Source organism: Papaver somniferum, chromosome 11 (assembly GCF_003573695.1).
Source record: "Papaver somniferum cultivar HN1 chromosome 11, ASM357369v1, whole genome shotgun sequence".
Classification (NCBI taxonomy): Eukaryota; Viridiplantae; Streptophyta; class Magnoliopsida; order Ranunculales; family Papaveraceae; genus Papaver; species Papaver somniferum.
Window position 1 is genome coordinate 77593972 of NC_039368.1, and position 72089 is coordinate 77666060.

General features: G+C 37.0%; 2 protein-coding genes, 2 long non-coding RNA genes and 1 pseudogene across 8 annotated transcripts; 4 read left to right on the forward strand and 1 right to left on the reverse strand.

The window, feature by feature from the left end:
- Positions 1-15024: 15024 nt before the first annotated feature.
- LOC113324610 lies at positions 15025-16630 on the forward strand (annotated as a pseudogene).
- Positions 16631-23166: 6536 nt separating this feature from the next.
- LOC113324732 (1-aminocyclopropane-1-carboxylate oxidase homolog 11-like) lies at positions 23167-24861 on the forward strand. Its single transcript, XM_026573022.1, has 3 exons — positions 23167-23826; positions 23930-24251; positions 24464-24861. Exons 1-3 carry the CDS (start codon positions 23258-23260, stop codon positions 24719-24721), a joined length of 1149 nt encoding a protein of 382 aa, XP_026428807.1. The 5' UTR covers positions 23167-23257; the 3' UTR covers positions 24722-24861.
- On the reverse strand, positions 24673-27179 carry LOC113324733. Of its 2 annotated transcripts, XM_026573025.1 has the most exons (6): positions 26721-27178; positions 26523-26634; positions 26344-26436; positions 26023-26220; positions 25535-25771; positions 24673-24876 (listed from the first exon to the last, which is right to left on the reverse strand). In XM_026573025.1, exons 1-5 carry the CDS (start codon positions 27050-27052, stop codon positions 25553-25555), a joined length of 954 nt encoding a protein of 317 aa, XP_026428810.1. In that variant the 5' UTR covers positions 27053-27178; the 3' UTR covers positions 24673-24876; positions 25535-25552. The 2 variants fall into 2 exon arrangements, with proteins under 2 accessions (XP_026428810.1, XP_026428809.1); XM_026573024.1 differs by lacking the exon at positions 24673-24876 and having other exon boundaries at positions 24985-25771; positions 26721-27179.
- A 786-nt stretch (positions 27180-27965) lies between these two features.
- Positions 27966-36007, forward strand: LOC113321068. 4 transcript variants are annotated; one of them, XR_003346456.1, is made up of 4 exons: positions 27966-29212; positions 29302-29417; positions 35188-35270; positions 35816-36007. It is a non-coding gene; the product is annotated as an uncharacterized LOC113321068 (long non-coding RNA). The 4 variants fall into 4 exon arrangements; XR_003346457.1 differs by lacking the exons at positions 35188-35270; positions 35816-36007 and adding an exon at positions 30770-30792; XR_003346454.1 differs by lacking the exons at positions 35188-35270; positions 35816-36007 and adding an exon at positions 30170-30227.
- A 2079-nt stretch (positions 36008-38086) lies between these two features.
- LOC113321070 lies at positions 38087-39588 on the forward strand. Its single transcript, XR_003346458.1, has 2 exons — positions 38087-38779; positions 38951-39588. It is a non-coding gene; the product is annotated as an uncharacterized LOC113321070 (long non-coding RNA).
- The last annotated feature ends 32501 nt before the right edge of the window (positions 39589-72089 follow it).

Sequence of the window (72089 nt, forward strand, 5' to 3'; positions counted from 1 at the left end):
ACATGGATTATTCACCAAGCACTGTTGTGACGATTTATTATGCGATGGAAGGGGCACTGTCATCGGGGTTACTAATTTGTGTTCATGTATATCTTGTGTATTTTATGCTGGTTTGTAGTATCATAGAATAAGATCATTGTGGTCAAGTGAAATTAGTCACTTAAGTACTTGTGATCATTAATTTATCCAATTCCTATGTATTTTTCGTTGTAATAAGATAACGATCAGCAACAAGTTCTGTTCTAGATGTAAATGAAAGAACTATATAAAATGATGCATATTACTCGAATAGGTGAGTTCAAAAAAGTATATAAAAAAAGAACTATATAGAAAAACTATACTTTGAGTTCAAAAATTATTTCTCTTGCAAGATTAAGATGTTAAGGTCTGATGGCACAGGTGAGTTTGTTTTTGTCAACAATAGACTTGGTTCTTTTCTTCTACGGCATGGTGGTTGGCGGTTGCAAATAGTTCACAGTACTTATGACTTACGACAGTGAGATGGAAATGTGATGCAGGGCATACTACAATTCCAGAAGATTCCGCTTAGAGGTTTGGCTTCCATGGTTTCCTAGTTTCAGTCTTTCTTATTTTTAGGATTCTTTTAGATTTCCTTTTAGTTTCCTGTTTCCTAGTTTAGTTATTCTTCAAGCCTATATAAAGGCTAGATTAAGTCTTGTAAGAGCTATCTATTACTCAATCAAATTATTAAACACAAAACTTATCTTTTTTTTCTTACTTGAATTCTCTTCTCTTCTTGCTTATAACAATCTAGTATTGCTTTCTTTTACCTTGTTCCACATTAGTTGGTATCACCCGCTTAGTTTTAGGTTTTTCATCCTATCACTTGATCCTTTACTTCGCTTCCGCAACACCTTTTCTTTCCTTTTAAGTACACAAAAAAAAATGACTGCTCAACCAGTTACTCTAGCAGCAATCGAAGCTCTCATCAAATCTCATACCGAGATTTTGGCAAAAAACATTACTGAAACTCTTGAGAAGTCCATGCAGGAAAAATTAGGGTTAAGAGATAACAAGCTTGAAGCAATGCAGAATCAACTTTTCAAGGTTGCAAAACACATAAATATAGATTTGGATATGCCTGAGCTTGTAGACTTAGAAGACAAAACTAAAAACGATACACTTCAGTTGTTACAGAATGATGAAGTACCTAAAGATGTATTGCGTACTTTAAACATTAAGAAACCGTATGAAGGGTTCATAGGTCATTCAAAGAAGAAGCTAGTTTCTCCTACACTCGACAGTGATGATGAAGATGAACGTTAGAACGATCTAGAGAAGAATTGGATTGAAGAACGACGTTTAAAAACTGGTCACAACCCTTACAGTTCTTTACCCGAATATAAGCTAAAAGCTGATATTCCCAACTTCTCTGGAAATTTTCGTATTGAAGAACTAACTGATTGGTTCTTTGACGTAGAACCTTTTTTTGAATTTATGGAAGTCCATGAAGATTCTAAGGTCAAACTTGTGACTTACAAGCTCAAAGGAGGAGCTGCAGCCTGGTGGGATAAGATCTGTGATGATCGTAGAAATGCTAACAAACCGAAAATACGTACTTGGACACGTATGAAAACTTTGATCAGGGATAAGTTCTTACCTAGAGACTTTATGCAGCAACTTTTCATCAAATTGCAGAACATTCAGCAGGCGGCACGCACTGTTGAAGAATATGTGTCCGATTTTTATAATTTGGTGGCACGAAATCAACTCAAAGAATCTGAAGAACAGTTAGTTGCAAGATTCATTGAGGGGCTGAATAGATTAATACAAAATGGTATGACTCTTTCATTTTTTACTATGGTCGAAGCGGTGCAGCAATCTATTAAGATAGAAAATCGCCTTTTTCGTTCTTCTAGGACTTATCCATCCAGACAAGGGCGTTATCAAAATAATTCCAGGGGTACCAATTCATCTCAAAACTTTTCCCCAGATATTGTTTTCACTATTCCCAGGCCTCCTTATGATGATGTTAGCCATTCACATCGACAACCTAGCCATATTGTGCCTTATACTCCACCTCTGGCTACACCTATCTTAGCCAATCCAGTTGATCTTCAGCCGGGTCAGCAGTCTCACTCTCTGCAACCAACTCCTCCTACTACAGGGAATCGGTTTCATAACAGGCAACAACAATTTCCACCGCAACAGAGAACTACTAATACTTATGCAAAATTTCGTGGAGATAAGTGCAATAAATGCCAGCAATTGGGGCACACGTCTAGTGATTGTCGGAAATTCAATGCTTTGATTGGTGAACCTCAGTTCATTAATGAAGTCACTGGTGCGCTTAATGAGTTCAAAGATGAAGACTCACCTGGTGATGACGATGAGTTTGTTGGGATTATTCGTCCATTATTTCTTACTCAACAATGCAAGTCTCAGAGACACAGTATGTTTAAATCCAGATGTTATATTGGGGGTAAAATCTGCAAGATGATAATTGATAGTGGCAGCGTGGATAATTATATTGTTGATCACGTAGTTAAGAAGCTTGAACTACCAGTAACTTCTCATCCAGAACCTTACACTGTAGGATGGGTTAATGCCTCTAGCACACAGAAGATTACTCTTCAGTGTTATGTGTCATTCTCTTTTGAGGGTTATGAAGACACAGTTCTATGTGATGTCATTAATATGACGGCAACCCATCTTCTTCTTGGCAGACCTTGGAAATACGATCTTCACGCGGTTCACAATGGATTCGAGAATACTTACACTTTTGTTCATAATGGGAAAACCAAGGTTCTTCGTCCATCAGATTCCACTTCAAACTCTTGTGCGCAGACTGATGCTGTCGTAGCCACTGTTATTCGTTCTTTGCACCCACAACATTCTTTACATTCTGATAGACACATTTTTGTGTCTAATTTGTCCTCAATGTCAGTATTGTTGGAACTCTATTTTTGTACTAATATTGTGTTTTTATGTATTTTTAGGAAATAAACATTTTTGGAAAATTTGGCTCGAAAAGTTGATTTTGGTACCCGAAGGACAAGTGTTATTCGGACTCTCGCTTTTGGATAAGGGGAAACCTAATTACTAAGGGGCACCCCCAGGTCACCCCCAAGGCATCTGCTATTCGCACCCCAGTCCAGGATAAGGGGCACCTTCTTCAACAATTCAAATTCTCAAAATTGGCGGGAAAAATTGGTTCATCAACTGGCAGAACTTCAATCGACAAAATGAAGGTGTTGTGGTGCGATTCAATGGCTCAAACTTGGTAGGAAGATGTGATATAGCTTAATAAACACATTTTGGGCATCGAATTCGATCGTATTTGGCTGGATAATCACCAGGTGATGAAAACATCAAGAACAGTTTTGGCGGAAAAAAACTGTCTTGAACTGCCGTGACTAGGGTTGAGGATTCGAAGGTGTTCCAGTGAGATTAAATGGCCCAAATTAAATGGGTTTGTTCCTAGGGCCTAGACATAGCTGGTATGGGTGTTGGATTCGGTCCAATTTGGTTAGATAATCGGTGGGAATCAAAACAGGGAAGATATTCTCAAATAGGGAAGATATCCTATTTTTGGAATTGTTGGATGGAAGAGACGTGCATGGGTTAACTCTATTGGCTGGAAACTTCTCCTACAACTCATAGATGATGCGTGAAAGAGATAAACCAGGAAACAGTACGTAACGAATCAGAGAAATAAAGTAAAAAAATATCGGAAAATATTCTTTTATGGCCGGATATTCTTGGAGTTATTACAAGGATTTGAGTGACCTGTTGTGTATAAATAGGTCCCTAGTGTCGAGCAGAGAGGGATAGTCAAGCTTAGGAAGAATTGGGAGAGGTTTAGAGCACTACAGAGCAAGAAAATCCAAGTTACAGAGAGTCTGGTTCTGCTGCTGCTGCTGCTGCGAGGAGGAAGAACGTGAAGAACAGACTCTAAAGCACAGTCGTTTATCAACAGTAACATCGACTGTCACCTGTGGGTCGTATTTCTTCAGCGACAACAGCACTTTAGCTCTGTCGTTGATTCTGGACGCTTTCTGTGGGTCGCAGAATCCTGTTTTACATCATTTTCTTGTCTTTCTCTCATTGTAAAACACTTTTGAGCATCAATGAAATATTTTGAGAGTTTTTCCAACATGATGAGCGGCTAAATTCTTGGTGATTGAGGCAATGGAGGATCTATTCACTCATGTTTGATTGGTAATATTTTTATTTATAATTTCTTTAATTATTTACTTTATTTAATTCACTTGGATAAATATAAAAAAGAGGATAAAATGGTTTTCTTAATTAGTTGTGAATCAGTTTGATGTTTTATGCTTAGAATAATTCTTTGATAAATCATGCTTAAGGATTACAACTTAATATTTGGACACCTTTTAAATTAAAAAGTGATTTAATAAGAAAAAGAGCTTAATAATAATTTCTAAAATATTATTTATAACCAATCAACTTGAAGTGGTAGTGAATCCTGAGCCTTAATCCTTCTAAAATCTTGACATTACTATTAATTTCCTTCATTTATTTATTTGTTTAAATCTTAAAAAAAAGAGTTACCTTCACAAGTTCGAAAAGAACCCCTTTTACCACTATCCACAACAATATTTGAAAATACATCAAATTTTTGGCGCCGCCGACGCGGACCTGTGCTTAGGTAGAATTTTTTTAGGTTTATTATTTTTTTTTTCCTTTTTACGTTTCTTTTTGTCTTTGATTTGCAGGTTCGAAGTGGAGTACTAAGGACCTTGGAAGGAAAAGCTTAAAGCGAAAGGAGCGAAAGAGGAATTTTTTTTGTTTTTTTTTTTTTTTTTGTTTTTGTTTTATATATAGAAAAGAGAGAAAAAAAAAGAGAGAGATTTTTTTATTTTTTTTTAGGTTATTTTTCTTTTTCTTTTGCACTTTACTTTATTTGGACTTTGGACTGGACTCTTGGACTTTTTATTATTATTTTTTAAACCCTACGGAAGGGTAGTTAAATACAAACTGTGTGCAGGGAAGGACGGTGATTACAATATCACCTCGGCCCCTCGGGTTCGCACACGGCATAGGAGTCGTGGCCCGAGTCGACGACAACGGTTCATCCCCCGTCTGGTACGGGAGGTAAGTCCAATCGAAACACTCGCGAATCCCCTGCAAGCGAGTTACTGTTTCCTTAAGGTGATCATTGATTGAGGACGAATTTGGACTGTCTTTATTTTCCTAGTAAAGGGCAAGGCCTGGCCTAAACAAGATAAGGGTTCGGATTTCATCACCGCTCCCTTCTTGCCCGCTTTAGGAGAACAAAACCTAACGCGAACCCAAGCTTTAAAATCTGATTAGAAAGAGACCTATAGGGTATCGAGCTTGTTAGGAAAATTTTCGAAGGATATTGGTTATTCTTTTAGCATACTTCGAAGTTCATGACGGTTTCTGTGAGTTGAATGCGTGACTGCGCCGCCTTGTACTGCGGTGAGGCCTTGGGTATCAAAGCTCCACTAAGCTTCCCTCGCCTCGATTCAACTTACTTTGACTCGGATTGATTCCAGAGGGGTTTGCTTAAATTGTAACGAATTCCCTTTCGAGATATAGAAGCTGGTCTAGAAACAATCTAAGTGAGCCATCATGCTTGTTGTTTGCTAGAAATCTCTAGGTTTGCTGTGGTAAAGTCGAGTCACCTGCTGTGTGATTGCTAGAACCTTCCTGTTAGGATTTTTATTTCTTTTGATTTTTTTTGTATGCCCGATTTTGTTAATAGGGCTTGGAAAAGAGATACTCTAGGTCGATTGATTAGCGAAAAACCTAGTAGTTCTTCTGATTAAGCAGGGAGCTCGAAGATTGTTCTTTTGAGAGCCCTGTTTTTGGAACTTCAGTTTTAAGAATTATCTCTGAGTGAGAGGAGTACCCCTAGTACTCCAATTGTGCCAGATGGCAACTTTGAAAGATTACATGTTCCCAACTAGGACCAACCGAGCTTCATGCATTAAATTGCCAGCCACTACGGCTAATTTCGAGATAAAACCTAGTATTCTCCAGATGATCCCTATATTCTTAGGAAAAGATGATGAGAACCCTTATTTCCATATTAGGGACTTTGAGGAAATTGTGGGACAATTAGAATAAAAGACCTTACTGATGAAGTCTTGAAACTTAAGATGTTTCCCTTTTCCTTGAGAGATAAAGCCAAGACCTGGCTGAACAACCTACCATCTGAATCCATTGAAACATGGCAGGAACTTATTGCTGCTTTCTATATGAAATTTACCCTAAGCAAAACTGCACTGTTAGGCAAAATTAGTGCTAGTGTGCAACAAGAGGGAGAGTCTCTTTATAGATTTTTAGAGAGATTCAATGATCTCCTATCTCAGTGTCCTCACCATGGATTTGATAAGATGAAACTCGTACAAATTATTTATGATGGTTTAGACTATTCGACCAAAGCCATGGTTGAGTCTATGTGCGCTGGTGAGTTCACTAGTAAAAGTGATGATGATGCTTTACCTTCTTAGAAGTTATCGCTGAAAAATCCCAACAGTGGGAATCTTGTGTTGAACCCCCTAAAAGACTCTTGGTCAATAGAAGTAGCACCAATGGTAGATACGAGTTCTGCTTCTGATGCTAAGTTTGCTGCTTTGTCTAGAAGGTTAGAAGCTTTGGAAATGGGTCAGTCTAAAAATAGGTCCCTTGTTGAACCTAATAGAGCCTCTCAATCTCTAGTTGTGGAATAGAGCCCGATAATTCATTTTGGGAAGGTCAGGTTAGTGAAGAGCAAGCCCATGCTGTCTATAACAATGCTAGGTTTGAGAACCGTCAGAAGTTTGACCCATACTCAGAAACTACAACCCTGGTTGGAGAAACCATCCTAATTTCTCTTGGTCTAAGGGCCAGAGTCAAGGCCAGTCTAGCAATTCTCAGCCTCCCCCAGGTTTTGGTTTTAAGAACTCTTCAGGTCAAACCAGTTTCAGAACACTTCCGAGAAAAAGATCTCTACCTTAGAGGATACTCTCACTATGTTAGCAAATAACCATGAAATGCTAACAAAGAACCACATGAGTTTTCAACAAGAAACTAGGCAAGAATTGAAGAATAATTCCCAGAGTCTTGCCAAATTAGAACTTCAAGTAGGACAAATAGCTAAGTTCATAAGTGAGAGAGAAGATGGAAGGTTTCCTAGTCGTACTGATCCCAACCCAAAAGGAGAGAAATCGTACAATTATGTGAACGCTGTCACAACCCTTAGGAGTGGAAAGAAAGTTGACAACAAGGTTGACTGCCTAATAATGAACATGTTGTAGTTCACCCGTCTGAGCCAGAGAATGAAGAGACTGATAGAGTCTCTAAAGAGACAATGAGGGTCCTGTTGAGCCTCACTTCGTTCCCAGAGCCCCATTTCCCCGGCTATTAGCACCAACGAAAAATGAATCAAACTTTAATGACATAATGGAGGTTTTTAAGAAAGTTACCATAAACCTTCCATTACTAGAAGCAATTAGGCAACTACCGGCTTATTCCAAGTTCCTTAAAGATCTTTGTACACGGAAACGTAAGCTTAATGTTCATAAGAAAGCCTTTTTAGCTGGTCAAGTAAGTTCAATTCTTCTGAACCAAACACTCCCTAAGTATAAAGATCCTGGATGCCCTACCATATCTTGTGCAATTGGTAACCACATGGTCGATAAGGCATTACTGGACTTAGGAGCTAGTGTTAACTTACTCCCGTATCATGTATACAACCAGCTAGGTCTTGGTAAGCTGAAACCGACCAATATGACACTACAATTAGCTGATAGGTCTGTCAAAGTACCTCGTGGTGTCATAGAGGATGTTCTGATTGAGGTTGATAAGTTTATCTATCCAGTGGATTTTGTTGTTCTAGACACCCACCAGTTCAGGACCCAAGTGCTCACATCCCGGTGATTTTAGGTCGCCCATTCTTAGCCACATCTAATGCTGTCATCAATTGTAGAACCGGACTTATGAACATATCTTTTGGTAATATGACTACTGAGCTAAATATTTTCAATGTCATTAAGTCTTCTGAGATAGATGATTTAGAAGTAGTGAACATGATTAGCACTTTAGTTCCTGATCCGTTAGCCTGCAATATGCTTGATAATCCATTGTTTGATGAACCCCAGTGCTTCGGAGGAGGTAGCCTTGACAAACACCTAGCTGATGAGCCTATGCTAGAGATTTTCTTTAATAATCCATTATACGAGGATATTGTTCAATCCCCAAAAGAATCTAGTTATTGTGCCGACTTTATGGACCCTAGAATCAATCCCATAGATTTGGTCCATTTGAGGAGTTTGTTCACCCTAAGTTTGGGGGTAAAGATGAGTCTGGTGATCGTCAAGTACCCCTAATCGAAAATCCTAACTTGGGACTCGAACCTTGTACGTCTGAGATACTACTAGAGCCTGTTCAGATTCCGCAACCCAATCCTCCTGATACTGTCCAGGAGGTAACCCAGGTTTAGAGACCCATTTTGCGGATGATTCTAGTTATCAAGACAAGTATGAAGCTCAATCATGCAAACCCAGTTGTCTTAACAGAAACCTTAGATGAGGACGTACTCCTTCTGTTCATTTTTCTAATCCAGTGCAGTTGTCTCATACTTGTGCTAGCTCTGTTTGGTCTTATGGACCCACAATTGTTTCGACTGTTGGTATACGACTTTGGAAGGTGACAATTCTTTTAGAGGTACTTGATGTCTAGCTAATGACTTAAACTTAGCATTCTTGGGAGGTAACCCATATTCTTGACACGGTAATGTCCTTCCTTATCTCTTTTGCTTCAAGTGGTAACAGTTTCTCCTTGTTCATGCTTTTTTTCATCTTTAGAACATTGAGGACAATGTTAGATTTAAGTTTGGGGGTAGGGAGAAACTTTTTAGTTGCTAATAAATAAACTCCAGAGCCTAGAAATTTACGCCTATTAAGGATAGCACTAACCAATCTAAGTGGATGGAAACATTTTGTTTTAGGAGTTGAGGAACCAATCTGACTAGATGGAAACATCTATAGAGTCTATTCATAAAAGCACAGAGCTCAGGTGTTAGAAATAACATGATAGTTTCGCCATATCTTGTCGAGTCCTTTTCACTTTCTATTTTTAGTTTTCTTTTGTTCAAGTGATTTGGTGGGGCACACGATTCAAGTTGTTACTTTGCTAGGGTGAAATAGAGTGACTGAGTTACCTTTTCAAAAAAAAAAAAAAAAAAAAAAAATTTGACCGGACCAGTTAGACCAATCGGAATAAGTATTAACACTTGGATAGCAATATGCGTGTGTTCTCCCTGTTTCCGTCGCCTAAGCAAGCGTGGAATGCAGGACCCGTGGGAGCTATCGTGTAATCTGCTGACAAGAAGCATGCGCTTGGATCCAAAAGATCTATTCATGCCGTTAAGTTAAAAAAAAAAAAAAAAATGGTTTTGCTATGTGTAGTCAACTGCTGGTTCCCTTGTTTTGCCAGTTTGTTGATCTAGATTTAAGTTATTGACCACTGGTTCCCTTGTATATGCCAGTGTGTTAATATTAGTCAGACCGGTATCTCAGTCATTTAGGTTAGGTTCACCTTGGCAGAGGCCTTCAGACAGATATGGGAAACACCGTTCACTTTTCAACCATCTACTTTTTTCTTTTTCCATCTTCTTAATCTTTTCATGTGATTAGTCTGACTCCGAGTATGATGTCCATCGTGAAACTATCTTAGTAGAGCTCTGTCACTTATATGAATTTTAGTATGCTTGAGTGCAAACTCGTGTACAGCAATTGGAATTTCGCATCAGGGTTCTTCCTCTTAGAGTCAATAATTGTATGCCAACCAAGGAGGTTCTTTAGTGCTTTCCAAAGTTCTGCGTAGATAGCTAGGGTCTGGAGTATTGGTTTTTGTGGGTACACCTCTGATAAACCCACCCGAGATTAACTCGGTCACTTTTCAAGAATAAATTTGCTCGAGGACTAGCAAATAATAAGTTTGGGGGTATTTGATAGACACATTTTTGTGTCTAATTTGTCATCAATGTCAGTATTGTTGGAACTCTATTTTTGTACTAATATTGTGTTTTTATGTATTTTTAGGAAATAAACATTTTTGGAAAATTTGGCTCGAAAAGTTGATTTTGGTACCCGAAGGACAAGTGTTATTCGGACTCTCGCTTTTGGATAAGGGGAAACCTAATTACTAAGGGGAACCCCCAGGTCACCCCCAAGGCATCTGCTATTCGCACCCCAGTCCAGGATAAGGGGCACCTTCTTCAACAATTCAAATTCTCAAAATTGGCGGGAAAAATTGGTTCATCAACTGGCAGAACTTCAATCGACAAAATGAAGGTGTTGTGGTGCGATTCAATGGCTCAAACTTGGTAGGAAGATGTGATATAGCTTAATAAACACATTTTGGGCATCGAATTCGATCGTATTTGGCTGGATAATCACCAGGTGATGAAAACATCAAGAACAGTTTTGGCGGAAAAAAACTGTCTTGAACTGCCGTGACTAGGGTTGAGGATTCGAAGGTGTTCCAGTGAGATTAAATGGCCCAAATTAAATGGGTTTGTTCCTAGGGCCTAGACATAGCTGGTATGGGTGTTGGATTCGGTCCAATTTGGTTAGATAATCGGTGGGAATCAAAACAGGGAAGATATTCTCAAATAGGGAAGATATCCTATTTTTGGAATTGTTGGATGGAAGAGACGTGCATGGGTTAACTCTATTGGCTGGAAACTTCTCCTACAACTCATAGATGATGCGTGAAAGAGATAAACCAGGAAACATACGTAACGAATCAGAGAAATAAAGTAAAAAAATATCGGAAAATATTCTTTTATGGCCGGATATTCTTGGAGTTATTACAAGGATTTGAGTGACCTGTTGTGTATAAATAGGTCCCTAGTGTCGAGCAGAGAGGGATAGTCAAGCTTAGGAAGAATTGGGAGAGGTTTAGAGCACTACAGAGCAAGAAAATCCAAGTTACAGAGAGTCTGGTTCTGCTGTGCTGCTGCTGCGAGGAGGAAGAACGTGAAGAACAGACTCTAAAGCACAGTCGTTTATCAACAGTAACATCGACTGTCACCTGTGGGTCGTATTTCTTCAGCGACAACAGCACTTTAGCTCTGTCGTTGATTCTGGACGCTTCTTTGGGTCGCAGAATCCTGTTTTACATCATTTTCTTGTCTTTCTCTCATTGTAAAACACTTTTGAGCATCAATGAAATATTTTGAGAGTTTTTCCAACATGATGAGCGGCTAAATTCTTGGTGATTGAGGCAATGGAGGATCTATTCACTCATGTTTGATTGGTAATATTTTTATTTATAATTTCTTTAATTATTTACTTTATTTAATTCACTTGGATAAATATAAAAAAGAGGATAAAATGGTTTTCTTAATTAGTTGTGAATCAGTTTGATGTTTTATGCTTAGAATAATTCTTTGATAAATCATGCTTAAGGATTACAACTTAATATTTGGACACCTTTTAAATTAAAAAGTGATTTAATAAGAAAAAGAGCTTAATAATAATTTATGAAATATTATTTATAACCAATCAACTTGGAGTGGTAGTGAATCCTGAGCCTTAATCCTTCTAAATCTTGACATTGCTATTAATTTCCTTCATTTATTTATTTGTTTAAATCTAAAAAAAAGAGTTACCTTCACAAGTTCGAAAAGAACCCAGTTTTTACCACTATCTACAACAACATTTGAAAATACATCACATTCCCATGAAGATTCTAAGCCTATGATTGAGTTGCCTGCAAAGGTGAAGCCCTTATTATTTCAATATAATGTTTTATTTCCAGACGAACTACCAACTGCATTACCTCATTTACGGAATATTCAACACTGTATCGATTTTATTCCTGGAGCCTCTTTACCAAACCAAGCACACTATCGCTTGAGTCCTGCTGAGCATGAGATATTAAAGGGACAGGTAAATGATTTGCTTACAAAGGGTTTGATACGACCTAGAAACAGTCCTTGTGCCAGTCCTGCCTTCTTGGTTAGTAAAAAACACAATGGATGGAGGATGTGTATCGATTGCAGAGCATTAAATCGCATCACCATTCCTTATAGATTTCCGATCCCGCGTATTGATGATATGATTGATTTACTGTCGGGCTCTATTATTTTTACTAAGTTGGATTTACGCAGTGGTTACCACCAAATACACATTCGAGGTGGAGATGAGTGGAAAACAACATTCAAGACACGTGAAGGTTTATATGAATGGCTGGTCATGCCATTTGGGTTATCTAATGCACCTAGTACTTTTAAGAGACTAATGAATTAGGTTCTCCAACCCTTTCTTAGTAAATTTGTTATTGTCTATTTTGATGACATACTAATTTTTAGTCGCAGTGAGCCAGAACACCTCCAACATCTTTCACAAGTGTTTCAAGTTCTTGCTGACAACTCTTTATATGTTAATTTGAAGAAGTGTACCTTCATGGCTTCTTCAGTAACATTTTTGGGATATGTGATTTCTACTGATGGTATTCATGTCGATCCTTCTAAAGTTCAAGCAATTGAAGATTGGCCAGTTCCTACTTCTATTCGTGATGTTCGTAGTTTTCATGGTTTGGCTTCTTTCTATCGAAGATTTGTGAAGAACTTTAGCTCTATTTCTGCACCTTTGACTGACTGTCTCAAGAAGGAGAAGTTTGAGTGGACGGAAGCAATGGATAAAAGCTTTATTCTTCTTAAAGAAAATCTTTGTACGACACCAATTCTTGCACTTCCGAATTTCAACAAGCCTTTTGAAATAGATTGTGATGCATCTGTTGTTGGTATTGTTGCAGTATTATCACAGGAGGGTCATCCAATTGCATATTACAGTGAGAAGAATTCAGATGCACAAAAGAAATGGTCTACATATGAATTAGAGTTATTAGCTCTTGTTCAATCTCTTAAGCAGTGGCATACTTATCTTATACATAGGGAATTTGTTGTCAATACTGACAACCATGCTTTGAAGTTTTTGAATACTTATGCTAAAGTTAACAGAATGCATGATCGATGGATTTCCACAATCAACAAATACACTTTCTCCGTGAGACATAAAAGTGGAAAATTGAATCAAGTTGTTGATGCCTTAAGTAGAAGAAGTCATCTATTAACAACAATTCGTAATGAGAGTTATGCATTTGACTATATCAAAAACATTTATCCAGAAGATGAAGATTTTGGCAAACTATGGGATCAATGCAGTTCTCAAACTCATGGGGTTGATGATTTTCTTATACAAGAAGGTTTTCTTTTTAAAGGGAATCGATTATGTATTCCTCAAGGGTCTTTACGTTTACATCTTATGCGAGAATTACATGGCAGTGGTCTTGGTGGTCATTTTGGGAGAGATAAAACCATTGCCCTGATTGAAGGAAGATATTTCTGGCCATCTTTGAAACGTGATGTACAAAAGTTCGTACAAAAATGCATGGTCTGTCAGAGAGCAAAGGGTACAATTCAAAATACCGGGTTGTATACTCCTTTACCAGTTCCTGATGCACCTTGGGTTGATATAAGTATGGATTTTATACTTGGTTTACCTCGTACTGCTAGAGGTAATGATTATGTTATGGTCGTAGTTGATCGTTACTCTAAAATGGCTCACTTCGTAGCTTGTAAGAAATCAACTGACGCTTCTAATGTTGCTTCTTTGTTCTTTAAAGAAGTAGTAAGATTGCATGGGGTTCCAAAGTCTATCACTTCTGACAGAGATACAAAATTTTTGAGTTATTTCTGGAAAAGTTTATGGATGCGCTTAGGCACAGTTTTACAATTCAGCACAACTTCACATCCGCAAACTGATGGACAGACTGAGGTTGTTAATAGATCACTTGGGAATTTGATTAGAGCTAAGTGCCTGGATAATAATAAGCAGTGGGATGTGTTATTGCCACATATGGAATTCGCTTTCAACACTTATGTGAATCGTTCTACTGGGAAAACTCCATTTGATATTGTGTACTCTAAAGTACCTAATCATACTCTTGATTTGGTAGCCTTACCCACCACACAGAGTACAAACACTGCAGCCGACTCTTTTGTAGACAAAGCAACTGAATTACATAATGAAGTAAAATCTAAACTGGAGAAGTCCAATTCTAAATATAAAGAGGATGCTGATAAACACAAGAGGTTTAAAACCTTCAAGGAAGGGGAGCTCGTGATGATACATCTAAGAAAAGAGAGATTTTCAGTGGGTACTTATAACAAAACCAAGATGAAGAAATATGGTCCTTTCAAGGTTTTAAAGAAGATCAATGATAATGCTTATGTTATTGATCTACCAAATGATTGGAATATCTCCAACACATTTAATGTTCAAGAGATTTTTACGTTTCATGGTGACAATGAACTTCTGGTTTGTTTGGACAACTCGAGGACGAGCTTTACTCTAGAAGGGGGGACTGATGCAGGGCATACTACAATGCCAGAAGATTCCGCTTAGAGGTTTGGCTTCCATGGTTTCCTAGTTTCAGTCTTTCTTATTTTTAGGATTCTTTTAGATTTCCTTTTAGTTTTCTGTTTCCTAGTTTAGTTATTCTTCGAGCCTATATAAAGGCTAGATTAAGTCTTGTAAGAGCTATCTATTACTCAATCAAATTATTAAACACAAAACTTATCTTTCTTTTCTTGCTTGAATTCTCTTCTCTTCTTGCTTATAGCAATCTAGTATTGCTTTCTTTTATCTTGTTCCACGTTAAAATGGAGTTCAAATCTATCGATACATCAATTTATCGTTAGTTATTTTATATGCACAATTATTAGGGCTATGACGTCTATATGTACCTGATCAAGAAACTAGACAAATTTTTTAAGATTATAAAATGGAGAAGAAACCATTTAAACAGCTAATGCTCAAGTAATTCATCGATCAAGTTAAAATCATGAGGAAACCGCGGGCTTACCACTCAATAATTATATCCACATGTTAAAAAAATATAATCAAGAAGACTTTGACTGAGGAATACTATATTCATCATTAGAATTATAAATCATGCTAAAGTCACGGCAATGTCAAATCGTAAGAGTAGCTAGTCTTCAGAATTTAACTAAAAATGGCAGTTGCAAAAGCAGGTGAACTGAATAAGCATAAAGAGTTGGCATTTTGGGAAAGAAAATGGCTCTTCAGGGACAAAATGAGTTTAGCCTTGAAGGTGGTAGAACCGTAGAACACGTAGGGGTGTTGTTTGCTCCTTTTTACTTTACTTGGGATGCATTTTGGGTTGCGGTGGTGTTATACTGGATGACTTTCCATCTTGGGCTTAGTCTTGGCTACCATAGATACCTTAGCCATAAGAGTTTTAAGGTCCCTCTATTTCTCGAGTACTTTCTTGCATATTGTGGGGTTCAAGGTGGACAGGTACGTACTAAGATGTCCGGAAACAGAAATCATGCTCTCTTGGTTCCACTCCCCCTACTATTTTTCTTTGGATAGATAAAAATTTGGCACCGACGAGTTTGGAGTTCGGTCATTGGTTCCACCGGTTTAAGTTGATATATGTCTCTATTTGAATCATTATGCTTTTTAATCGATTATCATCTTTGCTTTGATTGTTTTTCCGCAGGGAGATCCGATTTTTTGGGCTAGCGTTCATAGACATCACCACCAATACACTGATAATCATCGAGATCCACATAGCCCGATTGAAGGTTTTTGGTTCAGCCACATAAGTTGGACACTTGATCATACATATGTCAAGGAAAAGGTCCTATAAATGTTCCTCTATTTGTCTCATTTTGAACTGTTTAATAGGATGTCGGGATACATCTGGAAATTTTGGTTTTTGTAAGTTGAAAAGCTAGAGGCTAGATGGCAACATAATTTCTAATGGTTTTTTTTGTTGGTAAAGAATTTGGTACTAACTATGTCGAATTTATGTCACTAATATTATCACTCAATAACTTTGTCATCGTGCTACACTGGTATCGGTTTTTCAGATGATTATTAGAAGGATTTTTTATATAGTTTTGTGAAGCAATTTTTTTTGCTTTTAATTTCTAAGATTGACTTTACCTGACCTAACGGCCAGCCTAACAGTGTGAATGAAATCTACGTGCAGTGCGGAGAGCCGAACAATGTAATGGATTTACAAAAACATGCCTTTTATAGGTTCATTCAAAGAACATATTTCTATCATTTAATTGGACTAGGGCTTTTTTTGTACATGATTGGGGGACTTCCTTACATTCTGTGGGGCATGGTATGTTCTGTTTTCTTCCCTTTTAAGCTCAATAGTGCTCTAAATTGTGTACATATCATTTGACAGTATATTTGAGTGAGTAAACTGCTTTTTTTTTTGGTGTATATAGTGTACGAGAATGGCTTGGGGACATCACAGTACATTCATAGTAAATTCAGTATGTCATAAATGGGGAACAAAGACGTGGAACACCAAAGACGACTCTCGGAACAATTTCATTATTGGAATGTTGGTCGGAGAAGGGTGGCACAATAATCACCATGCCTTTGAATTTTCGGCTCGAGTTGGGTTGGAGTGGTGGCAGTTTGATCCACAATGGTATGTTGTGAAGTTGCTCGAATATATTGGACTAGCAACGGATGTTAAAGAACCCACAGAGATCCAGAAGCTCAAAATGTCTTTCAAATATGACAAGCATGGTTCTCAATCATTTGATCAAGTTCTTAACGAAGCTAGTTAGGAAACTTTCGATCAGATCAAAAAATTAGTAATTGTTATTAGATTGGGAGTGTTTAAGTGCTTCGTTTTTGCTTTTTTCTTTCATCTTCTCTTCTCTTTCTCTTGTACTTGTGTACCGTAAATTCTTTTCAAATTTGGAGTCTATGTTTAAGTTATCCTTGAGATGGTAATAAGTATTACTCCTGTTTCGACAAAAATGTTACAATCATTTTTTTTCATTTTAGCCAATTTTCTAGGCCAAAATGAAACAAATGATAACTATATTTTTACAGAAACAAAGGTAGTATTTTTTCTTTTTTATTACTTTTTAAAATCAAAAGCCTTAAGAAAGGCTGTCAATATGTCACAGTACTGTATTTGGGAGGTCTAGGCCAAAAGCCGATACATGGATGTACGGTTAACCTTCGAGCGAAGGTATGATCAACATGATTACAAGTTCTAAATTGAAAAGAAAAATTAGACGCCACAGGGTTAGAGTTAAAAAATAAATATCTACAAAAATAACACTAATCCACTGGTTTCCTTCAAAGAGTTCTGCCAAGAATTGGTCAACCAAATTCTTTGCATCACTGTCCATAATGACAGGAATAAGTTCTAGGTCCACTGCATACTTCAAAACTGCCCAAATTACTCGAGACTCAGCTTCTTTAGATAAGTAATACTTCAAAAACTTATGACAGCACAAAACGGAGTCTTTTTTTTTTCTTTTTTTGCTAAAAAATAAATTGATTTACAGGTGTTGTGACAGGAATATCGGGATTGTGCCCAACCATTCTCCATGCACTCTAAAGTTTCTACAATGCTTAGCTGCAATGTTAGCAAGATTGTTGAAATTTCTTTTTAGAAATTCAACTCTGAAAAATGAAAAATAGTTTTAAATCAACTTGCAATCATCTACTACAGTTTTATGATACCAAAACAGCTGGTTCTTTTTAGAATTAAAGCATTCTACTACTAATTGAGCATCACTAATGAAACACACTTTGATGTAGTTCCTTTCTTTGCAGGGCGAAACATTCAGCCTCTTCAGCATTCCTCGCTACTCCTGGAGAGACTTTTCATCCAATATAGTTGCATGTTGCTTCATTCATGATCAAACCCGTTCCCAAGAGATTAGTATTAATGTCAAAAGATGCATCACTATAGATAATAATGCAGTCTTCTGGCAAAGTAGATACTATAGAATTCAAGTCATTTTCGACATTATGAATGATTGAAGACAAAATTTCCACAGATTCAGACAAAAGATAAGCATTAGTTTCATTCACATACTTAAGAGCTAATCTAGCAGTAGTGGAATAGTTTATATTTTTTCCCTTATAAATGAAAGAGCATTTGTCCTTCCATATGCTCCAAGCAATAGAGAAAACAACAACGTCTTTATCGCTCAATGTGTCAGAAGATAACCACTGCCCGACCCATTCTTTTAAAGTCTAAGTAAAATCTCTAACTTGCTAAACTAGGTTATAATAAGGAGTTAAAGACCAAACTGCTTGAACAAAACGACAGTGCAAAATAAGATGCTCTGCAGTTTCAGGTACCATAGTTCCACATTGATTGCAATTCATATCATGAGAGTCGTTAAACATGCAGACAATAGATTTCACAGGAAATATGTTCTCACAACATTTCCAAGTAAAAATGTGAACTTTTGGAAGCATTAGGAGCTTCCAAAGAGACTTATAAATAGGATCAACATTCTGGGGATTTAGAATGTAGTCGAGTTGACCAGACAAAACTTTATGCGCAGACTTGACAGAGACTTGACCATTTTTAGTGAAAGGCCAAATTAGTCTGTCATGACCTGAAAGGGGAATTCTAATACTCTGAATGAGTTGAGCATTCCTAGGAGAAAAGTAAACATTAACAAAATCAAGATTCCACTTATTAGAATTTCTAACAATCAAATTAGAGACTAAGAGATTAGGAATTGGGTAGGGAGAGCATAGAGGCTGAACACTATTAAGAATCCATTTGTCTTCATAAGCAAAAATACTATTACCATCTCTTAGATCCCAAAACACATTGTTACAAACAAAATCTAAACCCCTACAAATACTTTTCCAAACCCAAGAGCTAGTTTTACTCACTGGATAATGAAGGGGAGAACTATTTTTGAAATAGTTACATTTGAAAATCTTAAAACAAATATCATTTTGAGAGTGAATTAAATTCCAAACAGTTTTAGACCGGGTTTTATGGAGATGTCCAAACTCTTCCCAAATTCCTTTACACATCAGTATGGGAAGAGCCTAGCTTCAATGGTGATTCCCGTTAAAATCAAGAGACGGCTAATGATTATCCATTCTCATCATAAAAACCGGGTAGCCATCAATTTTTCTCGAAAAACGGATGATTATTGTCCGTTTATTCATCTTGACTGGTCAAGAAACAAGACCCAATCTAAATGCGAGTATGACCTAACCAGAAATTAAGAAGAAAATTAAACACAAAATAATCTGAAACTTGATTACTTGCATACATGATCTCTATTAATCATGAAGAAAATAGCTTTACAGACAAATTATTTTAACAATAATAATAACATAAAGTAATGACTGGAACCTATATGATGCCAATTGCCACTATCTGCACCAGTTATACAAGTCAAAGAAGCTAGCACAAATTCACAGTGGCAACTGTTGAAGGTATTTACAAACCTAATTTTGATATCTCAACTGAAAGTATAAAAAAGTTAAGAATTGCTACAGTAATATAACAGTTCCCCCAAATTCATCTTAAAAAGAAAAATACCCAGTGAATTATGATTCTGTATCCTTAGTTCTCTTTATTACAAGCAAATTACAATCTAAAAGATTAAAACATGCAGTACCCTAATGATTATCATCTAAAATAAAGAAAACCCTATTCTCCTTTCATGAAATTAACCAAGTGATCTCACAAACGGAACATATAATCGACGACAGGAATTCCATGGTGACCAAATTGATTGAATTTTCCAGAACTATTGAACCTTGATTTTTAGGAAAATTCTCGATTTTTTGTCGCGGGAAGCTGATGCCGAAGAGAAGAGCAGCGAAGAAGGAAGCAACGGCTATTGTATGATATATGATTTAGCTACTGTGAAACTATTATAGAAAGGTCAAGGAACGGTTAATCATAATCCGTTTTCCCTTGTTTGGAACGGTTGATCATTATCCGTTTATTGAAAACGGTCAATGATAATCTGTTTCTTTAGCCTAAAACGGTCGCCCATTACCCGTTTTTCATTATTTGAGAACGGTTAACCATTATCCGTATCCGGAGTCTTCCGGTTGGGATTCCCAAAGACCAGGGAAGGCTAGTGGGAAGAGGAGGTTTAGGCCACGGTTTATTTCCTTGGGAAGAATCTGGACATCTCCATATAACCCAGACTTCGCTAATAAAACATCATTAACATGTTTAAGATTTTTAAAACCAAGGCACCCTTGAAATTTGTGAGTACAAATATTATCCCAATTTTTCAAATATAAGTTATCAGGTCTGTTTTTCCTCCACCAGAAATACCTTTTAATCTGATCCATTTGGTGAGTGACTTTGTCAGGAATAAAGAAAGTGTTCATGTCGTATGCTGGAGAAGCCATGAGGACATGATTTGATATTTTTTCCAAACCATTTTTGCTACTCTCTTATCAAAATGACGAGTAACATGAATAAGAGAATCTGTTTTGGACTTAGGTTTGAAAAGAGAAATGCCCCAATATTTCTCGTCCAAAGCAATCTTTTTAATATTAAGTGTCGTAAAGAGAGACATGAATGCTAGGATCAACATTATGACTCAAAAAACAACTTGAATTCTCAAAATTAATGACCTGGCCAATACTGGACTAAAGTCTTTGATTTAACCCATTACACAAAATGAAGTCATATCGGTAGAATCCCTCGTTATATTTCGTGCACCATTAGCCCAAATAAAAATATCAAATAGTACTTTATATGTATTTTTGTTTTATCAGTAAATACTTTATCTGTATTACATCTAACACAACCTCGAGGAAGCATCTATTTTACATTCCTAAGGGAAATTCCTATGGCAATCAACGAAACAAAATATTTGTTGATCCAGGTGAATGGGCAAACGTGATTTTACACTATGGGAAAGCAGTGGGCGGGGGAGGATTTAATGCGCGGACAAAGTGGAGCCGCTGGCGATTGTAGAAGAACCGCTGGCGGACGTGTTAAAACCGTTGGCGGGTAAATTATGACCGCGAACGGCTACTTTTAAACGGTCACCGGAACGGCTAGTTTCTACCCCTATAAACACAATTCGAGTTTGATCACATAAATTCATAATAATCTTTCACCTGATCAATCTTTTCTTAATTTCAATTGCTTTCGATTTTCAACCATAAATCCTGATTTTGGTTCTTCCGAGGAAGATACGGAGATGGATGAAATATTGTATGAAGAAGAAGAAATGTATATGGAGATTTTGCGGAAAATGGATGAAGACCCCATTCAAGATAGAGGGAGGAGAAATTTTATGTTGCAATTACAAACAGGGATGATACCAAAATCATTAGAGCCACATGAAATTATGACTAGAAGATGGACGTGGAGAGATCGACATTTTTACCACGATAAGATGACGCATGATTATTTTAATCATGATTGTGTCTATTCCGATGAATATTTTCAGCGCCGATTTCGTATGGGCCGCAACTTGACACAAAGGATTATTGTCGAGCTTTGTCAGGTATAACCTTTATTTAATTATCAGTATGATGCACGACATGTATAAGGCATTAGTCCCCAACAAAAGGTCACTGCAGCCCTCTGTATACTATGTCACGGGGTACCAGCGGATTCCACAGATGGTTACATCCGTATTGGGATAACAACCTCCTTTAGGTATCTCAAATTGTTTTACGAAACAATAGTCGAGCATTTTGGTCCAACCTTTTTAGGAAAACCTACTCAAGAAGACGTTCAAAGAAGCACTGCAGAAAACATCGCGAAGGGTTTTCCTGGAATGCTAGATAGGCTTGACTTCATGCACTGAACGTGGCATGCGTGTCTGATTGAATGGCAGGCCAATATAAGGTCATTATCCAAAACCAACTGTAATTTTGGAAGCTTCAGCTACTTATGATTGTTGGTTTGGCATGTTTTTTTTTGGACTCCCGGGTTCAAATAACGATGTCAAGGTTTTGTATAAATCACCATTGTTTGAAGATGTTAAGCATGGGATCGCGTTGCACTGTAATTTCACCATCAACGGTCACGACTTCACTCATGATTATTATCTAGCATACGAAATCTATCCAGAATGGTCAACTATGATTCAAGTTTATAGTCAGACAGGTTTTGGACTAACGACTTAGAAGGATACGAAGTACTTTAACACCCAACAAATGAAATGAATAAAGGATGAGACAACCCGTCAGCATCACGACCATGGATGTTACCAGTTTTTTTCACAAAATTTGGCTAAATTCTTTCCATATAAAGTCTTCGTTTCTTGATAACAACCATTGTTTGATTTAATGTAAATTTTTTAATACATAATTCCTACAAATTAATTCGTCTTCATCCATGATATACTTGACACCCTGAATTCTAGTGTTTCTTCGTTGTGATCGCTGTGACGACGATGCCATATTCATTAGAAATGGAATTTATAGAGTGTTTTTCTAGATTGAGTTGATGTGAGTAGTTGTACTTGAAGTGAAGGAAAAGTGAGTATTGAGATGGTATGAAATTGTGAAATTTTGAGGTAGAGATGAAAAAGGTGTGTGTTTTAAGTTTGAAGATGAGTCGAATTTATAGGGAAAGGAATAAGAGCCGTTGGAAGACGAGATTGGAAAGCATCCGTTGGCGATTTTGGATCACCCGCTGAATGATTTACTACAGTCGCTGGCGTATGTAGGATAACTGTTAGGTTTTGGATCACCCGCCAGCGTGTTTGCTGTGTTGTCGCGCGGTTATTCCTTAAGCAGGGATAATCTATCCCCACACTTAATAAACCATCAAAAGCCACCCGATCCAATACTATTCAAAGCCCATATCTACTCTATAACCCAATGATTTCAAGATATTAATGTTTTTTTTTTTCAAAAATGTGAAGGATGGATGGGATTCGAACTTCGTTCTCTTGCTTCCAATACTACACCTCAAGCCACTGCACTGGGTGTGTGTTGGTGTCAATTCTAAATATATTACGTATATACTCTTTTAAATCCCAAATGATACTCCCCCACACCAGAAATATATTTATTTATTAATTAATACATACCGAATTTTCAATACCGAACACAAATTAGTAAAATGAATTATACACGTACGTATGGCGTTCCGAATTACTCCCGATTCGCGAACCGTTGATCGAATTTAATTTTTATAAATCCGAATAATACTCGTACGATTGCCGTTCCAAACGTATGCCGAACTCCGAATTGCTAACTAGGGGTGTGATCCACATGTTCAAACTTTAAATAATCCTAAGTAAAAGGTAGTGGAGTTGTTATACACTGGACTTAATCTAGGTGACCTCACCGTAGTCTGCTAGGGTATCTGTTTGGTGGGTCTGTACTGTAGACTCTCAAACGTGCAGATGCTACCTCATTAAAATTGTTCGACAGAAACTCATTCTTAGTCGAGTATCCTAAATCCTTTTACTCTAGTAGTCATGGAGGAAGCTTACAGTAATTTTGGAAAATCCCTCAAGGAAGAGGAGTCATGTTACGATCGCATGAAAGAATTGAAAGCCTTTGATGATACAAAAGCCGGTGTGAAAGGACTAGCTGACACCGGACTGTTAAAACTTCCTAGAATCTTTGTTCTACCACCGGAGAAGCTCGTAGAAGAGGAGAAGATAGTAGTTATTGATAACAGTACTTGTGGTCACGGTGATTATGAAACCGTACCAGTGATAGATCTACAAGGGATGGAAAATCAACGTGCGGAGATTGTTGATCAAGTTCGACGTGCATCTGAGACTATGGGTTTCTTTCAATTGTTGAACCATGGTATCCCAAAAAATGTCATGGAAGATGCGATGAAAGGTCTAGCTAGATTTCATGAGCAAGATGCAGAGTTGAAGAAAAAATTCTACACAAGAGAGCTTAGCAGAAGAGTGAAATTTTATAGCAACGTTGATTTTTATCAATCAGACTCGGCTAGATGGCAGGACACTTTGAACTGCGCCATGTTATCTCCCGACCCAGTCGATCCTCGAGAATTACCCGATGTATGCAGGTAAAAAGCAAGCTCTATATAGTTAACCAAGGACAAGGTTATTATTTGAGTTCGTTTATTGTATCACTGATCCATGTTTTGGTATGAATTCTATTTATTTCAGAGATGTACTAGTTGAGTATACAGGGTATGTTACTAAACTGGGAGATACTCTTGCTGAGTTACTGTCAGAGGCTCTTGGGCTGAAACGAGACCACCTCAAAGGCATGGATTGCACAAAATTCTTATCAATCCTAACTCAGTATTATCCGGCATGCCCAGAACCAAAACTAACTCTGGGTGCAAGTAAGCACACAGATCCAACTTTTTTCACTGTTCTTCTCAAGGGCCAAGTTGATGGCCTCCAGATTTTTTACAAAAATCAGTGGATTGCCGTCAAGCCTCTCCCCGGAGCTTTATTAGTAAACGTGGGTGATCTTCTGCAGGTATGTATCTCTACACATCATTTGTCATGCCTAATTTAGTGCAGACAAAGTGTTAAATGTGCATATATGAGCGGAGGTGTTAATCCCCCATGGGCGCGTGTGATATGTACTGATCAAATTAGATATCCAGATTAAAAAATATCTGTTTTGCTTGAAATTAGGTGCACAACATGAAATATATCATTCTTATGCTTGTTTGCGTGTCTGTGCAGCTTATCAGCAATGATAAATTCAAAAGTGTACCACATAGAGTAGTGTCAAGCGGGGCTGGACCTAGAATATCTGTGGCTTCATTTTTCGCAACCAGTTTTATCAAATCTACAAAGCTTTATGGTCCAATTAAGGAACTAATTTCTGATGAAAATGGAAAACTGTACAAAGATATCACACTTACGGACTATATGCAGCATTATTATGTTAATTCGCGTGATCATAAAGCTGCCCATGCTCTGGCTGCCTTCAAGATGTGATTGTCAGGGTATGCAACTTGGTGCTACACCATAGAACTATTGCAAATTTGCTTTCTGCTATTCTGCGTGTTGTATCTCGAACAATACCTTTTCTTCTCAGTATACTGCTATCTTCTAAAGGTATACAGACTTGTAATCTTTGTCATTCATTGAAACTGCAAATAACATGTTTGAGCACTTTCAGTCACACATATGTCCTTTCAAAATTTCGAAAATGTCTTGCTTAACTTGCCTCTGAAAGTATGTCTTGGTTAGGATCTGAAATTTTCTTCAAAGTTTATCTAGTGGTGGCGGCCTTTAAGGGGAACAAGACATTAGGACATAGAAGTGCTAAAATCTTATGGATTTGGAGTCAAAACCCAAGCCACCCCTGCGGTTGGAGCCAATTTTAGATCCCCAGTCCAACTGTTTGGATCCTAAGCAGACATTGACTTTACACTCCATGAAAAGCGAATTGGGCAGGTAGTGCCACCCGCTTGACCAATTAATGGCGATCAGAGTGTCGAGCCGACGCTACTTTAGGTGTTCACTGTTTTGGAAAATTACTAACTAAAGTCCTTCAGTTACTTGAAAATTTTTCTTATAAATCAAATCTGGCAGTACCACAAATTTAGACACCCTGAGACGAATCATGATTTCAGAGATGTATATGATACTGCTAGAATTACATTGCAGAAGTAAAACTTAAATGACACCAATATGATTTGCAACATACTGCATACACTCATACAGACAAGCGCATAATACTCCCAATTCTTGGGACAAGGTGCAGATTTTGTCGATGGTTATGATTTATGAGCACACAACACATACCTATACTGACGCAAGTAATCAAGCCCAGGGCCACTGAGCTTCTCTCCAACGTACATACCGACGTTTCTGGTCATTATTGTCAGCCGCAGTATTGGAGTAACTGGCATCATCTTCCTGTGAAAATATGGGACAACCTTGGGGTTTCTGATCCCGCATTAAAGCTTCTGCTCTGTATGTAGGATATTGATACCTGGGGTGTTGCACGAATTGAACATTTTTCCACCACAACTTGAGAGCCTACAAAAGCAATAAGAAGTCATCACCAACTTTCAGATTTTCTCTGAGGTAATAGTCTGGAGATTTCGCCACACATATGTTCACTATGGCATCCTCCATATACAAATCCAGGATATGATGATTACTTAAATCTAACATTAGGTGCTTTCATGTTCATTCCCAACAGTTGAGCTTACCAAATATGTACACGGAAACACTGTACACAGATGTGCTTTCCTAGCTAATACTGAGATGTAGATTCAAAAAATTACCTGCCAGTATATACACAATGCAACTTTGTGAGGCATCAGCCAAAAGAACAATGCCGGGTCTGATGCCCCAGAAGGGACTCTTTTAGCATTCAAAGTAGCTATAAAGTAGTCTCCCAGGGTCGGGTGCTTAACAGAAATTGATATTAAAAGAGAATTGCCAGGTGCAGTTGCTTTTATGGTCCAATCCCCAAGCATATCCTGCGGTATTTCGACCAAATTGGAACAAATAACCAGTCTTCAACATATACTAAGAAATGGTCTGAGTTTTACATATCCCTTGTATGCCACTTCAAAGAAAAAAAGAGTTTCAGTGAACTATACCATAAATGGACTGACATGCAATGGCTTTGCAATAAGATCAGAGTCAGGATTGAAAACAAATGATACTCTTTCACCCCATGGTGTATTTGTTACCTACAAGCAAAGAGATTCAATGTCAATAGAACAAATACACAGCCGAAAATTCGAACAAATCCATAAGAACTGCAAATACGCCTTACCTCGGCAATACACTTTCTTAAGCAAAGAACAGAATCAACCAACTCATAGCAATAGTATACACTTAATGGGTTTTGCTCATATCCCACGCTAGGAGGCATTGTCAACAAAAACCTGTCAAAAATCGCAAAATGAAATCAACATCACCAAATTATTCAATTTCCAAAACAATTAGATCAAATTAAATGACTAATACTTACACGGGTCCAGTAGTGGAAGTGATATTGCGAGTCTCGGCAGCAGAAAGATGATTGGAAAAGAAAGAAGAAGGTAAAGATTTGGGTGCTCGATCAAGATCAAGTAGAGCATAACGAGAATTATATTTGAAAGAATTATGAACCGGACGTTTTCTTTCATGCCATACATCACCTTCATATAGAACTATTACTGGTTCATTGTTATCCTCTACTTTTTCTTTGAGTTTAGATGAAGATAATCTAGTGTAAAGGTATTGTAACGGGAGAAGAAGAGAAAGGGTAATGGAGATTAATGAGGTAGTGATTATTGAACATAATAGAAACAATCCTTCCATTTTTCCTTCACCGAGTCTGGTTTGAGTTAACGGCGGATACAGTTGTATTTAGACTGTTGAACTTGTTGTTTTAAGGGTGTTGAATCTGCTGCTGCTGATGATGATGAATTGATGATGGTGATGAGATAAAAGAACATTTTATTGAAATGGACGCCATGAAGTGTGGATGTGGACCACTTAACTACCAGTGAAAGTCTTCTCGTCTGTTTGGGACCTTGGGTTCCTCCTTGAGTGGGCCCTATCCACACCCGGTTCAGGAATCATTTTGAGATGACTCTTTTACTCGGTTACTCAATGAGTCAAACTGAGTTCGGTCAACTGACTGAGTTAGTAAAAAGTTAAACCCAAGCCGATGTGGATATAGTACCGTGAAAACCTCATCGACTGATAATAATACTAGTGACCTGAATTTTAAATTCGTCAATAACAAATTTTATATTAGACTAAGTTACTTAGTAGATAACTTAGTAAAAAAAAACCAAGAATTAAGAATACAAGTTTTTTCTCACACTAAATAATGAGCTCCTATATAATCGTCTAATAACCATTGTAAAGACCCGCAAGTTTGTCAACGTTATTAGACCGATCAAGTATTGAATTAGTCGATAATAAATCGATTAGTTTAACACGAACGTTAATTAATAGAAATTAATCTAACAACGATCTGGATATCAAACTAGTACGATTGAATAAATCTCGAAAAGTTATACGGAATGGGCTACTCGAACGTGTCATTCGGATATCGGAAGAAGCAAATATCAACATATTACTATGAAGGGTAAAATCGTCATTACCCGGGAAAACCTTGTTGATGCAACGCAGACACGTTGTGGCTTCCCTTATCAAGCAAGTGGGTGTCCTAGATATTCCTTTGGTCTTATCTTCACCAAATCGAGCTGAGAGAATCATTTTCTCTCATTCTTTTTTCTTTTTTTTCTTCTTCTACCGCTCCTATGTTCTTCTTATTCTTCTTCTTCTTCTTCTTCTTTCTATCGAACTCAGTTCAAAGGATTGAGATTAGTTTAGAGGTAACTCGTAGTATTGTAGAGAGATAGTCGAATCAAGAGTTTTATTAAGAAGTTTCAGAGATAGAAGAATAAGAAATCAGTTGAGAAGTTAGGGTTCTTGAGTTGATTGAGGGCTTGTGCGGAACAACAAAGGAGTTGATGCTGATAACAGTGAGCAAGAGAATGATTTCTGCATGATGATGTTGATTAAAGAAACAATAGAAATAAGAATTAGGGTTCATGGATTTAATTGAGTTATCTGTTGAATTGAATCAAGGAAGATGAAATTGAAGGTTTAAGTGACAAATTAGAGATGGGTTTTCGATTGATTTAAAGATTGATTTTTGAGTTAGGGATTCTGAGATGAAATCAAAAATTAGGATTTCTTATTGAATCGAAGTTTGAATGAAATCATTCAGTTGATTGAGTTGTTCATAGATGAAGGATAAATGGGTTATTTTTGAATTGGTGAGGTGAGGCAGTTCTGTTGAAGGTTCTGCAAATTAGGTTTTTGTGTAAATATTCAGAGATGTGTTAGACGAAGAAATTGAAGCTGATGAAGACTGTAAGACGTGGATTGAAGAAGAATTTGACTGGTAGAAGCTAAACGTGCTAATGAATTGAGGTAACTGCTTATCTCAGTAAACATAATAAAGAGATATTTCATTGTTGAGTTTATAAGTTATTGTGTTTATGTGTGATTAGATTTGATGAATGTTAGGATGTTACAGAGATGATGAAGGTGGTGACTGTGAAGAGAATATGTTTAAAGTTAGGACTGAATTTTTATTGCAGATGGAACAAGATTGATATGGGTGAACTTGAGTTACATGATTGTTAACTTAAGAAGTATAAGAGTAATTGGTGTTGGTAGTATCAGCAGAGAAGCTGTGGAACTGAATTAACTGTGTAATGGAATCAGGTGGCTGTATTGAGATGCAGTTGAAGTTAAATTAACTGGTAGAGACTCAGTTGGGTTATATAGGGTTACTTGAGATGAAGCAATTGGTTGTTAGTGATATCTTGAGTAAATGAAATGCAGATGATAAGATTGTAGTTGTGTTGATACTGCTGAATTGTGAATGGAGTATGAAATGAATGGGGTGATGGGGTTTACTAATGTTTCATTTGGGGCTTTCCACTGCTATTGCAGGTAAGCCGAGTTTATGGTTGTGAATTAGTTATGAAGCTTACATAACTTTAATGTAGGACTGATGTAACACAGTTGAAGTGTCATTGCAGTTGTAGATGATTGTACTGAATTACAAGTAGTGATGGTGTTAAATTGAAGTTGCATTTAATCTAAAACTGGTGGTCATTCAGTTTAGTGGATGTGTTGCTAAAAGCTGCAACCGCAGGTATTTGAGCTGTAATTGTGTTTATAATTTAATTCTGAAGTTTGTTTAAGATAAATATATTGATATTGAATTGTTAAAATGAAAGATGAGGAGAACTATGCTTAGTCAGTGTAAGGTGCTGGTGATACACCATTATGGTGCGTCTCAGTTTTTGGCATGTGCAATGGCCTTGGACATATTGCATTCAGTTTAGCTGAGTGATTATGTTTTAGCTAAGATGTAACCAGTTAGTTGCCTTACTCGTATGGCTGGGTTTGTCTGACCGAGTCGACTCTTCTGATTCAGTCTAGGTGACTGAGTTGACTCTGTTTGACCGATTGATTACCCTAGACTTGACCTTTACTGGACATGGACTGTTAGTTGGCCCCTTTGACCTTCACTGACCGTTAGATTAACCCAGTTGGGTCAGGCCATGTGTAATGGGTTTGTTTAAGTGGACTTGGGCTTAGGGCTAGTTATCCTAGATTGATGTTTGGACCATTATGGTCTGACTTAGCCTATGATTCCTTCTACATAGTTGTAAACACTCTTAAGACTTAGGTAATGGACTATAATTACAACCTAATCGGATTAGTAAACTCTAAGATAGATAATGAGATACCATAATGGGCTTAGAACCATTAGATAGTTCACTTAGCTTATAAATGAAACTTGTATGAATTATGTTATGAGCCTTGTGTGAGCCTTTTGGCTATATTCTTAGAGTTCTTGTATGATTAACAATTAGCCTATTAACAACGATCGATTCAAAGGATGAACTCGTGGATCGTGGATTTCGAGGTAGGCGTGGCTTGTCATCAAAAGAGGTGAGAATACATTTGACTCTTTGGTAACCATTATTGTTTTCCTTTACAAAAGTTTATGTTTAACAAACTCATTTATTTCTGTTTGTGCGTTCTATGCATTGTTTAACTTGTATTACGATAATTTTGTTGATTATTTTAATCTTTCCATGGTTTGGAAAGGACCTGTAATGTTTTGTTGTCAATAAATTTTTTTATGGGAAATAAGAATTTCCACCTGTGGTATATAGGATACGCTCCTTCACATTTATACCTAGAGCTTTTATTATATATTGGTCGGCAGTTTGCGTGTTCGGAACTGTCGACATCCATACATATGATTAGGTGTGGATTTGCGAGCTCGGAATTGCACAATCATAATATACATTGTTTGAAGAAGGAGTTTGTCCATATACATGTTTGTTTGTTTCGGTGACTTGGTCACTGTTTAATGTTTTGGAAGAACATGTATTTCTTTCCAACTCTTGCTTATGATTACTTGAAAGTTACATGGTATTCCTGCTGAGCACCCTTTTTAGGGATGATGTGCTCACCCTTTCCCACTTTCAGTTTCAGAGACAGATCAGAGTTGCGTATGGAAAGCTTCGAGGAGTTGACTCTGTTAATTAGTTAACTTCTGCTATACTATGTTGTATATTCTATTTATAAACCAAATGACTAGTGTATATGTATCATTTGAGAGAAGTTCTTGTATATATATATTTCTGAGCGGGGTTAGTTTTGGGTTGAGTTTTATAACATATTTCTTAATTGATTGTTTAAGTAAATGATTTAGATTCTTAGTGCCTCTTTGTTTAGCTAATCTTTTGGATTAGTCAGCTGCTAGCTTAGGAGGCGCTACAATGTTGGTATCAGAGCTCACTATTAGATCTTATATGAGAAACATTAGGAATAGTCAGTGCCAGTTAGTGAAATAGATTAGTTGAGAACTGAGTTGGCTTGTGAGATAAATCTTAATCACTAAAAACTAGTTTGTTTGCTTGGTTGTATATATAAGGTAAAAATTGTAGGGTAAATCAATAACTTTAGATCATATGGATTTGAGAATAATAGATCCAAAAAGTATGAACACGTAGACAATTTAATACTATTAAAAAATAACGAGATTAGTATAATTGATAGATCTTGAATATCAAATAGAAATTTATTGAGTACATTGACTTATACGCAGGGTCAACAATTTACAATCACATAAATGTTAATAATTTTTTTTAGGACTTAATAGTATTTGTAAGAGTAGTTAGAATAATAGTTTGACCATTAGTGTTAATTATTAAAATATTATAATAGTAATTATAAATGAAAATAATAGTAATAATAATTGAAATAAAGTAATGAATAACATTTATCAATTATTATCATATTGAACATAACTTAACTAAAATCTCATTGAAGATATATAACGATAAAAATAAAAGAATTAAAAAAAAAATAAAAAAGTTATGAGTAAATAGTTACGGGAATTTGATAGCGCTTATTTACGATTAAGTTAGTAAATTAAACTAATTACAAATTAGAGATATATGATGTGCATCTAAACTAGCTAGTTGATATAATACATATTAGGCATTTGACTTAAGGAAGCGAGGATATAATATACAAAATAAAAAAAACACTTGTTAGAGATCTTGTACCGAAATTATCTTTGGGCTAACAAATAATCCAGTAAATTCTTAAAATGAAACAAACATGCGTGAATTAGTAATAATAGTATTCGGATACTTAATGTAATATAAGAAGTAAAAGAAAATAAATTCATATATTGATAGGATCTTTCTTCGGAAATAGATACAGTCATCTTTTGAAATGGAAACTTAAACTGTTAGAAATTAAATTAGTATTATGTCGAGCATAACTTAAATTAAAATCTCATTAACAAATATGTAGCAATAAAATGAAAAATATTTTGGTGATTAAATTTCTTAAAATGATGTGAACTATTTATATATTTTACGAAGTAAACTTATCAGACTTACACCAGTTACGATAAAAGTTTAAAGACTAATTAATCTTAATAAATTAATATTTAATTAATCTAGTACTTGAGAGTAGTGAAGGTTGTTTTTCCTTTGTTCGTAGGAAGGCATTGTTGGGATTGGAAAACCTTGACAGGGCAACTGCATTCAGAGATGACCGATCATAGTAGTTCGGCATAATTTTTAGCAATAAGAAAGATTCGTAGGAATCTCCCTTGTAATAAGAGACAGGTATTCATAAGATAGAAGTTAATGTAAGAAACTTAGACTTCCCTATTTGATAGAATTTAAATCAGCATAGAGATACAAATTTTAGTTGAAGACATAAAGGTTTGTGTTTTGTTTTTATGTTGTCTGCGTTTAGACAAGAGATAGGATTATTCTATAAGGTGGGGAGTTTTGAAGACTAGAAGGATGGTTAATTTTCTAGGACAAAAATAAATAAGGTGGGGAGAATGTAAAGACCCGCAAGTTTGTCAACGCTATTAGACCGATCAAGTATTGAATAAGCCGATAATAACTCGATTAGTTTAACAAGAACGTTAATTAATAGAAATTAATCTAACATAGATCTGGATACGAAACTAGTACGATTGAATAGGTCTCGAAAAGTTATACATAATGGGCTACTCGAACGTGTTATTCGGATACTGGACGAAGCAAATATCAACATATTACTATGAAGGGTAAAATTGTCATTACTCGGGAAAACCTTGTTGATGCAACGCAGACACGTTATGGCTTCCCTTATCAAGCAAGTGGGTGTCCTAGATATTCCTTTGTCTTTATCTTCACCAAATCGAGCTGAGATAATCATTTTCTCTCATTCTTCTTTCTTTTTTTTCTTCTTCTACCGATCCTCTGTTCTTCTTCTTCTTTCTGTCGAACTCAGTTCAAATGATTGAGCTTAGTTTATGGGTAACTCGTAGTATTGTGTAGAGATAGTCGAATCAAGAGTCTTATTAAGAATTTTCAGAGATAGAAGAATAAGAAATCAGTTGAGAAGTTAGGGTTCTTGAGTTGATTGAGGGTTGTGTGGAACAACAAAGGAGTTGATGTTGATAACGGTGAGCAAGAGAATGAATTCTGCATGATGACGTGGATTAAATAAACAATAGAAATAAGAATTAGGGTTCATGGATTTAATTGAGTTATCTGTTGAATTGAATCAAGGAAGATGAAATTGAAGGTTTAAGTGACAAATTAGAGATGGGTTTTCGATTGATTTGAAGATTGAGTTTTGAGTTAGGGATTCTGAGATGAAATCGAAAATTAGGGTTTCTTATTGAATCTAAGTTTGAATGAAATTATTCAGTTGATTGAGTTGTTCATAGATGAAGGATAAATGGGTTATTGTTGAATTGGTGAGGTGAGGCAGTTCTGTTGAAGGTTCTGCAAATTAGGTTTTTGTGTAAATGTTCAGAGATGCGTTAGACGAAGAAATTGAAGCTGATGAAGACTGTAAGGCGTGTATTGAAGAAGAATTTGACTGGTAGAAGCTAAACGTGCTAATGAATTGAGGTAACTGCTTTTCTCAGTAAACATAGTAAAGAGATTAAATTTCATTATTGAATTTATAAGTTATTGGTTTTATGTGTGATTAGATTATGAATGTTAGGATGTTACAGAGATGATGAAGGTGGTGACTGTGAAGAGAATATGTTTAAAGTTAGGAATGAATTGTTATTGCAGATGGAACAAGCTTGATATGGGTGAACTTGAGTTACATGATTGTTAACTTAAGAAGTATAAGAGTGACTGGTGTTGGTAGTATCAGCAGAGAGGTTGTGGAACTGAATTAACTGTGTAATGGAATTTCAGGTGGTTGTATTGAGATGCAGTTGAATTTAAATTAACTGGTCGAGACTCAGTTGGGTTATATAGGGTTACTTGAGATGAAGCAATTGGTTGTTAGTGATATCTTGAGTAAATGAAATGCAGATGATAAGATTGTAGTTGTGTTGATACTGCTGAATTGTGAATGGAGTATGAAATGAATGGGGTGATGGGGTTTACTAATGTTTCATTTGGGTCTTGCCACTGGTATTGCAGGTAACCCGAGTTTATGGTTGTGAATTAGTTATGAAGATTACATAACATTAATGTAGGATTGAAGTAACACAGTTAAAGTGTAATTGCGGTTGTAGATGATTGTACTGAATTACAAGTAGTGATGGTGTTAAATTTAAGTTACAGTTAATCTAAAACTGGTGGTGATTCAGTTTAGTGGATGTGTTGCTAAAAGCTGCAACTGCAGGTATTTGAGTTGTAATTGTGTTTGTAATTTAATTTTGAAGTTTGTTTAAGATAAATATATTGATATTGAATTGTTAAAATGAAAGATGAGGAGAACTATGCTTAGTCAGTGTAAGGTGTTGGTGATACACCATTATGGTGCGTCTCAGTTTTTGGCATGTGCAATGGCCTTGGCCAGATTGCATTCAGTTTAGATGAGTGATTATGTTTTAGCTAAGATGTAACCAGTTAGTTGCCTTACTCGTATGGCTCGGTTTTTCTGACTGAGTCGACTCTTCTGATTCAGTCTAGGTGACTGAGTTGACTCGGTTTGACCGATTGATTACCCAGGATTTGACCTTGACTGGACGTGGACTGTTAGTTGGCCCCTTTGACCTTCAGTGACCGTTAGATTGACCCAGTTGGGTCAGACCATGTTTAATGGGTTTGTTTAAGTGGACTTGGGCTTAGGGCTAATTATCTTAGATTGATGTTTGGACCATTATGGTTTGACTTAGCATATGATTCCTTCTACATAGTTGTAGACACTCTTAAGAATTATCTAATGGACTATAATTACAACCTAATTGTATTTGTAAACTCTTAGTTATGTTAAAGATAGAGAATGAGATACCATAATGGGCTTAGAACCATTAGATAGTTCACTTAGCTTATAACTGGAACTTGTATGAATTATGTTATGAGCCTTGTGTGAGCCTTTTGTCTATATTCTTAAAGTTCTTGTATGATTAACAGTTAGTCTATTAACAACGATCGATTCAAAGGATGAACCAGTGGATCGTGGATCTCGAAGTAGGCGTGGTTTGTCATCAAAAGAGGTGAGAATACATTTGACTCTTTGGTAACCATTATTGTTTTCCTTTATAAAAGTTTATGTTTAACAAACTCATGTATTTCTGTTTGTGCGTTCTATGCATTGTTTAACTTGTATTACGATAATTCTGTTGATTATGTTAATCTTTCAATGGTTTGGAAAGGACCTGAATGTTTTGTTGTTAATAAATTTTTTTACGGGAAATAAGAAATTCCACCTGTGGTATATAAGATACGCTCCTTCACATTTATACCTAGAGGTTTTATGATATATTGGTCGGCAGTTTGCGAGTTCGGAACTGTCGACATCCATACATATGATTAGGTGTGGATTTGCGAGTTCGAAATTGCACAACCATAATATACATTGTTTGAAGAAGGAGTTTGTCCATATAAATATTTGTTTTTTTTAGTGACTTGGTCACTGTTTAATGTTTCGGAAGAACATGTATTGTTTTCCAACTCTTGATTATGATTACTTGAAAGTTATATGTTATTCCTGCTGGGCACCCCTTTTAGGGATGATGTCCTCACCCTTTCCCACTTCCAGTTTCAGAGACAGATCAGAGTTGCGCATCGAAAGCTTCGAGGAATTGACTCTGTTAATTAGTTAACTTCTGCTATATTATGTCGTATTTTCTATTTATAAACCAAATGACTAGTGTATATGTATCATTTGAGAGAAGTTCTTGTATATATATATATATTTCTGAGCGGGGTTAGTTTTGGGTTGATTTTTATAGCAGATTTGTTAATTGATTGTTTAAGTAAATGATTTAGATTCTTAGTGCCTCTTTGTTTAGCTAATCTCTTGGATTAGTCAGCTTCTAGCTTAGAGGGCGCTACAATGTTGGTATCAGAGCTCACTATTACATCTTATATGGGAAACATTAGGAATAGCCAGTACCAGTTAATGAAATAGATTAGTTTAGAACTGGGTTGGCTTGTGAGATAAATCTTAATCACTAAAAACTAGTTTGTTTGCTTGGTTGTATATATATGGTAAAAATTGTAGGGTACATCAATAACTTTAGCTCATGAGGATTTGAGAATAATTGATCCAAAAAGTATGAACATGTAGACAATTTAATACTATTAAAAAATAGCGAGATTAGTATTACTGATAGATCTTGAAAATCAAATAGAAATTTATTGAGTACCGTGACTTATACGTAGGGTCAACAATTTATAATCACATAAATGTTAGTAATTTTTGTTAGGACTTAATAGTATTTGTAAGAGTAGTTAGAATAATAGTTTGATCATTAGTGTTAATTATAAAAATATTATAATAGTAACTATAAATGAAAATAATAGTAATAATAATTGTAATAAAATAATGCATTATATTTATCAATTAGTATCATGTTGAAGATAACTTAACTAAAATCTCAATGAAGACATATAACGATAAAAAAAAAATTAAAAAAAAGTTATGAGTAAATAGTTACGGGAATTTGATAGTGCTTATTTACGATTAAGTTAGTAAATTAAACTAATTACAAATTAGAGATGTATGTTTTGCGTCTAAACTAGCTAGTTGATATAATACATATTAGGCATTAGACTTAAGGAAGCGAGAATATAATATACAAAATAAAAAGACACTTGTTAGAGATCTTGTACCGAAATTATTTTGGGGCTAACAAATAATCCAGTAAATCCTTAAAATGAAACAAATATACATGAAGTAGTAATAATAGTATTCGGATACTTAATGTAATATAAGAGTTAAAAGAAAATAAATTCATATATTGATAGGATCCTTCTTCGGAAATAAATTCAGTCATCTTTTGAAATGGAAAATTAGTATGATGAACTTAAAGTGTTAGAAATTAAATTAGTATTATGTCGAGCACAACTTAAATTAAAATCTCATTAACAAATATGTAGCAATAAAATAAAATAGATTTTGGTGATTAAATTTCTTAAAATGATGTGAACTATTTATATATTTTACGAAGTAAACTTATCAGACTTACACCAGTTACGATAAAAGTTTAAAGACTAATTAATCTTGATAAATTAATATTTAATTAATCTAGCACTGGAGAATAGTGAAGGTTGTGTTTCCTATGTTCGTAGGAAGGCATTGTTGGGCTTGGCCAACCTTGACAGGGAAACTGCATTCAGAGATGACCGATCATAGTAGTTTGGTATAATTTTAGCAATTAGAAAGATTCGTAGGAATCTCCCTTGTAATAACAGACAGGTATTCATAAGATAGAAGATAATGTAATAAACTTAGACTTCCCTATTTGATAGAATTTAAATCAGCATAGTTGAACCTAGAGCTACAAATTTTAGTTGTAGAAAGACATATAGGTTTGTGTTTTCTTTTTATGTTGTCTGCGCTTAGACAAGAGATAGGATTATTCTATAAGGTGGGGAGTTTTGAAAACTTGAAGGATGGTTAATTTTCGAGGACGAAAATGAATAAGGTGGGGATAATGTAAAGACCCGCAAGTTTGTCAACGCTATTAGACCGGCCAAGTATTGAATTAGCCGATAATAATTCGATTAGTTTAACACGAACGTTTATTAATAGGAATTAATCTAATAACGATCTGGATATGAAACTAGTACGATTGAATAGGTCTCGAAAAGTTATACGGAATTGGCTACTCGGACGTGTCATTTGGATACCGGACGAAACAAATATTAACATATTAGTATGAAGGGTAAAATTGTCATTACTCCAGAAAATCTTGTTGATGTAACGCAGACACGTTGTGGCTTCCCTTATGAAGCAATTAGGTGTCCTAGATATTCCTTTGGCCTTATCTTCACCAAATCGAGCTGAGATAATCATTTTCTCTCATTCTTCTTTCTTTTTTTTCTTCTTCTACCGCTCCTCTATTCTTCTTATTCTTCTTCTTCTTTATGTCGAACTCAGTTCAATGGATTAAGCTTAGTTTATGGATAACTCGTAGTATTGTAGAGAGATAGTCGAATCAAGAGTTTTATTAAGAAGTTTCAGAGAAAGAAGAATAAGAAATCAGTTGAGAAGTTAGGGTTCTTGAGTTGATTGAGGGCTTGTGTGGAACAACAAAGGTGTTGATGTTGATAACCGTGACCAAGAGAATGAATTCTGCATGATGATGTTAATTAAAGAAACAATAGAAATAAGAATTAGGGTTCATGGATTTAATTGAGTTATCTGTTGAATTGAATCAAGGAAGATGAAATTGAAGGTTTAAGTGACAAATTAGAGATGGGTTTTCGATTGAGTTTTGAGTTAGGGATTCTGAGATGAAATTGACAATTAGGGTTTCTTATTGAATTGAAGTTTGAATGAAATTATTCAGTTGATCGAGTTCTTCATAGATGAAGCATAAATGGGTTATTGTTGAATTGGTGAGGTGAGGCAGTTCTGTTGAAGGTTCTGCAAATTAGGTTTTTGTATAAATGTTCAGAGATGTGTTAGACGAAGAAATTGAAGCTGATGAAGACTGTAAGGCGTGGATTGAAGAAGAATGTCACTGGTAGAAGCTAAACGTGCTAATGAATTGAGGTAACTGCTTTTCTCAGTAAACCTAGTAAAGAGATTAAATTTCATTATTGAGTTTATAAGTTATTGGTTTTATGTGTGATTAGATTATGAATGTTAGGATGTTACAGAGATGATGAAGGTGCTGACTGTGAAGATACTATGTTTAAAGTTAGGACTGAATTGTTATTGCAGATGGAACAAGCTTGATTTGGGTGAACTTGAGTTACATGATTGTTAACTTAAGAAGTATAAGAGTGACTGGTGTTGGTAGTACCAGCAGAGAGGTTGTGGAACTGAATTAACTGTGTAATGGAATTTCAGGTGGCTGTATTGAGATGCAGTTGAAGTTAAATTAACTGGTAGAGACTCAGTTGGGTTATATAGGGTTACTTGAGATGAAGCAATTGGTTAGTGATATCTTGAGTAAATGAAATGCAGATGATAAGATTGTAGTTGTGTTGATACTGCTGAATTGTGAATGGAGTATGAAATGAATTGGGTGATGGGGTTTACTAATGTTTCATTTGGGGCTTGCCACTGCTATTGCAGTTAATCCGAGTTTATGGTTGTGAATTAGTTATGAAGCTTAAATAACTTTAATGTAGGATTGAAGAAACACAGTTAAAGTATAATTACAGTTGTAGGTGATTTTACTGAATTACAAGTAGTGATGGTGTTAAATTTAAGTTGTAGTTAATCTAAAATTGGTGGTGATTCAGTTTAGTGGATGTGTTGCTAAAAGCTGCAACTGCAGGTATTTGAGCTGTAATTGTGTTTGTAATTTAATTCTGAAGTTTGTTTAAGATAAATATATTGATATTGAATTGTTAAAATGAAAGATGAAGAGAACTATGCTTAGTTAGTGTAAGGTGCTGGTGATACACCATTATGGTGCGTCTCAGTTTTTGGCATGTGCAATGGCCTTGTCCAGATTGCATTCAGTTTAGCTGAGTGATTATGTTTTAGCTAAGATGTAACCAGTTAGTTGCCTTACTCGTATGGATCGGTTTGTCTGACTGAGTCGACTCTTCTGATTCAGTCTAGGTGACTGAGTTGACTATGTTTGACCGATTGATTACCCTGGACTTGGCCTTGACTGTCCGTGGACTGTTAGTTGGCCCTTTTGACCTTCATTGACCGTTAGATTGACCCAGTTGGGTCAGGCCATGTGTAATGGGTTTGTTTAAGTGGACTTGGGCTTAAGTATAGTTATCTTAGATTTAGGTTTGGAACATTATGGTCTGACTTAGCCTATGATTCCTTCTACTTAGTTGCAGACACTCTTAAGACTTAGCTAATGGACTATAGTTACAACCTAGTTGGATTAGTAAACTCTTAGTTATATTAAAGATAGAGAATGAGATACATAATGGGCTTAGAACCATTAGATAATTCACTTAACTTACAACTGAAACTTGTACGAATTATGTTATGAGCCTTGTGTGAGCCTTTTTTGGCTATATTCTTAGAGTTCTTGTATGATTAACAGTTAGTCTATTAACAACGATCGATTCCAAGGATGAACCAGTGGATCGTGGATCTCGAGGTAGGCGTGGCTTGTCATCAAAACAGGTGGGAATACATATGACTCTTTGGTAACCATTATTGTTTTCCTTTACAAAAGTTTATGTTTTACAAACTCATGTATTTCTGTTTGTGCATTCTATGCATTGTTTAACTTGTATTACGATAATTCTGTTGATTATGTTAATCTTTCCATGGTTTGGAACCTGTAATGTTTTGTTGTCAATAAGAATTTTTATGGGAAATAAGAATTTCCACCTGTGGTATATAGGATACGCTCCTTCACATTTATACATAGAGCTTTTATGATATATTGGTCGGTAGTTTGCGAGTTTGGAACTGTCAACATCCATACATACGATTAGGTGTGGATTTGCGAGTTCGGAATTGCACAACCATAGTATACATTGTTTGAAGAAGGAGTTTATCCATATACATGTTTGTTTGTTTCAGTGACTTGGTCACTGTTTAATGTTTCGGAAGAACATGTATTGTTTTCCAACTCTTGCTTATGATTACTTGAAAGTTATATGTTATTCCTGCTGGGCATCCTTTTTAGGGATGATGTGCTCACCCTTTCCCACTTTCAGTTTCAGAGACAGACCAGAGTTGCGCATCGATATCTTAGAGGAGTTGACTCCGTTAATTAGGTAACTTCTGCTATATTATGTTGTATATTCTATTTATAAACCAAATGACTATTGTATATGTATCATTTGATAGAAATTCTTGTATATATATTTCTGAGCGGGGTTAGTTTTGGGTTGAGTTTTATAGCAGATTTATTAATTGATTGTTTAAGTAAATGATTTAGATTCTTAGTGACTCTTTGTTTAGATAATCTCATGGATTAGTCAGCTGCTAGCTTAGGGAGTGCTACAACCATGATATAGGTAACTTTGGTAAATTTTGCAAGCAAAACCTGATAATGCCTTATAAAGCTTATTTATTGATAAACATCAATTAAAACAAGTTGATTAGATAATAACGAGTAGCACCATACATTCTTATTATTTTTTTTTTGAGCAAAGGATCATTAAACACCATGATTTGACTAAAGGACACCGCCAACTACAGTCTTAGGAATTCAAACTACTCTTCCCAAGGAGAATTTCACTGATAAGATTTGGTGGATCATTCCACCAGACTTGACTACTAATACTTCTTGTAGCATGTTTTACCAGCTTATCTGTCGCATGGTTGCAATCTCTTCTTTTAAAAATAACAACACACTTACTCAAAATACTAAGGAATTTCTGACACTCTAAACTAAATTTTGATCTTCCCAAGTCATCTACATTACCATTATAGGTTTTAACCACAACTTGATTATCACCTTCTATAATTACTCATTGAAGATCCAGATCTTTAATCCATTCCAAAGTTTTGAGAAAAACCAAAGATTCAACTTATATCACATATCTAGATAATGTTGAGAAGCACCAATGTTTATTTTTAACCAGTATATAGGAGGTTTAAACCAAGTTTCTATTTTCTTAACTTTATGCCTTTCTATGTTTAGATTTGTGGTCACTACGGAATCTACGTAGTTTCTGGTTCTTTGGATACCACTTCTAATATGATGTGTTTTTTTTTTCAAAAACTTTTTCACATCTAACTTTTCACATATACCATAAGGTGCAAGCTGCAAGACTAGCCATTTCAGCATTATGAGCTACTATAGAGTTGCTGTCAGAGAACTAGGATTTAATTTAATTTTGAAGAGAGTTGCTAGCTTCTTTGGAAAGATATAGAGCCGTAGAGATGTCAAACCGTATAACATCTGCATATTGAGAATGGAGAAGAAGATGGGAGCTAGTTTCTTCTTCTCTACTATGCGTATGACACATATTATTGATATCTTTGATGTATGTGCTTATCTTCTTGTTTACTGGAATTATATTATGGCTACATTTCCACAAGAACTGCCAGATTTTTTGAGGAAAGTTCCAAGTGCCAGAGCTTAAGCCAATCTTTCTCTTGCATGACATCAGGTGCATGATGAGTATGATTATTAGTTTTTAGTTCCTTCTAGATTGAACTGGTGGTAAATTTTCCAGACTTTGGTAGGTACCATCTCATCTTATCCTGTCCATCAGTTGGGATTTTGATGAATTAAATCTTCTGGACTTGATTCTGATCAAAGCATTGATTAAGCTTGATTACATTCCAGTTCTGGGTATTTGTATCCATTAGCTCAAAAACCTTTATAGCTCTAATACAATGGTTATTGATTCTTCAAATGCTTTAACTGATTTGACATCCCCTAGTTCACATGCATAATGTTGATTCACAAACTGAAGACCATGTTGTATGTCATTCCAGACCCAAGAAGCAGACTTTTTAAAAGTATCATCAATAAGAGGATTTTTTTTTTTTTGAAAAATACCTTGCTTTGAGAATATGAACCCATTTGGCCTTGAGTTTGTAATCATCCTCCAGGATAGTTTAGTGACCATAGCAGTGTCGAAGTTTTTCTGAGTCTTTGAAACCTAGACCCCTTATCTCTTTGGTTTACTTGTATAAATCCAAGATTTTGGTCAAAAATATTTACCTTTTTGCTTATTTCAGAAGTAATTTCTTTGAATTTTGTTTATTTTATCATGGGTCTTGTCAGGTAGGAGAAAGTTACTCATTTGGTATTGAGTTGTAGCACTTAGAGTAGACTAAATTTATGTTGTCCTGCCTACTTGGTTAATGAGCTTACCTTGCCAACCTTGGAGGTGATGTTGCATTTTCTAGACAGAGATATCAGCATATTGATCTTTATTTTTGGAGATGATCATATTGGTACCAAGATACTTTTCACTTAACTCCATTTCTTTCATTTTAAACATGTTTGATATATATTGACAAGCCTCTGGGCTTAAGTTCTTCCTGAAGAAGATGCTGGATTTTCGTAGTTAACAAGTTGACCAGATGGTAGGCTTCTAAAAGGTCCTAAAAATGATCCCCGGCAACGGCGCCAAAAACTTGGCAGGCCTCTAAAAGGGTATAGAAATTAAGCGTGATAAAAACGGGGGCCTACAGTAATACCGCAAGTGCACGGTCGTCAGTTGTAGCTCGTGCAAGTACGGGTCGATCCACAGAGATCGGGTGTGTTTCGGAAATGTGTTTTAGCTAATTGGGTTCCTGAATTTGCTTTGGGCTTAGAAGCCCTTTGGAAGTGTTGGGCTTAATGTACTATTGGGTTTGTTCTCAATAAAAGGAACTGAGCTTGGGCTCAGTTGGTCTTTGAAAAGCAAATTGGGCTTGGATATTTGAACTAGGCCTTTGGTCTTAACTATGGAATGGGCCTTAGTGAATTTGGGCTTTGGTCTTTAACAAATGGGCTTTGGTTAAGCCCACAGATGACTGAATTGGGCTTCAGTTTGAAGTGTGACTTGGGCTTTTGGAAGTGAGCTTTGGAGAGCAAAGCAATCAGCAGCAATGCAATAGAAGAATTGGCTTGGCTGCAGGAGAAGAAGGGGCAGGGCAGCAGCAGGAGCAAGAGCTGCACAGCAAGGCCAAGGAAGGCAGCAGCAACAGCCTAGCAGTAACAGCAGCAGCAGCTGCAATGGAAGTGGTAGCAGAAGAGAACAATGCAGCAGCAAAAGTGACAGAATGCACAAGGAATAGCAAGAACAGCAACAACAGGGTGAACAGCAACAAAATGAACCAACAGGGTGAATAGCAAAATGAACAGCAACAAAATGAATAGCAAAATGAATAACAAAATGAATAGCAAAATGAACAGCAAAATGAACAGCAAAATGCACAAGGAATAGCAAGAACAGCAACAACAGGGTGAATAGCAAAAACTAAACAGCAACAACAGGGTGAACAAAAGCAAAACAAAACAAGAGCAACAGAAAACAACACAAGAATGAACCAAGGCCTAAGGCCAAGGGCAGGGTTGTGGTGAAGAAACTGAAATGAGGCAATACTAAGGCAGCATACAGGCAAACAGGAGGTATACTAAAAGAATGGAAGAGAACTAGCTTGCTATAAGCACTAGTTTCTCCCAATGCACAATCAACACTACAACCTAAGCATACAACAAGAATGGCAAGAAAATCAGCTTGCTATGAGCACTGATTTCTTGCCATTGCACAATCAGCACAAAGCTTCTAAGATGTATCTAGTCTAGCATTCCTTCAAATGACAGTGAATTTAAACATGACAGTGAATTGATACTAACAGTGAGCAATAACATTAACAGAACAAAGTAACAAACATTAACAGGAATGAAATGGGAATCAAAACATGAAATTAAACAAGCACATAACAAGATACATTTAACAGGATACTAACATGACAGGACATAAGCATAACAGGAATACAACATGAACATGAAACTAAGCAGCAAATTCAAAATTAACAGGAGACTAAGCAGGAGACTAACACTCAAAATTGAACTGTAAAGTGAACTGAAAATTAACATTTTAACATTTAACAGAACTTTGAGAGTTCTGGATGTTGGCTACTCCAAACATAGAACTAGAAATTACCAAACATTAAAATTAAACTAACATAAACCTAATTGCACTAACAGTTGAAAATTAAATCAAAATTAAAAGTGAGCCTAACCCAAATTGGGTGGTAACTTGGCTAGTCCAAGAACACCCTCTACACATACAACACCTCCTCTATTTATACCCAAAACTATGAATTAGGGTTCCATATGTTCTTCCCCAAAAAAATCCCTAAAACAGTAAAATTAGGGTTTTAAATTCATCTCACCAATCATGATGAAAGTTGTTTCTGACTTCGACCCACGTTGCTACATCTCCTTCTAGCCTTCCTGCACGCTTCGAATTCGTCTATAGACTCACTTATTTTACTGATTTCTCACCTAGGGTTTCAGAGAAAGGAATGGTGAGAAATCAGTGAAATAAGGGGCTAGAGAGAGGGGGAAAAAGGGAGGGTAGGTGATGGTGGTAGATATGGCGACGTTTGGTGGCTGTGGCAGGTATGGAAGTAGCAGGTGGAGGTGATGGTGGCGGTATGGGTGTTTCTGCAGAGGGTATGGAGGAGGAGAGGTCGATGGAAGAAGGGGAAGGGGATGTTTGGCGATGGGTATAGGGTTCGATGGCTAAGGTGTTGAGCGGGTGTATCAAGATGGGTGTACCGCGAGCTGAAACCGCTGGATATGGAGATGGTAGGTGGATCGGACGGCTAAGAAAGAAGCAGCTTGTATCGACCGTAGGATGTAAAATACAACGAAGTCTACGGTGCGAGATTAGGTTAGGTGTTGTAGTGTTGAGCGGAATCATCGGGATTTGATGCACAGGCATAGGAGCGACCGTAGGATGCTGAAATGCTTCGATCTGACGGCTGAAATCCGAGACGGGCTTGGATATAGAAAATAGGTTTGGGTGAGGATTTTGGGCCTTGGGTATGCCAAGCCCATATCTTCTTTAAGAACAATTCTTCCTTCTTGAGCCCATTCCTAGCTTTTTGGTCTTCCGCACATCACTCTTCGCGGCTTCCTTGCGTAATTCCTCCTGGCTTTTCACTACTTTTCTGCTCTTTTTGCTCCGCAACTCATCCAATCTTTATTTATTACCTAAAAATGCAAAATTAAGTAAGAAAAATATTTATTCTTGAAAACAATGAAAATACAGAATATGGGATAAAATGTAGAATTAATGCACAAAAGATGAGTTAAATGCCAAGAAAAATATATAGAAATATGCACTTTTTAGCACTCATCACCAGAAGAAAGAAGTAAATTTGTTGATGATTTGAATGAGATTTATAATTTATTCACCTTTATCCTTGGTAAAAAAATGAGCACCTAGGAAAAAAACCATATGCAGATAATGAAGAACCATAAGACTGAATTACCTGGGATGCATGTGCCCATAAAAAGTAACTGAGCCACCCATTAATAGTAATAAAACTCTGTACAAAGTTTCCTTCTGTGATATGAGTTACCACTCCTTGATATTTAAAAGGCCTTATAGGATTAACGAGTTTCCTTTCAACTGCACTTGTGAGTAGTCTACTAAAATCCCTTCATATATAAGATGAAATTTTTTGGTGATATTGAATCACCTTGACTAAACCTTCTTGTCGGAATTACTGGTTCAAGAGGAGAACCGTTTAACATTATTGAAATAGAAGCAATACTGACACATTGATCTATTAGCTTGCACAATTTAGAAGAAAATCCCATCTGCAAAAGATTTTGATGAAGAAAATCTCGCTCCATTATGTCAAAAACTTTAGCCACGTCTAATTTAACTCCTACAACACCATGAAAGGCTTTAGTTTTCTTCATGAAATGAACCATCTCCTAAGCTATGATGTTGTCTTGAATATTCCTACCTGAGACATATGCTACTTGCCAAGGGTATATATTTTGTGTAGTATTGGTTTAAGTCTTCTGGATATATCTTAGTTATTATTTTATAAAAATATATTGCACAAGTTTATTGGCCTCAAATATTTAAGTTCGGTGACATTTTTTTTCTTCGGAATTAGGACTTGAAAAGTTTCATTGATTTGAGATGAAAATTCACCTGATATGAAAACTTTTGGATAAGGTAAACCACTTCTTTGTTGACAATGTCCCATGTTTGCTGATAAAATCCAGCTTGGTAGCCATCTAGACCAATAGCTTCCCATGAGTTAATAGAGAAAACTGCTTCTTTTATTTTAAATTCGGAAGGAGTTTGTATGATTCTTGCATTCTCTTCTTCTGTGATGCATGGTGAAAAGACGAGGATACCTAAACACACCACAATCTTTTAATGTCAACCTATAAGTCCGATACCAAGTGTGATCGTATATGGACAAAGTCGAGACAATACGACTACTTGATAATAGTTACGATCCAAAACCGATTTACGCACAAGTGTATTTATTTTATGATAATATAAAACAATTATAATGCGGAAGTAAAGTAAATAACACAACACAAGATTTTGTTAGCGAGGAAATCACAAATGCAGAAAAACTTCGGGACCTAGTCCAGTTTTGAATACTCTCAGTATTAAGGAGCTATACAGAATATAATACCAACTTCGTATAGTTGAGACCAAGCAGACTACCCCTAGCTACTTAGTTTCTTCAGTATCCCTGCGCCTTCGACTTCTAGAGCCACACACGTGAAAAGCAAGTCCTTTGGATCGTATTCCAAACAACAAAGGAAAAATCTGTTTGGCAACCATTCTAATCAATCTTGCTAGAAGATATGTGAATTGTTTACAAAAGCTCTTCTGTTTAATATAATAAACTCCTTTGTCTGGTTAGGTCAATCTATCATTTGATTACCAAAATAATCAAATTATAATTTCGAAATCAATCAATATAGATCTCAAAGAGAAACTATAGAGATATGTCGATATCATGCAACTAATCAATCAAGTCTATCAAAGATAATCTGATTCTAGTTGGATCCCAGCCGATCAAGGTTTGTGCACTAAATCCACGAGATATGAAAACTAATAAGAATTCTTATTCGTCTTCAAATCTTCTATTTCCTTCAATAACCTACACAACAACACTTGATTCCTCTTGTGATCAACCATGCACATAACAAAATCTGTATATCCGAAGATGGTTCTAAAGATCCCGTCACTACTTTTATCTAGTTTGAGTGAGCCTTATATCATAAGAGAAGATTCTCAAGAATAAACAAACTAGGTGCAATCAAAGTTACAATAACCGTTAGTCAATCAAACCAATAATCGAAAACTAATAACACTGCAATTATCTAGTTTCCCACTAACGGTACTCATAGAGCTTCTTGATCCCGCAGAAGTCTTTAAACGAGGGGTCGTAAGAGATTTCACCTAATTAGGGTACTTTGCTCTCCGGATAGACGGCTACACCAGAAACAACAAGAAATGAAGTTTGTCTGGATCTTATGATAGTTTGCAAAAAATGCAAACTCAAGTATTTCTAGACCAAGGTTGTTTGGACAACAAGGAAATTCCAAAACCGAATATATTATCAAGATATGCATTAAAGTACTTAAATTAGGTTTTCCCAATTCCAATTAATGTTAATCCAATATTTCCGAAATCTCTCATAGAAAACTTATATTATTAGTCTAGCACATTAATGATAGACGCATTTATGTGTCTATATTGTCCTAAATTTTCTGTATTGTTGGTACTCGATTTCGTACTTATTATGGTGTTTTTTGTATTTGTAGGTATTTTTGGGAAATAAACATTTTTGGAAAATTCGGCTCAAAGAGTTGCTCGGGGCACCCTCGGTGAAAAGTACTAAAGGCACACTCATTTTAGATAAGGGCACCCCCATATAACCCTGTTGTTAAAGGGTCCTGCGTTTTGGATCAGGGCACCTCTTCTTCTTCATTTCAAATTTCAAAATTGGCGGGAAGATAGTGCAGACGCAGGCAGAATTAGGGTTGAGGTTTTGATCGTGTTCTAGGGAGATTCAAGGGCTGAAACTCATTGGGTTTCTCTATTTTGATCCAATAGAGCCAGTAATGATCGTCGTTCATACTAGAATTGGCTAGAACGGTAGACATAAGGGTTGAGCATATTCCCGGGTTTTTCTTCCTGCGGAAACTCTGTTAAGATTTTTGTCACGCTGGACTGAGATTCGAGCACTGGATTTGGTTTATTTGGGCCTGTTTGGACCAAACATGGATGGTATGGTCGATGGCTTCGGTTAGAGTTGGCTGCATCGTGGGTTTGAAGCAAACAGAGCAACACGTTCGTGGGAGAGTTTTCACGGGACTTGCTATGAATTTCGTGTGCTGCTGAGACTCTAATTCGTGTACTGCACATGTATGGAGAACTCTGAGTTGCAATAGACGCGTGAAGGACGTAAAGAAGGATATAAAACCATAAATTTGGAAATAATATATTCCCGAGTAATGGCTTTGCTGTAAGAGAATTTGGAGACTTTATTACGAGATATTTTGAAGTTGTTGTGTATATAAAGCGTGTTCTGGCATCTTAGATGGTTTACAGAGAGTTTGGGAAGGATTTGGAACATCACAGAGGCGAAACACGAACACCAGAGAAACCTGCTGTTGCTGCTGCTGCCATTGAAGAACAAGAAGAACATAAACCCACAGAAGCAGTCGTTTTTGCTACAGTATTTGCGACTGCTCAGCGACAGTCTTAGAGCTACAGTAACAGTGACACATCCTCTGTATCGTTCTTTTGTTTGCAACAATTATAAGCGTTACAAACCCGGTTTTGAATTATTTCTCCCTTTTCATCATTTGTAAACACCATTTGAGCAATGAAATCAACTTTTGAGCGTGTTTCCAACATGATAATGAGCTAAATCTCCCACAACCAAGGAAATGAGGAAGCTATTTACGCATGAATAATTGGTATCTATTTTATTTTCTCTAATTTATAATTTATAATTCACTCAATCACTGCTTTTGCAGAGTTTTAAATTGTTTGCATAATTTTCTTAATTAGTTGTGATTCAATCTGATATGTTATACTTTATTTAGTCAATTGATAATCTATGCTTAGGGAATACAATTGATATTTGAGAATTTGCCTAATTATTTGTGAATTAAGAAATAAGGGACTTAAAAGACAATTAGAGTTTCGGATTATTTGCCGTAATTTATTCATGTGTGATAGTGGAATCAGTGTCTTGGTTATTCCTAATAATCTTGAATTAAGTTTTGTTTGTTTTTAAATTTCATTAAATCTAAAATCTTTTGCTTTTACAAGTCTCAATGAACCTATTACTACAAAACAACTTGAAATCACACCAATTTTTGGCGCCGCCGACGCGGACTTGTCTTTAGGCTAGAGTTTTTAGATTTTTTTTTTTATGTTTTTATTTGTTTTTCATTTTTATTTTATTTGTTCTTCTTTACGTTTTTGGGTTTTTGCCTTTTCCTTACAGATTTTGGAATTTGGAGCGAAAGAAAAATTTGCCAAAGCTTTTGGTGAATACTTAAAGATTTGGAGTAAAATAAAAGCGAAAGGAGCGAAAGAAAAGGAGAATAAAAATTAATTAAAAAAGAAAGAGAGAGAGAGACAAATTTTTTTTATTTTATTTTTTAGAATTTCTTTTAGATTATCTTTTTCTTTTGCACTTTATTTGTGGACTTTGGACTGTGGACTTTGGGACTTTATTTTTTTTATTTTTTTTAAAAATACCCTACGGGAGGGTGCTTTAAATATCAATTGTTTGCAGAGAAGGACGGAGATTACGATATCGCCTCGGCCCCTCGGGTTCGTACATGACATAGAAGTCGTGGCCCGAGTCGGCTTCACCGGTTCATCCCCCGTATGGTACAGGAGGTAAGTTTGTCGAAACACTTGTGAATCCCCTGTCAGGGAGTTACTGTATTCCTTCGTTTGCATATATGCTGAGGATTTTAAAACGGCTTCTTTAATTTCCTAGTAAAGGGAAAGGACTGGCCATACAAGATAAAGGTTCGGATTTCATCACTGTTCCCTTCTTGCCCGCCTTAGTAAAACGAAACCAAACGCGAACCTAAGCCTAAAATTTGACTAGAACGAGACCTATAGGGTAATGAACTTAATATGAAAGTCATTTGAAAAATATTGGTTACTCTTTTAAGCATGCTTCAAAGTTCATGATGGTTTCTGTGAGTTGAATACGCCACCTTGTAACGCCGGTGAGGCCTTGGGTATCAAAGCTCCATTGAGCTTCCCTCGTCTTGATTCAACTAACTTAAACTCGGATTGGTTCCAGTGGGGTTTGCTTAAATTGTAACGAATTCCCTTTTGAAGGATTAGAAGCTGGTCTAGAAACAATCTAAGTGGAGCCATCATGCTTTTTGTTTCCTAGAAATCAGTAGGTTTGTTGTGGTGGAGTCAGCCTTGTTTGTGTTTGCATAGAACTTCCCTTCCTTTTAGGATTTCTTTCTTTTTATTTTGTTTATCTAGTGTATGCCCAAGGTTATTAAAGAGCGGGCTTGGAAAAGAAACACTCTAGGTCGATTGATTAGTGAAAAACCTAGTAGTTTTTCTTGTGGAAGCAAGGAGCTCGAAGAATATTCTTTTGAGAGCCATGTTTTTGGAAACTTCAGTTTTGAGAATCTGTCTCTTAGTGAGGAAAATACCCCTAGTACTTCATCTGTGCCAGCAATGGAAACTTTGAAAGATTACATGTTCCCAACTAGGTCCACCTGAGCTTCGTGCATTAAATTTCCAGCCACTACTGCTAATTTCGAGATAAAACCTAGTATTCTTCAGATGATCCCTATATTCTTAGGGAAAGATGATGAGAACCCTTATTTTCATATTAGGGACTTTGAGGAAATTTGTGGGATAATTAGAATAAAAGACCTTACCGATGAAGTCTTGAAACTTAAGATGTTTCCCTTTTCCTTGAGAGATAAAGCCAAAACCTGGCTGAAAAACCTACCATCTGAATCCATTGAATCATGGTAGGAACTTATTGTTGCTTTCTATATGAAATTCTACCCTAAGCATAAAACTGCGTCTGTTAGGCAGAAAATTAGTGCTAGTGTGCAACAAGAGGGAGAGTCTCTTTATAGGTTTTTAGAGAGATTCAATGATCTCCTATCCTAGTGTCCTCACCATGGATTTGATAAGATGAAACTCGTAGAGATTATTTATGATGGTTTATACTATTTAACCGAAGCCATGGTTGAGTCTGTGTGCGCTGGTGAGTTCACTAGTAAAAGTGTTGATGATGCTTTTACCTTTTTAGGAGCTGTCGCTGAAAAATACCAACAGTGGGAGTCTTGTGTTGAACCCCCCAAAAGACTCTTGGTCAATAGAAGTAGCACCAATGTGGTAGACACAAGCTTCGGGTCTGATGCTAAGTTTGCTGCTTTGTCTAGAAGGTTAGAAGCTTCGGAATTGAATCATCCTAAACATATGTCTCTTGTTGAACCTGATGATAGTTTTAGAGCCTCCCAAGTGTCTAGTTGTGGAGTAGAACCCAATAACTTGTTTTGGGAAGGTCAGGTTAGTGAAGAGCAATCCCATGCTGTCTATAACAATGCTAGGTTTGAGAACCGACAAAATTTTGACCCATACTCAGAGACTTACAACCCTGGTTGGAGAAACCATCCTAATTTTTCTTGGTCTAAGGGTCAGAATCAAGGACAGTCTAGTAATTCTCAGCCTCCCCCAGGTTTTGGTTATGCTAAGAACTCTTCAGGTCAACCCCAGTTTCAGAATGAGAAAAAGATCTCCACCTTAGAAGAAACCCTTACTATGTTAGCAAAGAACCATGAGATGTTATCAAAAACCACTATGGTTTTCAAGAAGAAACCAGGCAGAATTTTAAGAATAATTCCCAGTCTCTTGCTAACTTAGAACTTCAAGTCGGCCAAATAGCTAAGTTTCTTAGTGAAAGAGAAGATGGAAGATTCCCTAGTCAAACTGATCCTAACCCTAAAGGAGAGAAATCGTACAATCATGTGAATTATAACAACCCTTAGGAGTGGAAAGAAAGTTGACAATAAGGTTGCCATGCCTGATAGTGAACATGTTGTAGTTCACCCTTCTGAGCCAGAAAATGAGGAGACTGATAGAGTCTCCAAAGAGACCAATGAGGGTCATGCTGAGCCCGGCTTTGTTCCCAGAGCCCCGTTCCCCCAGCTGCTAGTTCCAACTAAGAGGGAGTCCAACTTTAATGATATATTGGAGGTTTTTAAGCAGGTTACTATCAACCTCCCATTGTTAGATGCGATTAAGCAGATTCCCGCTTATGCCAAGTTTCTTAAGGATATGTGTACGCGAAAGCGAAAACTTAGTGTCCAGAAGAAACCTTCCTAGCTAGTCATGTGAGTTCTATTATTCAGAATACCACTACTCCTAAGTATAAAGACCCAGGGTCCCCTACTATTTCTTGCACAATAGGTAAATACCTGTCGAGAAAGCTTTGCTTGACTTAGGAGCCAGTGTGAACTTACTGCCATACCATGTGTACCTTAAGCTAGGACTTGGTGAGATGAAACCTACCCAGATGACACTTCAGTTAGCTGATAGGTCCGTTAAAATTCCTCGTGGTGTGATCGAGGACGTTCTTATTGAGGTCGACAAGTTTATTTATCCAGTGGATTTTTTATCCTAGATACCCAACCTGTCCCTGACCCAGAGAACCAAATACCAGTGATTTTAGGTCGCCCGTTTTTAGCTACATCCAATGCGATCATTAACTGTCGAAATGGTATTATGAATTTGTCTTTTGGTAATATGACTATTGAGCTGAACATTTTTAATATTAGTAAGCTACCCTCTGAACTAGATGACTCGAGCATAGAAGAGGTGAACATGATAGGAACATTAGTCGAGGAGTCATTACCAAACACTTTGTTAGAAGATCCATTAGAGAAATGCCTAGCCACTTTGGGATTGATTTTGATGATGACGATGTGATTAATGAGGTGAATGCTTTGTTAGATTCAACCCCTTTGATAGACACTAGTAATGGCTGGAAACCTAAGTTCGAACCTCTACCCGTTTTGAGTCTACCCTAGTTCCTTCGTTAGAAAAGCCTCCTAAGTTGGACCTTAAACCATTACCAGATTCCCTGAAGTATGTGTTTTTAGGCCCATCTGAAACTTTACCTGTGATTATAGCATCCGACTTGGATAGTGATCAGGAAAGTAGGCTAGTGACCGTCCTTCAGAATAACAAGGAAGCTTTAGGGTGGACCATAGCAGACATTAAGGGTATAAGTCCTACTGATTGTATGCATCATATCTATTTAGAGAGTGACACCAAACCTTCTAGGGAGATGCAACGTCGACTGAACCCTAATATGAAAGAAGTAGTTCGAACCGAGGTTCTTAAGTGTTAGATGCAGGCATTATCTACCCCATTTCAGACAGTAAGTGGGTCAGCCCCGTTCAGGTTGTTCCCAAGAAATCCGGTATTACTGTAGTCCAGAATGATAACAATGAGTTAATCCCAACCCGGGTGACCACGGGTTGGCGTGTCTGTATTGACTATAGGAAATTGAACAAGGTCACTAGGAAGGACCACTTTCCCCTTCCCTTCATCGACCAAATGCTAGAGAGATTAGCTGGACGTAGCCATTATTGCTTTTTAGATGGATACTGCGGTTATAATCAGATTGTCATAGCCCCAGAAGACCAAGAGAAAACCACTTTTACCTGTCCCTTTGGTACCTTTGCGTATAGACGCATGCCTTTCGGGCTATGTAATGCCCCTGCGACCTTTCAGTTGTATGTGAGCATATTTTCTGACATGGTAGAACGGTTCTTAGAGGTCTTTATGGATGATTTTTCAGTGTTTGGTTCGTCTTTCGATGAGTGCTTGCATCATTTGTCATTAGTTTTGACTAGGTGTAAGGAAAAATTTAGTGCTTAATTGGGAGAAATGTCACTTCATGGTTCGTTCAGGAATTCTAGGGCATATCGTATCTTCGAAGGGTAGAGGTAGATAGAGCCAAAGTTGACCTTATTAAAACTTTACAGGTCCCAAAAACCGTAAGAGATATTAGGTCATTCTTAGGGCATGCAGGTTTTTATCGTCGATTCATTAAGGATTTTAGCTTATTTCTAGACCTCTTTGCAATTTGCTTGCAAAAGACGTTAAGTTTGTCTTTGATGATGCTTGTTTAGAGGCTTTTGAGAAGCTTAAGAATTTACTCACTACCGCCCCATAGTCCAGGCACCCAACTGGAACCTACCCTTTGAGATCATGTGTGATGCTTCAGATTATGCTATTGGTGTTGTGCTAGGTCAGCGAGAAAATAAGTTACTTCATGTGATTTACTATGCTAGCAAAACTCTGAATGATGCCCAGTTGAACTATACCACTACGGAGAAGGAACTATTAGCTATTGTGTTTGCCTTAGACAAGTTTAGATCCTACCTCTTAGGTTCTAAGGTCATAATCTTTACTGATCATGCTGCTTTGAAGTATCTTCTTTCCAAGAAGGGTACTAAACCTAGATTGATTAGATGGATCCTACTGTTGCAGGAATTTTCCTTATTAAAGATAAAAAAAGGTGCATCAAATATAGTAGCAGGCCACTTGTCTAGGCTTTTTTTGGATACCCTTAATGATTCTCCTCTTGTTAGGGATAGTTTTCCTGATGAACAACTGTTCTTTGTTACCCAAGCACCTTGGTATTCGAATATAGTGAATTATCTTGTTACTGGTCGAATGCCCCAAAATTGGGGTAAACAAGATCGTTCTAGGTTTTTAGCCGAGGTAAAGAACTTATTTTGGGATGATCCTTATTTGTTAAGTATTGTACAGCCATATTTATAGGAGATGTATACCTGAGAGTGACCAGTCCAGTATTATTTCCTTTTGTCATGATCATGCTTGTGGGGGTCACTTTAGTGCTAAGATATTGAAATGTGGATTCTATTGACCTTCGTTGTTTAAAGATTCCCATAGTCACTGTGTTACTTGTGAGTGTTTCCAGAAGTTAGGAACCATTTCCCGTAGGAACATGATGCCCTTGAACCCTATTTTAGTTGTTGAGGTCTTTGATGTGTGGGGTATTGACTTTATGGGTCCGTTTGCTAATTCTTTTGGTAACCTTTACATCCTTGTCGCTGTAGACTATGTATCTAAGTAGATTGAGGCGGTTGTGTGTAAAACCAATGACTATAGGGTTGTGATTGAGTTCTTGAAAAATAATATACTTCCACGTTTTGGTACACCGCGACATATAATTAGTGATGGAGGGTCGCACTTTTGTAATGGAACTTTTAGGATTTTGATGAATAAATATGTATTACACATAAGGTAGCTACCCCTTATCATCCACAAACTAGTGGTCAAGTAGAGGTTTCCAATAGGGAGATAAAACGTATATTAGAGAAAACAGTTAATCCTAATCGGAAAGACTGGTCGTCTAGGCTTACTGATGCCTTATGGGCTTACCGTACTGCGTTTAAGACCCCATTGGAATGTCTCCTTATCGGCTTATGTATTGCAAGGCATGTCATTTACCTGTTGAGTTAGAACATAGAGCTTATTGGGTTGTTAAGCAGCTAAATTTTTCACTTGACAAGGCAGGAGCCCATAGGAAACTCCAACTCAATGAGTTGGAAGAGATTCATATAGATGCTTACGATAGTGCGAATGAGTATAAGAACAAAATGAAACTTGTGCATGATAAAAATATTTTAAGGAATTCATTTTCTCCAGGTCAAAAAGTTCTTTTGTATGATACCTGCTTGCATCTTTTCCCTGGGAAGTTACGTTCTCGGTGGACGGGTCATTTTATTGTTCGCACTGTCTTTTCTCATGGAATTGTTGAGATCGAGACACCAGATGGTAGTAGTTCTTCGAAGGTTATCGGTCAGAGATTGAAACCCTTTTTAGAGCCCTTTCCTACAGGTGATGTTGAGGAGGTCCCTCTGGAGGACCCTGTTTACCCTTGATTGACCATCGAGGCGATTGTATGTTGTATATTAGTTTTTGATTTCTCTCTTCACCCAGGTACTATCTTTCTGACTTCTCTCTTTACTGATTCCTCATGTTACTTTTCTTTTTGGTATTGCTCTTTCATTAGAAACATTGATGACAATGTTAGATTTAAGTTTGGGGGTGGGGAAGAAACTTTTTGTTAGCTTTTAGTTGCAATAAATAAACTCCAGAGCCTAGAAATTTATGCTTATTAAGGTTGGCACTAACCAATCTAAGTGGATGGGAACATCTTGGTTGTAGGAGTTGAGGAACCAATCTGATTAGATAGAAACATATAAAGAGTCTATTCATAAAAGCACAGAGCTCAGGTGTTAGAATTAAAAAAAAAACATGGTAGTTTCGCCATAACTCGTTGAATCCTAATCCCTTCTGTTTTTATTTTTTATGTGATTTGGTGGGGCACAAAAATCAAGTTGTTACCATTGCTAGGTGAAATAGAGTGATTGAGATACAAAAAAAAAAAATTGAAAAAAATTGGGACCAGACCATCAGACCAACCGGAATAAATTCAATAAAGTCGACCACTGGTGCCCTTGTATATGCCAGTTGTGTTGACCTAGAGTTAGGTTTATCGACCACTGGTCCCCTTGTATACGCCAGTTGTGTTGATATTAGTCAGACCAGTATCTCAGTCCATTAGGATAGGTTCATCTTGGCAGAGGCCTTCAGACAGTTATGGGAAACACCGTTCACTTTAAACCATCTATTTTTCTCTTTATCCATCTTCTTAATCTTTCCATGTGATTGGTTGACTCCGGTTATGATGTCTAGAAACTATCTGAGTAGAGCTCTGTCACTTATATATGAATTTTAGTATGCTGAGTGCAAACTCGTGTACATCAATTGGAATTTCGCATCAGGGTACTTCCTCCTATAGTCAATGATTGTATGCCAACCAAGGAGACTCTTTAGTGTCTTCCAAGGTTATGCGTAGATGGATAGGGTCTGGAGTAAAGGTTTTGTGGGTACACCTCTGGTAAACCCTCCGGAGACAACACTCCGCCGCTAGGGCCACCTAGCGGTTTAACGGCTTGCTGCACGTGCTAAGTGTAGTCCTTTTATTTTCTAGATTAGTTTTTCTCGAGGCTAGCAAATAATAAGTTTGGGGGTATTTTATAGACACATTTATGTGTCTATATTGTCCTCAATTTTCTGTATTGTTGGTACTCGATTTCGTACTTATTATGGTGTTTTTTGTATTTGTAGGTATTTTTGGGAAATAAACATTTTTGGAAAATTCGGCTCGAAAAGCTGCTCGGATCACCCCCGGAGAAAAGTACTAAAGGCACCCTCATTTTGGATAAGGGCACCCCCATGCACCCTTGCTGTTAAAGGCGCCTGCGTTTTGGATCAGGGCACCTCTTCTTCTTCATTTCAAATTTCAAAATTGGCGGGAAGATAGTGCAGACGCAGGCAGAATTAGGGTTGAGGTTTTGATCGTGTTCTAGGGAGATTCAAGGGCTGAAACTCATTGGGTTTGTCTATTTTGATCCAATAAAGCCAGTAATGGTCGTCGTTCATACCAGAATTAGATAGAACGGTATACATAAGGGTTGAGCATATTCCCGGGTTTTTCTTCATGCGGAAACTCTGTTAAGATTTTGGTCACGTTGGAAAGGGATTCGATCACTGGATTTGGTTTCTTTGGGCCTGTTTGGACCAAACAGGGATGGTATGGTCGATGGTTTCGGTTAGAGTTGGCTGCATCGTGGGTTTGAAGCAAACAAAGCAACACGTTCGTGGGAGAGTTTTCACGGGACTTGCTATGAATTTAGTGTGATGCCGGGACTCTAATTCGTGTACTGCACATGTATGGAGAACTCTGAGTTGCAATATACGCGTGAAGGACGTAAAGAAGGATATAAAACCATAAATTTGGAAATAATATATTCCCGAGTATTGGCTTTGCTGTAAGACAATTTGGAGACATTATTACGAGATATTTTGAACATGTTGTGTATGTAAAGCGTGTTCTGGCATCTTAGATGGTTTACGGAGAGTTTGGGAAGGATTTGGAACATCACAGAGGCGAAACACGATCACCGGAGAAACCTGCTGCTGCTGCTGCCATTGAAGAACACAAAGAATATTGACCCAAAGAAGCAGTCGTTTTTGCTACAATATTTGCGACTGCTCAGCGACAGTCTTAGAGCTACAGTAACAGTGACACATCCTATGTATCGTTCTTTGGTTTGCAACAATTATAAGCGTTACAAACCCGGTTTTGAATTATGTCTCCCTTTTCATCATTTGTAAACACCATTTGAGCAATGAAATCAACTTTTCAGCGTGTTTCCAACATGATAATGAGCTAAATCTCCCACAACCAAGGCAATGAGGAAGCTATTTACGCATGAATAATTGGTAAATATTTTATTTTCTCTAATTTATAATTTATAATTCACTCAATCACTGCTTTTGCAGAGTTTTAAATTGTTTGCATAATTTTCTTAATTAGTTGTGATTCAATCTGATAGGTTATACTTTGTTCAGTCAATTGATAATCTATGCTTAGGGAATACAATTGATATTTGAGAATTTTCCTGATTATTTGTGAATTAAGAAATAAGGGACTTAAAAGACAATTAAAGTTTTGGATTATTTTCCATAATTTATTCATGTGTGATAGTGGAATCAGTGTCTTGGTTATTTTTAATAATCTTGAATTAAGTTTTATTTGTTTTTAAATTTCATTAAATCTAAAATCTTTTGCTTTCACAAGTATCAACGAACCTATTACTACAAAACAACTTGAAATCACACCAATTAACTAATAATATTTTCCAGAGGATATGCTTTAACTGCTAGTAATTAAAACATATATGATGAAAATCATAATTAAATGCTTTTCAATATTTCGGACCTGGATCACTTGAGCATCAAGGAATATCTATGAACAATAAATTATAAGAGTTATGTACATGTTCAAATATGTCGACATTTGGAAGCTTCTCATCTTGACAAACCGAAAACCCTAATTCACAGACACCATGAAGAAATATGTGAACCACAGATATTGGTTTTGTACATGGAATCGATTAAACCATCACTCCAAAATATTTTTTGACCAGTTATAACATGATTCCCAATATATCTTGTGACCGGTTACACCTTGCTCCAAAAAGTAGCTTGTGACCAGTTACACCTTGCTTCCTGAAGTATCTTGTGACCGGTTACACCTTGCTTATCAAGGGTAGCTTGTGACCGATTACAACTAACTTCCGAATTTATCTTGTGATCGGTTATACCTTGGTTCCCAAAGTAACTTGTGACCAGTTACAACTTGCATTCCAATATAGCTTGTGATCTGTTACACCTTTATTTCCAATGTAGCTCATGACCTATTACTACTAGCTATATTATATAGGCTATGACCGATTATACATCAAGTGTCAACAAAGTTAAGATAGGTTCTACCGTAGTCATGTTCCATTGGTCATCCAAAAGATATTCAATGAATAACAAGACCATTCATGATTTCCCTTTCGATTATGAAAACAAGTTCATGCATCTACTTCCTTAAACTAATATAAAGATACATAGTTTTCTAGGATGAAATCACACCTGTATAATGCACACATAATCAAATAATTGTATACAATAGATTGTGTCGATGTCGTATTTACGAAGTTCCAAAAGATAAGTGTTTATACTTCGTAATATTTTTTCCCTTGATACTTTGATCATACTATTATGACTAAGTCTCACCACTAGTATATAGCTTCGCATGTTATGTTTTCAATATAGCACGACTTGAAAGATTTATAAATGGAAACAAGATCAAGTCAATATTACTAATCTCAAGTGGAAGGATGATGTCGTCGTTGTAGTAGTTACTTCTTATCATTCTTCAGGTCTTTGGAGTAATACTTTATGTCTCAACATTCCTAGACTTTCTAATCTAACCTAAAAGAAGTTGACTCTAGTATTTAATCAACCGACTCTAGATGAGTATTGATACTAAAATACGACAACCAAACTTGACATACCAACGCTTGGTGGGTTCCACCGAGCTATGCTCTAACACATGGATTTATTAGCTTCAAAATATCTTTATCTATTTTATTATTTGAAGTGGTGTATAAGTTGTTGAAGTACTGAAGAAGCATTTGTTGCAGGTATTCTTTAGTTGAACAAAATTTTCATCTTTGCATCTATATTGTTCCTTTTGTTTTTGTAGTTGGCTTTTGAGTGAAAGTATTTGTTGTTCCTATATTCATACTTGATTTTGTTCTCTCTGGATTGTTGATAGATTATTTGATCTCTCTTATCATATAAGGGTTAGTCTTGTATTTGAGCATTCTTGGATTGTTGGATTTTCTTTTGAGTCTTCTTGATATCAGTCTTAACATGAACAAAAACTCCATGATTCCAGTTTTTAAAAACTTCAGTAGGTATATTGAGTTTTTCTACCAGATTTGAGTTATCTTAACTAGAATGAGCTTGCCAACTTTCCTTGACTACTTCTTTGCATGTGGGATTCGATAGCCATATTTGATAGAATCTATAAGGTTTTTTTATTGTTTTTTCTGGAATATGGGTATGAAGAAGTATTGGTGCATGATCAGAACCATGTGAGAGGAGGTTGTTAATTACAGAATTTTGGAATCTGTTGAACCAAGCAGTATTAGCTAAAGCTCTGTCATTTCAAGTTTTTACATTTTTTGGGGCTCTCTATGATTATACCAGATGAAAGGTGATCCTATAAAAGGAACATATCTTAATACAAGTAAATCAATGGTGTCATGAACAATCTGAAAAGGAGAAGGTACCAAGTACACCACCAACTTTTTCGTTCGGAAAACTGTATGGACAAAACATAATACAATTGCAAGTACACCAACTTAATGATCCTTGACAATACCTTGACAATATATATGTAAAGCAAGGTAGTAAATGTCGGTTATACACGCCGATATTACATGTTTTTATCGGATATCGGAATTTACCTATTTGATAAAGCCTAATTTTTTCGGTGTTTTCATATCATTTCCTGCAGCAGCGGGGTTTCACTCCCATCTCTTGCAGCCGTAAAAAATGTTAAGGGAAATTTGAAGAATGATTCTTAAAATTATCGGTCTCCCTTCTTCCTTCGTCATTCTTGAGATAATTTTTTTTTTTCAACAACCCTAACTTATTTTGTATTACTTTTTATCCTGATTCATTTTATCCCTAATTATGGTTTGATTCTATTGAGGAGCCGTACTTGATTGTGAAAGTGTCTATGTTTTGTGGTTTGTGTTTATCATATTTCTTGATGATTCATTGTGTTTGTTTACGGGTGAAAACTTTTTCTGTCGGTTTTGGTAAATTTGGGTGTGTGGATGAGAAACGAATCTAAATCCTAAACAAATGCACTGCACGGGAGTACTTTAGATTCGAGAGATCAATCTGTACAATCCTGGCCTAAACCAAGAAATGGTAATTCTAGGCTTGCTTTGGTCACAAGGTGAAGGAGAAGGGTTGGTCTTAGGGAGGGAAGCGAAGAAGTTGTTGAAACCAGAATGGTTAGTTATGAAGGTGTGGCTATTATATGACTTGTATCAAAATATGAACTGGCTTGCGGAATGTAAGCTATCAGTTCTTTGGGTTTTCTGGAAATTATGTTGTTGTTCTGACCAAAACTTATTGTTTGGTGGAAATAGGTGAACCTATTTATACAAGTCATAATTGAGCGCACCCTGGTTTCGTAGGAAGTGGGAGTGACTGAGTGATGGAAGAGTGGAGAAATGTGTAACCGCCAGAAACCACCTTTCCACGAGGAAGGAAACGGGTTTGTTTACACCCATTACTTCTTGCCACTACTAACTGCCCTTTTTCCTGACACTTTCTTCTAATGGGCGTGTTGCACGCCGCACGCTGTAAACCACCAGACCAATACCCTGATAAGTATTCCCCAGTTTGTGACATGTTTGATGTCTCGAGTGTTTTCGTGGAAAACGTGCAGTAGTCTGCTACGTGTGGAAATTGAAAGTCAAGAGACTTGCCACAGTAAAATATCATGTGGTGCTATTTGGATTGTATTGGATGGTCGCCTAAAACTTGCCACATGCCCATCAATTCCATGGTGAATTTGGACGGCTAAGATTGCATCTTATGAGAAAGGGTGGCCATTGATTATGGCCACTGCCTGTTGGCGCCTGTCAATAGCACAGTGGCGCCATTGATACATGACAATGGCGTATCGGCACTTTTAGCGCATGCCAGTGACATGGTGAAATGGTTGGCATGGTCAGCGCATGCCAATGACACGATGGTGCAAGTGGCGCCTGGCATAGCCATGGCAGCCAGATTTGGCACATTTGTGTTAGACTCAAATGTGGTGTGGAAACATCAGTTCCAGTAGCCACATCAACCCCAATGTTCTGTGGAACATTATTTGGCTTGATTGGCGTAGCAACTTTGCCTAAATTAGGGTTTGGCATGCCGAAACCCTAATTAGCGCATACGGCATGCGACATGTGACCATGGCACAACATCGTTTTGTGCAAATGATGCCAGAGCCATGCCAAAGGAACCATAGACAGGACATCACGTGGAATCATCCACACGAGCAAGTATTTCCACGACTAGCTATGGTGTGGCGCCTTTATTAGGGTTTCCTAAGTCAGCACGGCTCGTGGCATGTTGTGGGGCCCGAAGTGGCATAGTTTTTGCCACGACTGGAAATTAGGGTTTCATCCATTGCCACTAAAGCAAGATCGTTCTTATGGATAGAATAGCCATGTTGAAGTCCGTTATAGCGTTGGCCACAAACAGAAAGTAGGTTGGCACGTAGTTGCGCTATTCATGGCGGGTTGGCGCGTTTTGCGTGCTACTGCGGCAAGGTAGCACGTTTGGCATGCGGCTTGGCATGCTCGTTTGGCATGCGGCTTTGGCATGTTTGGCATGCCGTTAGGAAGCTATTGACGCGGTCTTTGTGAATCCAACTTGGCATGGTGACCACTTGACGCAGTTCCACCTATTTTACTATTATAACAGGTTTAGAGCAACCTGATTGATCAATAAAAAGAGAGGGCCAGTCAAGCACGGGCGTGGCCACACTTATGATGTGCGTGGATAATTTAACGCGACCTGATTGGTCGATGGAGAATAGGGACGGAAAGTATGGGCCCAACCACAACTCATGGGAGTGTGGCAGGTTTAAAGCGACCTGATTGGTTGACGGGGAATTAGGGCCGGTTCGGGCAACATGGGGTGTGGCCACTTGCAAGTGGCGCCGGCTGGCCTATGGCGTGGTCACACCTTCTTTTGTTGCTGCTCCTTCTTCGCGGCTCCTTTATTCCTTGATTTCTGGTTTTAGGTAGGATTTTACACCTACTAATCCATGGCGGATTAATTACCTAGTTCACCTAGGCTTAATTTCGACAGACAAGGTCTAATATATTGGTCAGGGCGCAAAACCCTAATTTTTGCAAATTATTCAGGGTAATATATGAATCTTGTGAATTATCACAAAATTGATTGAACTCTATGCCTTAACCTTGATACTTGGAAATTCGTGCTACTCTGCTGCGAGTGAACACAAATTGTCATGCCATATCAATATTAAGGGTTCAGCCGGGAAACATAGCATAAGAAAAATACTCGGCAGGCTTCGACATTAGTGAGTAATGTAGCTAGGAGCTTATATACTCATTAGGCTCTATACTAGTGAACAATTCATCTAGGATCTTGAGTTTTAATATAATGTGAAGAGAGATATAGGCACTCATCATATTTTGATATATTCTCCAAATTCCCTGTGGAATATAGACATATCAATGTCTACTACATCTGATGCCGGGTCAGGTAGATAGAATTTTACAGTTCTCGCCCTATACTAAAAAACACCATCAACATTAAGTCCCATGCTTAGCATGTCACAGTGGAATTATTGCGGGGTAAGCATGAGATGGTGACAGTCAAGGATAACAAATTGAAAGGGCATGGCTGAAGAGGTTACCAAGAAAAAATCTGACTGACCTTTGGCAAGAGGCATGAACAGTCCGTGATCTTTACGTCAACGAGCCTCTGGCTTGGCCACAGAGTACTGGTGTTATAGAGTGTTGGCGCTTGATGTACCTATGGCTTTGCTACGACACTGGGGCTTGGAGTACTTATGGCTTTCCCATAGGGTGCTGGCGTTGGCGCTGCCACTTCGGTCACGGAGTGCTAATGCTGGCGCTACAGGTTCGGCTACGGAATGCTAATGCTGGCGCTGCAACCTTGGCCGCGGAACGGTGATGATGGTGCTGAAACTTTAACTACCAATCGACAGAGATGGTGCTGCTGGCTTGACCACGGAACGGCAGAGATGGCGCCGTTGGTTTCGGCTGTGGAGCGGTGGATGGCGCTGGAACTTTGGCTACTGAATGGCGGAGAGCGCTGACAGCCTTGGTGCGTTGGAACGATGGAAACGACACTTGGATGGCTAGGTCACATAATGATGATGATGGCGCTACAACTTTGGCCATGGAGCGGCGATGATGGCGCTGCTGGCTTGGACACGGAGTGTTGCAGGTTGAGCGGCTGGCTTGGCCACGGAGCTTTGATATTGGCATGATGCTTGCTCGACTATGGAGCGGAGACTTTGGAACATTGCTTGTTCATCTATGGGGCGTGAGTGTAGTGCACCCATTAATCTATTCCCGTTCATGGAGCAAGAAGGAATCCTTCTTCTATTCAAACTCTATAAACTTCGTTCGTATGAAAAGGGGTATCGACCCTCTTCTGTTTTTGTTGATCGTCCGGCTTCCTGCTTTCATCTGCAGCGTACGGCTCCTCTTCGTCATTTGTTAGCGATGGTAGAGCAAGCATTAACGACAATAAAGCGATCTCCAATAGTTATAATCAGCAGCAAGGAGAGCCAGGAGAACTCAAGGTAGGTGCTATCTTCCATTTTGCGCGTGTAGCCACCCAACTGTACCATAGATCTTCTACAGAATGTGTAATAAGGTTCTCACTTCCAGGAGAATGAATATCTAACCTCTCCAGTAGATTTCAAAGTTTACCAAACTCCATTGCACTCTTGGGATGGATGGATGAAATACATGCTCGGCAATGATCATGTCAGGGCTATTCTAGGAGATTGTGGTTGCGTTGTTGGTCCATCATTGACTTTAGGTTATTTGGTGCCTGGAATTTCTGATTGCGATGATGATATGCTGTGGATGCTTGTATGGCCGAAATATTCCAGAGCCATTGGGTGAAGTAGATGATTTGATAGGCGTTCAGTTGCCGATGTGCCGCTGATCGAATTTTATTTAGTGGTAAGAAGGTTGTCGTTCACTCGGACTTGTGAAGATTGATTTAAGATTTAAGATTATGGAAAGCACTGAGACTATGGATTCCACCATTAACCAATTTTTAAGTGATTCAGTTAACAATAATATTTATGCAATTCACATGTTCAATTTGATTATAAGATATTGCCAATATTAGATTTCCAAATATTAATTGTTAATCGCAAGTATGGAACATCAAGAGCTCTAAGCTAAGCATGCACCATCAAGAGAGAACACAACTAATTAATCAAAATCTTATAATCAATTATAGTTCAGTGCAAATAATCATAAAGAAATTGTAATAATAAATTAATAAGAAAACACCACTTTATTATTGGAACAACGCTTCCTCCATAATCCCAGCATGTAATTCTAGTTCCTCATTGTTACAAAGAAAAATAAATAGAAGAAATAAAAGAAAATTGTGAAAATAGCTACCGGCTCTCCCATCTCCCCCCCCCCCTTCCTGTTCTCGACATCAATATATAGATTTCAACAAAATCTAACCTTCCTCCTCTTTAATTCTCTTCCACATGGTCATGTCCAATGGGAGTGTGACACTTGTCTAAGAATACACAATATCACCTAATAAAGACTCGCCACATGTCCGACCACTTGCTTTTCTTTTCATGGGAAAGAAAATATTATATGAGCACATACTGATCTTATATGAGGTAAGTACTCATTTTGTCATTATCTCAATTCCAAAAAGATGTCATGTATTAATGTGGTGAAGTATATATTATGCTCAAAATCAATCTTCTTTAGTTGCAAAAGATATTTAGTTTCCTTTCTTCCTCCACCATGTCGACATACCTCGTACATTAATTATTGAGTAGGATTTTTCATTTTTGATACCTCCTAAATCTTCGAGAACTAATCACCAAGTCCTTCATCCTAAAATCCACGAGACCAAAATGCCCGAGCATGTTAATTTCTTAAACCAACTTCAGCCCATCATCTCCTTCACTAACTTAAATTGGGCCTATCCCATTTAGATCCAAAAGTATCCACGACCCCTGTACTCCGTAGTCCATATTTTCTTCTTGGAATCCTAGTTTTATCCGATTTTATTGGAAGACACCATTTTATTCATTTACCTACAAAAACACAATAAATACCAAAATAAACACCAACAATATATATTTTGGGTAGTAAATATGTAAGAATTAATCGCTCATCACACCCCCAAACTTATATTTTGCTAGTCCTCAAGAAAATTTATTCTAGAAAATAAAAATTCACTAGGTGGCCCTAGTGACCGAGTTATAGTCTCGGGAGGGTTTACTAGAGGTGTACCCACAAAACCTTTACTCCAGACCCTAGTTATATACGCAGAACCTTGAAAGGCACTAAAGAATATCCTTGGTTGGCATACTCTCATTGACTACAGGAGGAAGTACCCTGATGCGAAATTCTAATTGTTGTACACGAGTTTGCACCCAGTATACTAAAATTCATATATAAGTGACAGAGCTCTACTCAGATAGTTTCTGGACATCATAGCCGGAGTCAACCAATCACATGGAAAGATTAATAAGATGGATAAAGAGAAAAAAATAGATGGTTTAAAGTGAACGGTGTTTCCCATATATGTCTGAAGGCCTCTTCCAAGATGAACCTATCCTAATGGACTGAGATACCGGTCTGAATAATATCAACACAACTGGCATATACAAGGGGACCAGTGGTCGATAAACCTAACTCTAGGTCAACACAACTGGCATATACAAGGGCACCAGTGGTCCTTTATTGAATTTATTCCGGTTGGTTGATGGTCTGGTCTCAATTTTTTTTTTTGGTATCTCAATCACTCTATTTCACCCTAGCAATGGTAACAACTTGAATCGTGTGCCCCACCAAATCACTTAAAAAAATAAAAACAGAAGGATTAGGATTCAACGAGATATGGCGAAACTACCATGTTTTTTTTTTAATTCTAACACCTGAGCTCTGTGCTTTTATGAATAGACTCTTTAGATGTTTCCATCTAATCAGATTGGTTCCTCAACTCCTACAACCAAGATGTTCCATCCACTTAGATTGGTTAGTGCCATCCTTAATAACATAAATTTCTAGGCTTGGAGTTTATTTATTGCAACTAAAAAGTTTCTCCCCCTACCCCCAAACTTAAATCTAACATTGTCCTCAATGTTCTAAAGATAAAATTAAAAGCATGAACAAGGAGAAATGTTACCACTCGAAGCAAAAGAGTTAAGGAAAGATATTACCGTGTTGCATGAGATTGGGTTACCTCCCAAGAAGTGCTAAGTTTAAAGTCTTCAGCCAGACATCGGAAGGAATTAATCACCTCATAGAATCATAAAGCAGTAGCCGGAATAACTGTGGGTCATCTGGATCAAAAAGTGCTAACCACAAGAAGAGGAAACTACAACAAACCAAGAAGACATCGAACATACCCTTGTTTAAGACAACTACATCTAGTTGTGGTTCAGGTTCAGGCTCTATAAAAGGGTCTAAATAAAAATTTCATCGGTTGGATTTCCTCAAAGGCATTCTGAAGATCAGGCTGAAGAGTCTGGAAATACTCAACTAAGAACTTAGAAGCGCATAAAAAACCTGAATAATTGGGGATCCTCTAAGTCAATCAGATTTGACTCACACAGCTGACCACAATGAAAGAGGTGGTCTTCCTTAAGAAAATGTGTCGACCCTATTTTCCTAAAGTAATTAGGTTTAGTCTCAAACTTAATAACCGACACATTTGAAAATCATATGTTTCCCACAATTGGAAGAAAAGTTTTTGGTGGGAAAACAAAGTCAATCTTGGTATCATAGCCTGGGTTAACCACATCAACCAGAGGATGGGTTTCTAACAGACTCTCTTATGGACACAACTAGGTTCAAGAAAAGTGTATGAAGATAATCTTGTAAGATGGTTGAGGCACAAATATCAAGTCCTACACGAGGAACTTTCTAAGAGTTAAAGGTAAGGCACCAGGAAAGTGATAATCACCCCCAAACTTAGAGTTTTCAGTGTCTCTAGGTAGACTAGTCACAATTTCCCTAATTTTAAATCATTAGATTCCTGAAAATGGTCAATTGATTCTTCTAAGTTGTAATCAGGTGCATCCTCACTCATTTTTACGAGTTCACTTTCTTTGTCTAAGACTGTTGTTTCTAAATCGCTAGACTCAAAATAAACTCGTTCCTCTAAACCATCATCACAATCATATAAAGGATTATCAGAGAAAGTTTCTAGTAAAGGCTCATTAACTAAGGTGTTAATCAAAGTTACTTCCTCCGATTCACTGATAGGCACATCTAATAATGGATTATCCAACACACTGCAGGCTAAAGGATCATGAACTACATCGTCTAAAACGGTGGTATCCCTAGTCAAATCCTCATCCTTTTGAATAGGTGAATAATTATTAAAATTATTTGGATTTGTACTAGAAACAAAACTATCATTATAAAGCTCAATCGGAGTAACAAATTCCTGATCACTATGCCTACATATTTCATGTTCTTCATCAATACTATCCTCATCATAATCATCATTATAATAACATGAAAATGATCGAACCTCATCTAAACAAGTAGTGTTACCAATTCTAACCTCTTCATCTTGATTATTATAAAAATTATCCTCATTTTCACGGGTGATATAGGAAAGAATGTATTGGCAATCACGAGTAATTCGAGCTTCTCTTTCTTCCTCTCTCTAATTCAAGCCTACGTGTTGACTCAGCAAACTCACGTGTTGACTCAGTTAACTTACATGTTGACTCAGCTAACTTCCTGAGGTATCTTCTAAAGAAGTTTCACTCATTTTACCGTTCTTTCGTCCATAACTAAGTCATTTGTGTCCGCTACTTATGTGTCGACTCAATAACTTACGCGTTGACTCAAGTATCTTACGTGCTTCATCTAGAGGAGAGGAATTATAAGAATTGCTCGTATGACCGGTGGGCATGTGGAAGTAATGGGCTCACCATGGTATGACCCATAACCTTCAAAAGTTTGGTGTTCCCAACCACTATTCACACTATGGTCATAAAAAGAATAATGTTCATGTTGCTCAGTCGAATAATCATTGTATTGTATACCAGTTCGACATCCTAACTGCAAGGGAATTCTAAACAAACACAAAGAAGGCTGACTCGACCACAACAAGCCTATTTTATCTAGCAAACAAAAAATGATGGCTCCTTAGATTGTTTCTAGACCAGCTTTATTCTTTCGAAAAGGAATTCGTTACAATCTGAGCAAACCTCTCTGGAATCAATCCGAGTTAAAGTAAGTTGAATAGAGACGAGGGAAGCTCAGTGGAGCTTTGATACCCAAGGCCTCACCGGCGTTACAAGGCGGCGTATTCAACTCACAGAAACCATCATGAACTTCAAAGTATGCTCAAAAGAGTAACCAATATTTTCCGAACGACTTTCCTAATAAGCTCGTTACCCTATCGGTCTCGTTCTAGTCCAAATTTTAAGGCTTAGGTTCGCGTAGGTTACGTGTTCCTAAGGCGGGCAAGAAGGAAACGGTGATGAAATCCGAGTCCTTATCTTGATTTGGCCAGGCCTTTCCCTTTACTAGAAAATTAAATCCGATTTCAGGTCCTCAACATATATGCATACGAAATCATCCAGTAAACCCGCTGACAGGGGATTCGGTGTTTAGAATTCTTACCTCCCGTTCCAGACGGGGGATGAACCGTTGAAGTCGACTCGGGCCACGACTCCTATGTCATGTACGAACCCGAGGGGCCGAGGCGATATCGTAATCGCCGTCCTTCTCTGCAAACAGTTTATTTAAAACTACCCTTCCGTAGGGTTTTAAAAATAAAATAATGTTCAATGTCCAAAAAAAAAAGACCAAAAAAAATAAAAATTACAAAAATAAAAACCTAATTACAGTTTTAAAAAAAAAAATAAATATTTACAAATCTTCTTCTTCACTCCTTTTGGATTTCTCTTTTCTTTCCTTTTTTTTCCCTTCTTTTTCTTTTAGCACTTTCTTTTTTCCTAGCTTAGCTCCAAATGAAAGCAAACAAAAATACCAAAAGCGTAAAAAAGAACAAATAATAAAAAGATAAAACCTAAAAACAAATCTTTACACAAATCCGCGTCGGCGGCTCCAAAAATTGACCGAATTTTATATAGTGGTAAGAAGGTTGTCGTTCTCTCTGACTTGTGAAGATTGATTTAAGATTTAAGATTATGGAAAGAACTGAGACTATGGATTCCACCATTGACCAATTTTTAAATGATTCAGTTAACAACAATATTTATGCAATTCACACGTTCAATTTGATTATAAGATATTGCCAATATTAGATTTCCAAAATATTAATTGTTAATCGCAAGTATGGAACACCAAGATCTCTAAGCTAAGCATGCACCATCAAGAGAGAACACAACTAATTAATCAAAATCTTATAATCAATTATAGTTCAGTGCAAATAATCATAAAGAAATTGCAATAATAAATTAATAAGAAAATACCACTTTATTATTGGAACAACGCTTCCTTCATAATCCCAGCATGTGATTCTAGTTCCTCATTATTACAAAGAAAACTAAATAGAAGAAATAAAAGAAAATTGTGAAACTGGCTACCGGATCACATGCTCTCCCATCCCGCCCCCCACCCCCTTCCTGTTCTCGACATCAATATATATATTTCAACAAAATCTAACCTTCCTCTTTTAATTCTCTTCCACATGTCATGTCCAATGGGAGTGTGACACTTGTCTAAGAATACACAATATCACCTAATAAAGACTCGCCACATGTCCGACCACTTGCTTTTCTTTTCATGGGAAAGAAAATATTATATGAGCACATACTGATCTTATATACGAGGTAAGTACTCATTTTATCATTATCTCAATTCCAAAACAGATGTCATGTATTAATGTGGTGAAGTATATATTATGCTCAAAATCAATCTTCTTTAGTTGCAAAAGATATTTAGTTTCCTTTCTTCCTCCACCATGTCGACATACCTCGTACATTAATTATTGAGTATGATTTTTCATTTTTTGTGATACCTCCTAAATCTTTCGAGAACTAATCACTAAGTCCTTCATCCTAAAATCCACGAGACCAAAATGCCCGAGCAAGTTAATTTCTTAAACCAACTTCAGCCCATCATCTCCTTCACTAACTTAAATTGGGCCTATCCCATTTAGATCCAAAAGTATCCAAG

Bases quoted from the DNA above. Each gene is read 5' to 3' on its own strand.
- LOC113324732 (XM_026573022.1), top strand. From the start codon at position 23,258: ATGGAGGAAGCTTACAGTAATTTTGGAAAATCCCTCAAGGAAGAGGAG. The intron at 23,827-23,929 runs GTAAAAAGCAAG...TATTTATTTCAG, and splicing joins GAATTACCCGATGTATGCAG to AGATGTACTAGTTGAGTATA. The intron at 24,252-24,463 runs GTATGTATCTCT...GTGTCTGTGCAG, and splicing joins ACGTGGGTGATCTTCTGCAG to CTTATCAGCAATGATAAATT.
- LOC113324733 (XM_026573025.1), bottom strand. From the start codon at position 27,052: ATGGAAGGATTGTTTCTATTATGTTCAATAATCACTACCTCATTAATC. The intron at 26,635-26,720 runs GTAAGTATTAGT...GATTTTTGACAG, and splicing joins ACTTCCACTACTGGACCCGT to GTTTTTGTTGACAATGCCTC. The intron at 25,772-26,022 runs GTAATTTTTTGA...TTGCTTTTGTAG, and splicing joins CATTGTGTATATACTGGCAG to GCTCTCAAGTTGTGGTGGAA.